The 72,089-nt window shown below is 40.9% G+C and overlaps 4 protein-coding genes, 1 long non-coding RNA gene and 6 pseudogenes across 6 annotated transcripts; 2 read left to right on the top strand and 9 right to left on the bottom strand.

The window, feature by feature from the left end:
- Nucleotides 1–2,453: 2,453 nt before the first annotated feature.
- LOC145481543 (uncharacterized) lies at nt 2,454–5,380 on the top strand. Its single transcript, XR_014048654.1, has 2 exons — nt 2,454–4,813; nt 5,137–5,380. It is a non-coding gene; the product is annotated as an uncharacterized LOC145481543 (long non-coding RNA).
- Nucleotides 5,381–12,769: 7,389 nt separating this feature from the next.
- On the bottom strand, nt 12,770–13,404 carry LOC145481539 (uncharacterized; annotated as a pseudogene).
- A 7,626-nt stretch (nt 13,405–21,030) lies between these two features.
- On the bottom strand, nt 21,031–23,750 carry LOC145481527 (uncharacterized; annotated as a pseudogene). The gene is made up of 2 exons (XR_014048653.1): nt 23,414–23,750; nt 21,031–23,142 (listed from the first exon to the last, which is right to left on the bottom strand). The product of XR_014048653.1 is annotated as an uncharacterized LOC145481527 (transcript).
- A 1,959-nt stretch (nt 23,751–25,709) lies between these two features.
- On the bottom strand, nt 25,710–30,935 carry LOC145480432 (uncharacterized; annotated as a pseudogene).
- Nucleotides 30,936–37,653: 6,718 nt separating this feature from the next.
- Nucleotides 37,654–40,064, bottom strand: LOC145480430 (uncharacterized; annotated as a pseudogene).
- A 7,224-nt stretch (nt 40,065–47,288) lies between these two features.
- On the top strand, nt 47,289–49,375 carry LOC145483078 (uncharacterized). The gene has a single exon (XM_081461692.1). It carries the CDS (start codon nt 47,347–47,349, stop codon nt 48,901–48,903), a length of 1,557 nt encoding a protein of 518 aa, XP_081317818.1. The 5' UTR covers nt 47,289–47,346; the 3' UTR covers nt 48,904–49,375.
- Nucleotides 49,376–50,642: 1,267 nt separating this feature from the next.
- On the bottom strand, nt 50,643–52,634 carry LOC145480429 (uncharacterized; annotated as a pseudogene).
- A 238-nt stretch (nt 52,635–52,872) lies between these two features.
- LOC145480427 (uncharacterized) lies at nt 52,873–54,177 on the bottom strand. The gene has a single exon (XM_081458699.1). The coding sequence runs from the start codon at nt 54,175–54,177 to the stop codon at nt 52,873–52,875; it is 1,305 nt and encodes a 434-aa protein (XP_081314825.1).
- A 3,589-nt stretch (nt 54,178–57,766) lies between these two features.
- Nucleotides 57,767–59,758, bottom strand: LOC145480426 (uncharacterized). Its single transcript, XM_081458698.1, has one exon. The coding sequence runs from the start codon at nt 59,756–59,758 to the stop codon at nt 57,767–57,769; it is 1,992 nt and encodes a 663-aa protein (XP_081314824.1).
- Nucleotides 59,759–62,587: 2,829 nt separating this feature from the next.
- Nucleotides 62,588–70,247, bottom strand: LOC145480424 (uncharacterized; annotated as a pseudogene).
- LOC145483076 (uncharacterized) lies at nt 67,609–68,992 on the bottom strand. The gene has a single exon (XM_081461690.1). It carries the CDS (start codon nt 68,895–68,897, stop codon nt 67,614–67,616), a length of 1,284 nt encoding a protein of 427 aa, XP_081317816.1. The 5' UTR covers nt 68,898–68,992; the 3' UTR covers nt 67,609–67,613.
- Nucleotides 70,248–72,089: the final 1,842 nt, after the last annotated feature.

Raw genomic sequence — 72,089 nt, 5'->3', positions numbered from 1 at the left:
TGATGAATACAGCTACCATGATTCCCTGCAGGCGAGTCTCATAGTGCGAGTTGGGCATCAACTACCGGGGTTGACAGGGTTTGGGGTAAATTTGTCTAGACTATTGTGAGAAGAAATGGCGGGAAATGTGGCGACAAGTACTTTTGCTCGTTTTGATTTTGAAATGAAGTTTAATAGCGTAAATGTTTTCTGCACTCTCAGCCGTATTTTTTGTTCGGCTGGCCTTTCGTTTGCTCCGTGTTCGTTTGACTTTTCATTCCTCTGCCGTTCATCCGGCTTTAGGGAGTTTAAACAACAACTGCAACGGCAACGGCGTGAGTGTAATGGCTGTGCACGTGCGTAATAATTCTTGACACATTTCTTTCCTATTCTCCACAAAGCAACAACGTGTAAGGACCACATTCTGCGTATTCTAGAGACCATGAACTTCCAAGACCAATTCTTAAATTTATTTTTCGAAGTTTGAAGCTGTCATTCATATTCAGTTTGGGATAGCTCTGACAGTGATATACAGAGTGGTTCTACATGCTTGCGAGATTCGTAAATTGAATATAAAGTAGTTTTTTAGTCGACGTTGTTCATGGCGTTGCTGTCGTCCTTGCCTGCCGTTTCCATCTGTTTATTCGATTGCGTTGTGTTCGGACGTTCGTATGCTCTGGGTTCATTTGGCTGTTTATTTCTCTGCCCTTTTAATTATATTTTATTGTTTGGGCAGGGAATTAACTCTATTACCTTGATTTTCTCTTGGGTTAGGCTATTGGTATAAACAGGTTTCTCCAAACGTCAACCAAAACAAATAGTGAAACTAGCCACACTGAATGACTACATGTTCTAACTAATAGAAGAAGACCAAAGTTTCGTTTTTGGTTCATTTCCGCCACCCTCTCGAGGCGGCTCTTCGTTCCTCCCTGAGAAGAGGGGGGAGAAACGAGGGGTCCTCTCCCGAACAGCGGCTGGTCAGTTTAGCCCAAGCGGATGGTCTAGCCTAACAGCTACGAGGGCCATCCTGAAGCTAACCGCTGAAATTCCGGTGAAAAAGACAAACTCGCCGCTAGGGACCAGTGAGTAGTGCCGATCTTTGGTTAACTTCGACAATGAGACTTCGATCAATGATTTAGTCTTGAGCTACAGTAAGTAATAACCGGAGACTGATTCTCACAGCAAGGAGAAGAGATTGGAAATGAAATAATAATGATAAGAAACAAACAAACAGACAAAAAAAAGCATATGGAGCATACGTTCCAAAAGAAAAAAAAAATTCAAAAGAAAAATTCTAAGCAACCGTTTGTTGATAGTACTAACAGCTTCAGGTAAGAAAGCTTTAAAGAGAAAGCCTATAGCAGGTGGAGAACTGTATTTTCTTTTTTGTATTTAAGTTGTTGGTCTGATTTTTTTACTCATTCCTCCGACTAAGAACGATTTGAAGTCAAAAGTGCACCACAATCTCCGGTGTCCATGGAAAAGTTCAGTAGCCATAGTAGCTCATATTAAGCCAAAGCATGTGCCATCTCTGTCCCATCCCCCCCCCCCCCCGCCGACCATAATTCCGAGAAAAATACCTTATGGTTAAAGGATAATCATATAAAATGTGATATACACCTGTGACCGTATTTGTGTTTTACATACGCGCGCAATGTCACTAGCTTTAGATCCAGTCGATATCAGACTCGTAAAGGTGCATGTTTGGATGTTATCAGATCTTAATTAAGTATAGATTTTGACGATTTCATTTCTCCATTTTCTCCGCATCTCAAATTTCGACGAAGACCCTACATGAAACGTGTGAGACAGTGTTCTACCACATTTCTAAACACCTCAACGTTTAGCAAAAATTGTCCGCTATGCACTGACTCTCTTTTCGGTGTTTCGAATTATGGTAAAACACAATCTCTTGTGTTTGATATGTTTCTTACAATGAACAACACTTAAAGTGTAAGCATTCTTGCACATTTCAGGCACTTCAAACTCAAAATAAGTGTCAAAGGCTGGTAGTGAACAATTTGCTGGTATAACCTAAAATAACGACTTTGATCCTCTGATTGACATTAACGAAGTCAATCTTGAGAATGATGCTTGATGCATCGAAACGTCGATATTGACAATAACAACAACAACAACAACAACAACAACAAGCGTTACATGCTTTATTTTCACTTGGTCTCAAAGAAATATTTCACAAAGCCGTAGAGATTGACGTTACTTTTAATCTTTCATGCCAAATTATTTAACAAGCAACTCATTATCCGATTTCTAACAGCGTAAATGGCCAAAATAAATCAGAAACCCATCGTTTTAAGGGTACGACGTAAAATTCGTTAGGAGGAACTTGTTTTTTCCCTTCTTGCCACAAGCGTCCCAAAGTCACGATTCGAAGAATCGATCAAATATTTTATATATGGGTATCGAGTGGGACGTGACCGCAGTGTTGTGTTTCACTTTGGGTCATTGAGAATTTGAGCGCTCTAAAAGACATTGTATGGAGTTTAAAATAACGAAGGATAAAAAAGCGCAACGAAATAAAATGTTACTTTAGAAAAAAAAAATAAAAAAATAAAAGACGAAGTGTATAGAAAGCCGCTACAAACACCTCAGAAACCCCCAAAACGATAAAATAGGCCAAATGGACAGCGGAAGCCAGCCAAGGCGGGTATATTTGTTTTATTTTATTTAAAAATAGTGGCAATAGTCAAAGGTTGAAAGTCAGCTAGTGAAATCATTTATTTACGGTTTTTATATATTAAAGTGAGAGCGTAGAACGCACTCTCATAATCTCTGATTACTACCAGTTTTATTTTATTTAAAAATAGTAACATTTTATTTCGTTGTGCTTCTTTATTCTTCGTTATTTTAAACTACAGTGGAACCCCGCTCTACGGACACCCGCTTAATACGGACACCCCGATATTACGGACAGTTTCGTTTTCCCCGACGAAAAGCTCATATCTTTTTTCTAAAGTTAACCCGCTTATTACGGACACCCGTTAATACGGACAACGGACACTTTTCTGTGTCCCGAGCGACAAACTGTTATACATCGTCAACCCCGCTTTACGGACACTGTTTGTATCTGTGCATTGTCCATTGTCATTGTCATGATTATGTGCTAATTAGAGATTTTGTACCCTGGTCAAATTATGACAGATTTCGGCAGGTTAATACAATTTTATTATTAAATGAAACAGTGTCAAAATAGCATGACGCATTTGACCAGTTATTTCTTCCGGTGCATTACCCAGTCTGCAGTCCTCATATAAAGTTTTCTGCCTGATACACTTACACAAAAGTTTCACTTTCTTGGTCTTTTGCTACACTCCTTGCTTGTAGCCTTCTTCCTCTTTGACGTCTTATGCTTGCCACTATCAGCATCGGCCTCCGTTCGTATTGCTGGGTTGTTGCCAACGTCTATTAATTGTTCAAGTAAATCCACGTGCTTCCTAGGACCATCAAAAATATAAACCACGGTATTTTCATACCAAGGCCTCCAACCCGATTAACTGCTTTTCCACATACTTCAACTGATCCTCGATTAGTAGGCTTTGAAATAAAATGGGTGACTATACGAGTGCGGTTTTTGGTGTTTGCGAGGTGATATGGAATGTGGCCGATAACTCGACTTTCCTTTAGCACGGCGACTGCGTTTTTGTCCTCACCATTTCCCGGCTCTGGTTGCAAAGGCAAAATTTCACCGAGAGTGATACAGTTAATGATTTGTAATTTACAGTACAATTAAAACGTTTTGTTGCCGTAGAAGTGTCGGCCTTAGTGTTTGTATCGATAAAACGCGTGTCCGTGACTTTTTTTCCGAGCACCCCGGTTAATACGGACACCCCGTTAATACGGACATTTTGGCATGTCCCCTTGGTGTCCGTATTAACGGGGTTCCACTGTATATACAATGCCATTTTAGAGCGCTCAAATAGTGTAACACAACACCCCGCACGTTAGGTGGTCACGTCTCACTCGATACGCGTACATAAATCATTAATATTTGATCGCCGATCCCTGGAATCGTGAGTTTGGGACGCTTGTGTTCTTCCTCGCGTTTCTCGCCTCTTCGTTTCCCCTTCCGCAATACGCCTACAACGCAGCCTAGAAACGTCAAGAACGCTTCATCTTTGGCCACCAGTGGCGTAGCGGATAGATAGATGTAAGGGAAAGCCCGGCGAGAAAGACAATTCCCGGGAGATAATCTTTGCAGAGACCTTGTTTTATGGCTTCTTGACTCGGACAGGATAATAATGACGATGACGATGGTTTCATGACTCCCGGAGAGCCACGTTTACCCTAGTCGTACTTTGTCATTTTCTTAGTAAAATTAACTGATTGCAAGGGAATGAGAAAAAAAGGCACGTATTTGTTGGTTAATATTTCAGCTAGCAGAGCTAGTAGGTGTTCTTCAAGGCCAGTACTACAAGGGAAGAATATAAAAGAAAGTTAGAGTCCAAAAGTTTCCTTACATTTCCGCTGGATTTCCGTAGTTTCCGAAGATTTTCATTCCCAGTTGTCGAAGACTCGAAGCTGTGCAGTTGAAAGTCGCTTCGATAATTTTTAGACTTAAACGTAGTAGATTTAATTGAAATAATTTACTTGTAGTTTCCTCGTAGATTTCATTGAAATCTACAAGGAAACTACAAGGAAATTATAGGAGGTAAGTAAGCGTGACATGATCCTGGATCGTGACAAGTTTAGTTACGTTACACGTACCCACTTTTTCCCCAGTCTCTCCTCTGTCGCCGTCTTTCGACGACAGCTGACAGCATCACTCAAGTGGGCATTCTTCCACGTGTTGTCGTTCATGGATGATCGTTTGGAGGTAGGTGTGTTAATTTTAGAGGTTAAAGCGTGGTTTTTGAACCCCATTGTCCAAGCAGGTAGGATCTAAGGAATTAGTTGTCTATAAAAGAGACTTAAAATGTTTAAATGTGCATTTTCAGCTGAAGACATTCAGCTTACATTCGACGACGGCTGTTTACGTTCGTACCTTCGACGACGATCTTATTTCATAACTGGGTATTTTGCGCCCGAAACAGTCAGTGGAAACAAGACTTAGCATTATCTTTATGAAGTAACATTTCAGCGGAACTTAACTTAGAATAGACTCAACATCTGACTGCAGCTTTGTGCTTTTGTTTTCAGCTGTTCCTTGACGCCTTCAGCTGTTTCGATGCAATGTCCGCGTGATCAGTTAGTCGGCTGCCAGTGTCTGCTTCACTCTCGTCCAGCATGCGTGGGTATGAAGTGGTGAAAATAGATTTTTTATGTCAGCGTATTACAAGTTGCAGCTTTTGATATATACGAGCTTAGATGTAGAGAGGCTCGTGCATTGGAGTGCGGTTGTTTAAGGGGTGACAAATTTGCTACAAATCGAATCGATTCGCTACAACCCGAATCGATTCGCTACAACCTCGTGTCGCTGCGAAAGTCGACCTATTGACAAACAAGTGTAAATGTGTCGCTCTGGTGACGAATTAATTTTGAAAACCTACTGCACCCAGCCCAGAATTTCACCGGTGGAGAGTTTTTGATTGAGAGGCGACTTGAAAATGCCTGGCCAATTGGACTAATGCGCCGTTCAATTCGAAGCTTCGGCACGCAACCCCCCGGGCATTTTCTCGCCCCCTGAGCCAAAATTGCGTTCAAATGCACTACCCAAGTGCCGGATTCGATGGGTTTGGGAAAGTAAATCACCATTTTGATTGTAGATTTACTGTTGAACAATTTTTAATTGAAGGATTCCTTGTGTGATCCTTGAATGTTGTAAAATTTAGCAAAGTCGCGTATTGATTTTTGGCGGCGCTGTTGGGTTTTTGTGTGGAATTTCCCACAGTTTGTCAACGTCAGCGATATTTATTTATTTATTTATTTATTTATTTGTCCACGAGAGCAAAGCGTTTGTCACACGGTTTCTACTTGGCGTTTAGACTGGGTTCCACTAGCAAAAGGTTGAGTGTTTTTGTGCAGTGGCTGTTAGTGTCATTATTCTTACTGGGTGTTGTTTTTTGGCGAATTTTGACTTGTTTTTGAGACTCAGAGGGAGTCTTAGGCCTGAGGTCTTAGTGTTTTTCAGACACTCGCTGCCATATTTATTTTTGACACCCCATTTATTGTAAGGTGGGTAAACATTCGCTTTCTGTATATGCACGAAATTCTCAGATGAATAAGGAACAATCAATCAATCAATCATACAACAATCATACGAAGTTCCAGTTGCCGGACAGAACTTTCTGCAACTGCATATTTGAATTATGTCACATTGAAATTCCTTCGATCAGCTGAAAATCCCGACAATTTCTGTGGAAAATGAATTCTAGTAAACATTGTGCATGTCATGCCGCGCAGTCTGCAACTGTCAGAAGAAAATTTACACTTGACTGATTTCATTACTTTTGACTCCTGTCTACTGCTAAAATCAGCATATTTACATCAACAACTGAAGTTTTATGGACAGATATAACATAATGACAGAGCCCAGTATTTTCCTGTGTATTTGTGGTAGGCAAGTTGAGGCCTTCTCGACTGATAAACCATGATTTCTTGATATGTTGCGTGACAGTGCAGTTTCCGTAGACTCACAGGTTTAAAAGGACTAAATATTGCATTTGGCTTCAAACTTCACGCTAAACATTTTAAAATTAACTGGTCATGTTTAAGCACAAAAGCTAATTTCTAAAAGTATAATTTACTTACAGTTTTCTCAGCTGGAAGCACGAATATTAGCTGACATTTTCAATTGGAGCTGATTTAGCATAAGCAAACTCTGAGCAACCAGCGACAACAAGTAGACAACATTTCTATTGCCGTTCCTTGGTCCAGGCTTACTCTTATGGCTTTAGAGTACTTTTGCGAACAATTTCAACTGGATACAGACTGAACTTTTCATGGGGGCGGGGCAGCGGCGGCGGAGCGTCTCTGTAAGAGCCAAGGCTAACTGAACTATTTGTCTCCACTGGAGCTAGTCAACAAATCCCAGGACAAATGTAGCCAATGAAATAAAGCTTTTCCCACAGTAAACATCTCCAAGCCAACACGATTCAAAAGTTGTGTTTGGGAACATTAATTGTTCCAGTTACGTAGCACGTGATCTGGCATCCCAACGAAACAGACCACATTATTGTTGATTGAATGATCCAGAATCACAACCAAAAACTAAACAGTCTTGTGTGCATTTGCTTTTCGATGATGTCATTTCTTTTCCCCCTTGCTGCGAAAAGCAAGCCTAACCTGCAAAATGTGTTTACTTCAATGACTCTTTCAATGAACTCCCCCCCCCCAACAATGAATAATGAATACATTGTATTTTATACCGGCTTTCCTTCATATAAAGTTTTCATGGTGACATATACATACTTAAATCTGGGAGAAAATGGGGAGAACATCCGATTTTGGAGTTCTGTTAGCAGTGATGTTGACCCTAAATATTATGAAACAGATACTCAATCTCATGCTGGACCAGCCTTAGGCAGGCCTAGAAAACTGAACTCTAAGGAGGAATTCTTCCTAGTCATGTGTACGTTTAGGCAGGGATTTGCAGAACGTCATCTGGGACACTTGTACAACATATCTCAATCTACTGTCAGCAGGATCATAATTTCCTGGGTCAACTTTATGTATCTGAGGTTTGGAGTTGAACATCTGGCCATCCCAAAAAGTAGTGGATACAGGGCTTGAAATTGCGACTCACTGGTCGCCAATGCGACCAAAAATTGAGCACTGGCAACTAAATTTTCAGAACTGGTCGCCAGCTGGCGACTCGCGTTTTGTCCGATAACTAAAAAAAACCATGACACGACTTTTGTTTTTAAACCTTTATACTAGGAAATCAATTGGATATGGTAGCTAGTATACAACTCACCTTTCCGTTCCCAGTGAAATAATGTCTGAATATTACAAGATAATCGGATACTGCGTTCACGGCGCGCCATATTGTTTCAGCGGTTTCTTCCGAAACTGGGATCGCAGGCGCACTTCAACACCATGTGTTTTTCATTTGCCGCGAAAATGGCGGCAGATACCAATCAGTTGAAGGAATTACGTGAGTTTTTACGTGCGGGGAATGAAGATTCAGCCAAAAGGTTAATCTGCACTTTGAATCCTTTGAGGAAAGCAAGTCAAAAATAAAGAACGGCATTTCGAAGAAGTAGCAAAGGGAAAATATGCAAGGACCTGTGTTTGTCTCACAATAAAAACCACGGACTTAAAACGTTTTATGCTTCGCTTCATTTAGAATGACTATGGAGACAACCATCACCTTCGGACCAGAGACATATCACCTGAGAACAACGGTAGCTTTATAACTAAGTGTTACTCGTGTTGTTTCTAATTGTTTTCGTTCTTCAATTGTGACTTTTCTTGCATGCAAAGTAACGTATAAAATCGTGTTCTTGTGTAAGTTATTTATAAAATAAGTTTGCGACCAAAATTTACGATCTGGCGACCAAAATTTTTCCATTAGTCGCCAGCTGGCTCCCGAACGAAAAAGTTAATTTTGAGCCCTGGGATAACATGCCTCAAGACTTCAAAAACAAATATCCTAATACGAGAGGGCTACAATAGATTGCGCTGAGATCAAGTGTCAGATGTTGAGTAGTTTACAGTTAAACAGTAGACTCTTCAGCAGCTACAAGAACCACACAACACTTAGAGGGTTGATTGCCATTTCCCCCGCTGGACATATTTCATTTATAAGTCAGCTCTATACTGGCAGTATATCTGACTGAGAAATAACTCAGAGAAGTGGATTCTTAGACCTTCCTTTTCTAGCCAATGACTCAATTGTGGCTGACAAAGGTCTCACCATTCAAGATCTTTTACCAGTTGGTGTGTCTCTTAACATCCCCCCTTAGCAATATATTAAACTACCCTTAGTTGCAAGAAAGTAAATATGCTGCAGTTTGCCTGGAAAGGGCATTGACAAGCTATAAAAAGTAAACACTATTGTACATTAATAACAGGTACTGTAATTTAAAGAAAGTTGAACAGTCCACTATTAGGGATTACAATCTTGTTGGCCTTGGATTATTATCCTGGGCTTTGTATTCTTGTATAGCAAAGGTTAGAAAATGTTGGAAATAATATAACTTGAGTCTTTGACTAATGTTATCCCAGAATTCCTGATCAAATGAAATTCTGTGAATTGACATTCCTTTAAATGTATACACAACAAAGTCACACCAAGAAGCACCAGTCACTGCCATTTGGCCTTGTACTTGAGCATAGTACTCAAGATCAGTTTTTAAACAACAGTGGTCACCCATTTGCTGACAAAAAAATTTGGGATCAGCACAAGCATCAAGTGGGGTAACAGTAGATTTTGTTGATGGGCACTTAACTTCTAAAATACCAAATGGCTGACTACATCCAAAATCAATAACTTTCCCATCGGGAGTAGCTGCAAAGACTGGAATTTCTTTTGAAACCACAAGTCCACACTTTAGCACTACTACTGGTGTTTTGCTTGCATTCATAAGGTTTTGATACTCAAGAATTGCTGCTCCTTCATATTTTCTTCCATGTGCTGTACGTCTACTTACAAACCTCTTTGGATGCATCATTCTTAAGCAAAATTATCATGATTTCTTTGCCTGCTGGAAATCAAATGGACCCTTGAGGTTGTGAACCTGAACTTTCTTTCTTCCTTCCATCTTTAACTACTCACCTGTTCCCTTGTTTCCTGTTCAATTTTGTTCAGTTCATCCTCATCAACTTTAACTGAAGATAAAAATGTTCTTTCCTCACTAGTAAGATTGTCTGGGAATAATCAATGCTCAGCATTTTTAAGGGGAAATCTTGGGTAGCTGTTTATATCCAAATTTGAATCAGGACATCTTGGAATGGAACTTTTATTAACATACACAGGAAAGTTGGCCTCAGTATATGATAACTGATAACTGTTTATAGACCCAACCAGGCTGCTACCAAATTTGGTTTGCACTGTTTCACTGGGTGTGTTTGAGGCAAGTGTAGCAATTCCCATTTTAGGTTTGATAGCTGCAATGGACTTTTTAAACCTCTCTTCAACTATTAAATCATGCTTTGTTATTTTGCAGGCCTCAAAAAGTTGACAGCAGACAGCTTTGTCAGATTTCTTATCATCAGGCCTAATTTTTGTGACAATTAAGTCCATCGCTGGCCGGGGATGAATGGAATCACCTTGACCTCTCTTATGTCGGCGTTGTAACTTTGATGTACATGCGAGAGCTGGATTTTCATCAGATTCATCATTTAGATCTTTAGTTGTTTTGCTCTCAAACAAGGAGTATTTGCAAATTTTCAACATGAGTGCCAATGTATGGTTACAATAGCCAACTTTACCCACAGCACATATACAGGTGGCATCCATCACATTTCCTGATATAATGCAAAGAGCAACTTCTATCATATAAGGAGTTTCATGGTTCTTATAGCTGTGATAACATATACATTTAAAATAGAAGCAATGTTCATCTTCATTTGTTTCAATATCCTTCAAATATTCATCTTCAAGGATAGTTTTCACAGGTTTCAAACTTGTGGGAACTGAATGATGTTCCACACTTCCCACCTTTTTGCCAGAATTTTCAATGTGCTTTTTCATGTCAGCCTTAGTAAACAAAGGCAATTTTTCAAGACCTTTACCCCAGCCAGAAGTTTGGTACTTTATTCCAGTAACATTCCAAATCTTGGATGAGTACTTTGGAATTGAGACGGAGCATTCCCTTCTGTTTCTTGTGGTGTAGATTTGGTTGGGATCGGGGTTTACAATATATTTGTCTCTGCCACTTGCAATATACTCCTCAACAATGGTAAAAGATGGAACAAAACGTCATGACCATATTATATAAATTTAGCTTTAATTTGGTAACATAACACGGCAGCTTTCCTTGAGGGGAAACGTTTGCCTAAAAGAATGTTACATTTAATCCTAAAAATCTACATTCCCAGCAAAATAATAGAAAATTAAACATTAACTATAAGCATGATAATTACATGAAATTGTCAGATCTTTGAACACACCGCTTCACAAGCTGTGCTTTTACGTGAAGACCTTTACAAGAATCTCCTCTACATCATAGCCAGAACTCAAGATCTGCTTTTTTAGCTCTGCTGGCTTTCGTCCCCCAAGGCTGGCCCCAGGAATATCATTTTCAGTGAGCAAAACCGGTGCTGAAAATATGTTCATTCTCTCTGTAGCCCTTTTGAAAATAACATTGTATCCTCACCCGCCTTGTTTTCATGTTCTTGTACCGAGGCTTATCTGAGCCGCCACCATTTATGAATTCAGTGTATTCCGTGGTATGAAAAATTTATGATACTGGATGTGTTTTGAATGAATTATATTTAATGTTATTTGAGAGAGGTGGTTGTACATGTTACAGTGTTTGTTCATTCACTATTCACCAGGTGTAGTCAATCGATAAACTGATAATCAATATAAATAGATAACAATCGATATCAATCGCAGATTGATATTGATTGCTGGACCCGCAGTAATTTGCTACTTAGCTGTTGCTAAGTAGTGCTGAAACGGCACTCTGGGCAGTATTGGTGGAGGTGTAAGACAGTCCTTTGTTATGTAGAGTGACAAGAAAATCCAAAACTACTGTTAAAGGCGGGTCATAGGGATCACTCTCCCGTTTACTACAAAAGTCAATCCATTGTGTGATGTACGGCTTGTACTGCCTTTGTGTTCCTGCTGACCAAGACTTGAGGATGATTTCAGCAGCTTTGTCTGAAACATGTTTATGCTAGAGACTTGTTCCGAAGAGCTTGCAGACCATCAGTTTTAATTGTTTCCGAAGAGGGTGAAGTGCACTGTTGTGAGGTTGCATTAGTAGTTGATTTGACTTTGGAAGACGGAGGGGATAGTCCACTATCAGATGAAGCAGAGTCCTGAACCAGGGTTGAGTCTGCCAAATGGAAACTACAAGTACACCAGTGGCTTGGTCCTGTTCTATTTTCATTGATACGCTATTCAAAAGAAACTCAAGAAACCCGACCTCTTGTGTGGGTACCAACACTGATTTTGTGGGGCGGATGACAAACCCCAACTTAAGAAACATATTGACTGTCTGAACAATGTTTTCCTCACAGGCTGCATAACTATATCCCATGCAAAAATGACCTTGAGCTCTGAGATTGGTAAAAAATGGGTTAAAGCACTTCAGTGGATTATCTTGGGGCAGATGCAAGCCCATTTGGGAGACAAGTAAAATGGAAATAATTTCCCTGTCTTAGAATTCAAGGAGTTGTCAATCCTCTGCGGCAATGGGAATTGAGTAATATGCATCTTAAAGATTGACTGATGCCATGAAGCATCCTGGTCGCATCAGTTTGAGGGCAGTTTGGATGGTATCCATTTTAAAATGGTAGTAAGAGATAAATTTATTCAGAGGGTTAAGATTAAGAATTAGTCTGTAACTCCCATCGTTTTTAGGTCTCACAAAAATTGTGGACAGGAAACCTCCATTAAAGGGGTCAGTTAATTCTATGACCCCTTTACCTAGGAGTTTTGTTATTTCAGCACTAATAATTTCTTTTTCCCCAGAAGAAAATGTAATTTGTCTGGGTTTAGTAGCCTAAACAGGTCTACATCCACCTTCAAGGTCGATGCAATGATGCGTAATGGCATTGAGAATAACCAGGTTAATAGTTACTGATCTCCAGTTGTCTATATGGTCCTTTACACAACCTGCTTGAAAATTCAAGACTAAATGAGGTAAAAAATCTGTATTCACAATAGCTGAAAATTCATCAACTTGACCAAATTTGCTTACCTGTTTACATGGAGGTTCTAGGGAGCCTTCTGCATTTGTTGTCCTGCGTTTTTTGCCTCAGACATATCCTTGAGATGTTTTGAGAGGTCATCTCCAAACAATTTTGTGGAAGGTTTAATATCTTCCTTGCACAGATGTATGTAGGGGGGATTTAGATAAGGCTTTATATGCTCTCGGCACTTCATGTTTAGCTTCCAGTTAGTATTGCCTAACAATGCAACACTATCCATTACGTGGTCGAGCACCTGGCGAGTATCTGGTGTCTTGCTATTGGTTATATCCTTGACCAGTTTGCCTGCCAAATTTGTCAAGGCTGACAATCCCTGTAATATGGGTTCTTGAACTCGCTGGAAAGCTAAATCTACTGAGTGAGTTTTCCTGGACAGCAAGTCCCAAATCTCCTTGTTCACTGTTGTCACTGATAGATATTTACAGTTTTCTGGTGGTGAGTGCTCTTTTAGCTCGTTCTTTGACCGTTTCCGTCAACAAGCCCCCCACAAGCATGCTATCGACCAGCTTGGCAATCTTGCCTGCTGTAGCTGGCGAGATCTTGCTAGAAGTAAATGTCTGGGTCAGGTTGTCTATTAGTGATGTCTGTGACCCTGGGTCAGGGTTTTTTTTTGCAGGAGTTGTTTTCTCACTATTTCTCATTATTGGTGCTGTTTGTACCAAGTACCTTGTCTCCGGCGGACTCTATATTGAGAGCATTTCCACCAGTAACATTGTTATCGCCTGATATGTCATTGCCTTGAAGCTCTGAGTTGTGTGAGGGAAGTTTGAAGGCCTTGGAGAATTCTGGGACGAATTCCTGCCATGTTCACATTTGGATCATTCTCTTGTCCTTTGCTCGAAGGGCCTGAAATGGTCTCTGAGGGATCGTCAGCGTCTTTGGTCTAGTGGCTCATCTTAAACGTGATGTTGGTGCCGACGTATATAGTAGAAACCCAAAATAATTTGAAATAAAGACAATAGTCTGGCTGTAAAAAATAACGTGGCTGAACTGATAATGCGTGCTAAACGCACTGATTATGTACATGGGCTTGGCAATCTCATGGGAACCTGGGGCAGTGATGATGAGATAGAATTATCCTTATGACCAAATGAATATTATGTTGATTTGCATTATTTTGTTAAACTGAAACAAACGTACCAAAATATGTAAAAGAAGTACGTCGAGTATCATAATTTAATAAAACCATGTACACAATTAACCACTTTGGTACGTCTTATTGATAAATAATTATTGTAATAAAAAACTCAATGAAAATTCTTAAAATCTTAATTTAGTTGGATGAACTGGATCAAGACAGATGCTAAGTTGTGCAAGACTAGTTTAATAGAAATTGACAAAATATTATAAACCTTAGTGTGGCCAGTAGCTACAAGGTAGTTCTACCGTTGGAACTCCTACTTGCGGTATCTTTATTCTTCTTACACCATTGTGTTTCAACAAAGAAAGTGTTGGATACTATATATGAGCTTCCATCACAAGCAAGTTTACCCAGGTACCAGAGTAAGAGAAAAATTTTGAAATACACTTGTCCATCGGACAACCATCATAGAGAATTTGGTTGTCTGAGACCCAAAAGTGCTTGTCCAAAAAGACTTGTTCAAACTGTATTTAGAAATAAAATAAATTCAACATGTGACTTTTGGTGTATTTTAGTTTATAGCAACGTTAATTGTGAACTATTTACAAGGTACAAATGTTATTAAAGGTAAAAAACCCGAAAATTTTCAACTTTATTACGAGTAAAAGAGGGGGCTGCTTTTATCAGCTAAAGCTTCATTTTCTCTGCAGTAGAAGCAGTGCATTTTCCCTCCAGATTCGTCTGCTGCAATGCCAAGCCATGGAAATTCTGACTTCCACTGCTCTTGAAAGTTGCTTTTTCTCTTCTTTTCGTAATCCTGCTTTGAAAGGACCTTGCCTTTCTTCTTGCTATGACTACTTGAAGACTCAGTTGATTTTTTGCTTGATTCTTTGGTTGACTGGTTTGGAAGGAAAGCAAACAGCGTGGACTGATGCTTTTGAGATTCCGCCATTATAGACTCGGATTTAGAGCCTGGGGATTAGTCTTAACAGGCCTGGTTACTAAGGCTAGATGAGGTCACTGAAACAAATAAATGGCTGTAGCATAGCAAAATTTATAGGAATCTTTACACTTATTTTGTCAAGTTAAAGGTTTGCTGTTATTATTGTTAGATATATTTCAATTCTACTGCAACTTGAAGTCAATTTTCCTCTGTTTCTGTAGTTGTTTAGACATCAGAAATGTGCGTGTCCCACAGACAAGTCATGTTTAAGATTTACATGTCCAAACTAAATTTCTACCTGTCCCAGACAATCGGACATGGGTTTGGCACACCCGGAGGTACTCAAGACAACGTTAGTCTTAGTGATTACCTTCCCTTCATTTATTCTCTTCACTTCCCCTTTATCAAAAAGCTCTTTTCCTAAAAGAACAGCATAATTTTCTTGGGTAAAATTCTGTCCTTTGGGTGCAGTTACCTCTAATAAGGTGAGCTCTTTCTTAATGTTCATTATTTTGACATCCTCTAGTTTTCTGGCTTTCAAAAAGAAATGCTGTTTTAATTGCATAGGGTTTTGGAATTGGAAAGGAAACAAAAGAATATGGCAGAACGTGTTGTAACTATGCAACATCTACATGTATATCTTAAGATTATGGGTTTTAACCCCTACCCACAAGCCATTTATTGAGGAAAATGCATTTATTCTTTGATGGACATAATTATTGTTCATGTTTGTTCATTTTTTTTGTTTGCATAATCATGTCTCCAACAGTTCTGCACTGCGACGTTAAAAGATGGGAGAGTAAATTTGCAATCTGCTGGGAGGTCTACTACTCATATAGCTGGAAAAACAATTCACCTTAAGCATCCATGCGTAATTCATTTCATGTTCCACCTGCTTTGCATTTTGTTTGTTGCTTTCCCATTCTCCATAATTGAACTTTTGTTTCAATTAACTCATATCTTAGTCATTCTGCTTCATCTCAGCTGTAACAATGAGCCTCTTGGAAAAACAGAGAAGTACAATGTGCATTACAAGTAGATTGTGGTAACAGCAACACAGCAGCTGATGTCTGAATGAAATTGCTTACACTCGACATAAACATCTAACAAACCAGAAAGCAATTAGCATTATCCACCAAGTAGCAGCCCATTGAATGAACCACATAAACGGCACAGAAAAACGATACAGTTCTATAAACAAAAATGCTGAGCCGCCAAGAAGCAGCCCTGTTGTCTGACCTTCTTGAAGGCGCAATACGTACACCAAATTGACTAGTATAATAGTCAGCGTAAAGAACTTTGGACCTCAAATAAACTTTAAATGTGTCTGATTTCAGGTGCCTAAGAGCCTGGATTTACATGTCAGAATAACCTCTATCTGCAGCATCGCAGGTGCCACTGATATGGAAACTACGGCTTTTTTGCCTAATGAGATCAAGATCAACATTGAATTAATGAACAGGAATCGGGCTTTGATCTGCATGACAAAAAAGTGGCCCAGGATGAGTTCCTCCAAGTCTGCAGTAGTGGAGAAGGGCTGTCATGAAACATCTCTCACAAGGAAAAATGCTGAAAGGCCTGAGAGTAGAATTATGTTTATATTCTGAAATAGTAACTGAGCACAGAGTTGACCATCACAGGTCAAAAAGGTTAAATTACTGTACCAAAGTGCTGAAGGTGTAAATTGTGGGTCCTTGGTGGCCAGTTCACCCCCAAGAGACTGTAAAATGCACCAGAAACAGTGCTGAAAAGATGGAATGTTGATACGCTGAAGAGTTAGTGACACTGAGAGAGCAAAGCAGCTCACGCAAAATTGGCCCTGTCACAGCAAGACAGATGTCTAAAGACTGTTTGCGGCCTAAAGCTGTCAACAGCTTTTGAATCCAGAAAGATTTGAAAGGATCCCAGAAACCCTTTACTTTGTGTACATACAAAATAGCTGAAAGATGGACCATATCTTCGCAATGAAAAGAAAGATATGAAATAAACAGAGGGATGCAATTTGGGGCCAAAGACAAGGGAGGATCCACAGAACCAGAAAACTACTGATAGAGCTGGCGAAAAACAACCTATCCGCATTGGTATAGCCGCCATGAACAACCCAGAAGGGCTGAGCATAACATCTCTCTCAAGTTAGCACTCGACTCTTTGGCATTAGGTTCTCGGCTACCAGAGTTGGAAACTGGTTGCGCTCTGGTGAAATTTCCTTGAAACTTGTTACCTGGAGTTGTGAAATTCAATTAGCCCTAGAATTGAGTTATACTGGAATACGATGTGCTTGAAATAAGATGTTGTCCTAGGATTTACACTCGAAGTCCCTCAAAAGCATCGCAATAATGTCAGCAACGGAGGCCTTATCAGAGAAAAAAATGTTTGGTTCATTGGCCAAAAGTGACCCCCAAATGTGAACAGCAATTACGATAGGAAAAATCCAAAGCAGTGATGTTAAAAGTTCTCCAAAGCTCCAGCTAGGTACCATGAAATCATTGGCTACCAAATATGAGGCTGAAACCTATTGGTCCAGCAGTATTGGTTTATAGCTGAAGGGTCAATTGATGTTTCTCAAATGTCTTTGACAGGAACAACAACAACGCATGTACAATTTTGACAAACTAAGGAAGGAAAATGGGACAACAATGTGTCCCGCATCACATCGCTTGGATAACGTTAAACAAGTGATTTGTGGCTGATCTAAAGCACTTCTACAGTACAACCCTACTATGATACATGTGCAAGACGTTGTGCAAGAAGTTCTTGCGCCGCAAGAACACACAAGCAGTCACAAGAAGTAGAAAAGTTTTTTTTTTGCAGTTTATCTTCAAGAAGTTGAAAATTTAACTGCAAGAAGCTGCAAGAACTTATGAATCTTACCGCAAGAAGGCCCAAGAAGTTGCTGCAGGTCAAACTGTCTGTTTGTTATTAGGTGCCATGTTGGTGGTCGAAATGCTCAGCGCTTGCTTCCAATGTTATCCATGAGATAAGTCACTGCAGTGGGAAGAGATATAATATCATCTTTACTTTTCAAACAGCCTGAGACCAGATCTGGATTTGTGTTTGCTGATACTGTGAAAACAAAATCGAATGCACTGGCTTACTACATACTTTTGTATGAACCTGAGCTTAACCTTGAGCGTGTTCGTGACGCCTACGGGAAAAAAGCCCTTTGATCACTTGAACTTCACAGTCTGGTAGCAGATAACGTGACAATCACAAAAGATTTCCAAATAATGACGCTCATGTAGAAAAATTGAACTACGGTGTAGTTAGCCTGGGTTCCACTGGTTTTTTCTTCTGAAGGCCAAAGTCATTGGTGTTCAAAAGTGTTGTTTTCTTCTTGCGTGATCTGTGCGTGAAGACAACTTTCGTTCAAATCTCACACTGAACCACAAAGACTGTGTGTGTAAACAAATGAGACACTACAATGTTGTAAATTTCTTTTAGGACTTTTCGCAGAGTTATTATATTAGTACATGAACTGTTTCTTTGTTATATATATTTTTTAAATACTTTAATAGTGATCGACACAACTTACAACAATAATACAACTACTAACGCTACTTACACTATTTAACAATACAATACAGATACAGAACTTACTCAACAAAACAATACATTTACCTTTTTAAGTTATGATACTAATACACTGTACTAACTTACACCACTTACGATTTTATACCTAATGATTAAATCTTCTTTACATTCATATTATAACAATAGTAGGAGAACATTAATGACTGATTTTGCCACTGAGACTGATTATATATCGTAAATTGAATTAAATTAATGCATTTTTCAGCTTTCCATGGCAAAGATAGGGCTGACTTCAATTCAAGAAAATTAAAAGTTTTTTCCAACATTTTGCAAGAATAATATTTTTGAGTTTGCACAACTAAAATTCCAAACTTCCTGGTAAGGTTTGGGCTTGTATTTGGGGGTGGATCATAGTCCTCAAATAGTAGCTGTATTTTAGAGGGTGTAAAGTCTAACTCTATGCTCATTATTGAACCATGCAAGAACTTTTTGAAAGAAGTTTAGGCTGGTAGGACATTCCAGAAATGCATGTTCCAAGGAATCAGGGGATTTGCAGAAAAAAACAATCTTTGCTTTCAGAAATTTTGAACCTCTTAAGCTCCTTTTTGGTCAATAAAATACGGTGTAATAATTTAAAGAATTGTCTCAATTTGTAGTCGGTCAAGACGTGAGGTATACCATACCTATATACCTTTGTTACGTATAAAAATTATTTTGTCCAATGGAAACATTATTGATTGTGACCGTTTCAAACAACAGAGAAGAAAAAATGCCAAAGGGTTTGAAAGGCCCTTAAATGGTGAACTTTGCAATATCATAAGGAGGCCAAAGCAAAAGGTTAATACTCTAAAATCACTTTAGATCCTGAGCCACGTTTTGAACTATTTGGAGGCCAAATTTGGCAAACAAAGAATTAAAAGAACGTAAAATAATACCAGAAAACCAAAAAGTATGCATGGCCCTCATTTTGATGCTCGACCAAAAAAAAAGTTTAAAAAATTCTCAAAAATCGACATTGTTACCAAATACTCTCAAAAGTTGACCAACATAGGTTTGAAATGCAGTGATCATTGTGTGTAAGTTTCAGGGTTTGACTTGATGCTAGAATCTGGGGTCAGTTTGTCCTGCTAATCACCCCAAATGGAATGACAGTAAGTTACTGCATTACAGCTTGAAGATAATGTCCTTACCAGAAGCAAGATGTCACTGCTTTCCTTGCCAACCAATTGTGGACGGTGAGTTTTCACAAAGTCGAGAGGTATTTTGCACAGTTCATGATCTGCCTGTGGTCAGAAGAAATGGTGTGACGTGGATTTGTTTCTTTTCAGTACAACATCTCGGGACGTATCATAATATAGTATCATAATCACAGCTCTTGGCAAATTCAAGGCCTGGCTCCAAGAACAAATTCCTCAATATGGCAAGTGACCATTAGGATTATGCAACAACTATTGGATAATCCCACAAAAGAATCCAACTACAGCTAGTTTACCTCCATGATCAATAGGAAAATAGGAGACCAATCAAAATATTCAAAAGTGTTAATTAAGTCATTCTGCTACTTTGTCTTATCTTCTGTTATTTACTCGGTTTCGGATATGGTAAACTGAATGTTTTAATTTAAATAACTGCTTAATTTATACAAATGTGCAGTGGTTGTGCTGTATGCTAATTATGTGCATGTGCATGCTGTGCAATAGGTGCTGGTGCGAAGGTGTGACATATTTACATGGTGTAACACTTTGAAGGCAGCTCCTGATGGCCAAGGAACTTTGCAGTTTTAGAGTTGTGGAAGTAAACCTTGACCTCTTCTGAATCCTTCATCAAGAGGACATTTCCGCCTTTGGCCTGATTAGGATGAAACTCCTGTCAGTTTCTTTGAATCTTCAGGGTACGAACCTCGACACTCCTGCCTGGAGGGATAAAAACGTGCACGGCCAAAATCACCAGGTCACAGCATTCGCGTGCTTTGTCCCTTTTGTTGATGGCCATCTCAAAATAATCTCTCTGCACACTGCAAGCATTGACAATCTGCTCCTTGCAAAATGTTGTATCAAGATATTAGCCTGCACATATCCATAGTTTTTAGTCATGGATACACAAAGCGTAGAAACAACTATTGTTAGGGGTTGGAAAATTCAAATTTGTCACTTACAGATGTACAAACCGGTCAAAGGGATTGCAGTGCCTACAGCGCGTAAAATGCGTATAGTCTGCGTGTAGTATTCGTGGACAGTGTGTGTTAGGTACGTGTAATTACACGCGTGTAAAATTTACAGATCATAAGAAGATGGATTTTTACCCATCGCAAAGCAGTAAAATGATGATACTTGTGCCTACCAGTCAACCCTGTTCTTAACCCTTTTCCTTCAATAACAATGGAATGGGGATTAAAACAGAGACGCGGAGACTCTCTCTTAATCTTAAATGGCAAAGAATCAAAAATTTTTCAACAATCTTATAGTTTGTTAATTTTCAATTTACTAGATTTGTGTGCAACCTTCTGATGACAATCCGCAATGTTTACTCCTGGTTCATTCGATTATTCGGCTTAAATCACAATACAGTTGACAACCGATAAGTTAGATTTGAGAAAAAGCATTCAGATTTTTATCCGTGGGTTAAGGCGGGGGTAAACATGAAAATAGGCACTTTTTTCAAACAAGTGTAATACCACAACTACATTTCAGAACCATATAAAACTATATATCAGAAGAAAGCTTAGGAATCACACTTTCTGAAAATACCAATGATTTTGCCCTAGACAAATTTGTAATTTGATACCAGATCAATATGTTAGCCACATGCTGTGAAAAACCTAGTGTTAGTTGAGAAAAGGTAACTCCTCATATATTTTATGGAATGAAGTGGTTCTAGTGTCAACACAAAGTACAGGGTTCACTCTCTTGGATAAGCAGAGGAATTTTCAAATCCACTAAAATTATGGGCACAGCGCCAGTTCAAAGTTCAGCAAAATTTTTTAAGGATGAGATTTCTCAATAACTTGCCTAAAATTTGACTTATTTAGAAACTGTCTGCTCATCCTACTCAACTCAGTGAGAATATAGAGCCCTGAAAATTTCAGACAAATTGAACTAATACATCCTGAGATATCCTTTCTCAAAGGTATAAAATACATGTTTTCGGAAATTCACACATAAAGTTCCAGAAGAGTTTCTTTTGTCAGTTACACAGAATCAAGGGGCTTAAAGTTCATGATATGACCAAATACAATTGTAAGTTCAACAGGGAAAGCCTAGAAGGCACCAGCTTCATAGGTGACACCCTCTGCCTCTCGCAGAGCCTCCTCTCTTCGAGTTCGCCTCAGCTGTTCTGATTGACGACGTTTCTTCTGTTTTCTGCTGGCCTGAAGGTCTGACTTCTGCAGTCGCTTCCTGTCTCTTGCAAGCAAAGCTCTGCTGGTAAATTTTCCAGCTGGTATTGAAAGCCTCTCCATAACTTTCTCCCTGCTGGCAGCTCCACCATGAAAATGCAGAACAGCAGACGCGGCTGCACAGCGGATGACCTTCACCCCATGGTGCTTGTGTTTGGGACACCGAACCCAAACCAGTGAATTGATGCATTCATTTCGGTTCTGTGTTGTACCACGAACACATCTTTCAAGAAGCTTTGTCTCGCTTAGTGTCATAAATGTTGGGCGCAGCAACTCAAGAAAAATTTCTGGCAGGCACTCATCCTTTTTATAAGTAGCAGTTCCAGAGGCTTGATCTTGTTGCCATTTGCACCAAGAGCTCTCGCCTGGAGGACAAAATCTATGCTGCTTTGCTAAGTCTTGAGCTTTAACAGAGTGGTTTAATATGGCAATTACATTCTTTTTCATAGAATATACTGCCATATTAACATCTCTGTCAGAAGGATTGGCTGTGGTCAGTGTTCTGTCTAATAGCTAGACCATAATATCTTTGAATTTGCTTGATTTTTTCCTCCAATAGACGACCACGACCTCCAATAGGCTTACCATCAGCCAGCTTTCCTTTTGTCCATGCCTTTAAGTTGAGAAGATGCTTCCCCATGCGCTTCTGGATGTGACCAACACAGTCTAATTTGACAACTTTGCAGTGGTCACCATATGTATCTTCCACTGCACTGAAGGCTTTACTGTCACCGTCGCTGACCATCCATTTATATCAGATTTTGTGTCTCTCTAGTGATCGGTTCCATAAGACTTAAGCTCCCTCTGTCTCCATGGCTGGGGAACTGCCATGAAAGTTTATGTCACAATCACCTGAGGCAATGTGCTCCATCTGCCACTCTTCAAATTCATCATCTGAATTACAGTGTCCCTTCTTAAGTGAACACTTCTGGCAGGATTTGGATAGGACATGGTAGTCAAGAACTTCTCCAGTGTCTACTGACAGCACAAAGACAACTCCAGTGAGAGAGGTAAAGCCCCTTTTTGCCCATGTACCATCGAAACTTACTGCTGCATCCACAACTGTATCAGTATTTTCTTCTCTACTCTCCTTCAAAATGTGCTCGCGAAGCCTTTGTCCAGCTGCTCTCATGTCCTCCAGGGCTTCAAACTCCAGAGCATCCAGAATTGTCTCCACATGCTGGTAATATGCTGGCTTGGAAAGGCACGGCATGTTCATTATGCTACAGAATGACGCTAGTCCTTCATATCCACCACCGGTTTCTATGGAGTGGTAAACTATGCGCCTGTTGACATCCACAGATTTTCCTCTATTGGTTATGAAAAAGGATGTCTCTAAAGGTGACTCCTCTAGGCAAGAGCTACACTGAGCAGACAGCTCACTCTTTAGGCCTCTTCTTCCAGATTCATTCTCTTGAAGAGTTAAAGTACCTAAATTATAAATACAGAAAGGAATGTTAGGGCTTTCTTATCTAAGGTAGACTGCAATTAAAACAAGTGTATAAACACAGCCCTAATTCTTGCAATATTGAACTGGAGATTGTTCAAACTAATTATGTAGAAAAACCCATGCTTTACCTCCTATGCCAACATAAGTTACTGTACTTCGAACTAAATGTAAACACTTCCAAATAACATATGTAGTAGCTTACATGAAACTACACGAGTGTAAGAAAAATAGTCAAAAATAAAAATGTCTTACCTTCCTCGCAGACATGTGCTTCAGAGAGTGTCGAGGAAAGTCTCTCCAGGTCTATTAGCCGGTATCCTTGTCTCTGAAACATATCATTTTCACTCTCAATGGGCTCAGAGGAATCGTTGAGCGACGATTGCAGCTTCATTTTCTTTCTGGAAGCACTGATGGGCTCTTCCATTTCGAATTCAATGTCAGTGTCAGAGCAATTATCACGAGAAGTGCTCGGAGTTGGATCGACGATTTCGGTGGTTTTCTTCTGCCTTTTGGCCTGTTTCGGTACTCCCGAGAATGGCTTTCTTTTCCTTTTCTTTCTATATACATTTTTTTCCTTGTATCCAGCCATTTTAAACGATATTAGCTGCAACAACGAGTTTCCTAAGATTGAATTCGATCGACAAAATTTTGCGCGGGCCAAATCCTATCCCATAATGCAAAATCTGAGTTCTATTTCATGTAGACAGGCACAGAGTTCCTCTCAACCAAGCCTTGTGTGTTTTGGAACGCAGGGGCAACACAAAAGCATAAAAAGAGCCCAAAACCACTAAACACACAGATGCGTTTCCATGGCAACGGCTTTGCTTATTTTTACTGCACGTCAATAAAAAGCTCACAGAGGCAAAACGGTTACAAACTAGAGCTTGAAACAGCTGCAAAACGATCCTCAATGATAAAGGTTTAGATGGCTCGAAAAAAAAAATCGCATTTTCTGACCAAATTTCATGTTTACCCCCGCCTTAAGTCGGGTTGACAGATTGTTGCGTGTCTGTATATGCATATGTGTTTGGAATAAGATGAAGTACTGAAGTAACTATAAAATTTAAAAGAACTTTCGCACTGTACAGGATTTCCACCTGGTTAGATTTTGGTCACTTGCAAGGCAACGCTATTCAAGGAACAGATCGAAATTCATTTTTACCAAATCAAAACAATATGTTTTCTAGACAACATTCGCTTTTTCTGTGATTCGCTTAGTGATGAACCTTCAAAGGCTTTTTAAACTTAAAAAAAGGATAAGCGATGTTTAAAAATTAACTGAAAATCTCTGGGAAATCAAAATGTGCATGTAGTGGAAAGATGGTTTCAAATGTCCTGGAGTTTGAAATGATGTCACTGGAAATGTAAATGAAAACTTTCATACATCAACTGTTTGCCATGTTGACTTGCCAAGGGGTGACAAAGATGGGACGCTTAAAAATGTCACATTGACTGCGTAGCAGGTTTCAACAACTCTAATGTTAACCTCTCACACCAAAACATATGCTAACGGGTATCCGTTCAAGCCAACTGCTTGAGCTGTTCTATGCGAACGGAAACCCTCTCCAAATATGACTACAACAATGGTTTAGATGTTTGTGGCTCAGAATTTAGAACTTAATTTTAGTCACAGCATTGTTTTAGTTTCATTTAGGTTTCAATAGATACAAATAACTACATTCACTAGCCATTTGTTTTGGGTGTACGTTTTCATGCGAGAGATGACACATTGAAACTTCACTTATCTTGAGAAGATGGATTGTTATCCATTGCAAAGCAGTAAAATAATATTACTTGTGCTTACCAGTCAAGCCAACAGTTCAGAACTGTCAGCTCTTCCTTGGTGTGGGGACGTTCCAAATTGCCTTGACGCTGGAAAAGTGTGGCCTGAGTTCTCAGCTGCTTGATCACAGGAATGTCTAGGTACTCCAGAGCGCTCTCTCAGTGAAGGAATTTGACCACATTCAATAGCGAACAGCAGTGATTGGATATGGCTGTTGGTGACAATTTCCTGTGGTCCTGCAAAAATGAAAAAAAACATTACACTATTTATCAAGATTCACGACATAACACTAAACAGTCAATAACAATAATTAACACAAGTCGTAAATATCACTTTTTATAATTGACATTCTGAACCAGTTTCAGGAAAACAAATTCTGCAGTCAAGGATATGAATTCAAACATAACATAACTTGAAATAGCCTGAAATACAATTATATCTGACGGGCAAATTTCAGGCAGTAATGGTTGTTGGATTTTATGGTATGGACCGATTCTACAAATATTAATTTTGGAATAGATTATGACAGTCAAAATTATGGTAGTTTACAAATGGGTTTTAAAACTAGGAACATGGATAAGCAAGCCAAAAAGATTTGACATGCCCACAACATCCAACATGGCTGCTCAATTCGACCCAGTACCCGCACAAACATCAGAAAAATCCATTATGTCACCTTAAGATAGTCCATATACGATTCCAACGATGCCGCATGCAGAAAAACGTTTGGTTGCAATTCCACTCGGAGGTGAGTCCTTCAAAAAACTAGAAAACCTGAGGGCATGAAAGAGACAAGTCTGAACAAATAAAGACAACAATAATCAAATCGTTAAAAGAATTGTCTCTGAACTCACACAACGTCCTTTCCTGGGCTTTCTGTGATGTGGACATTGCCAGTGGTTTCGCTTGTCTCTCCAGGTTGACTTGATGAGTAGAAAAATGTTTGACTTCCCGGAGAAAGTTCTGCACTTCTCCCAGCAATTCTTTCTAGTTCAGGGTATATGATTGTTTTTGGACTTTGCTGATGGGAATATATCCTGCGTGGTTCCTGTCGCCTTTCATTTCTATGCCTTCTTCTTCTTCTCTGGCCGATCTTTCTTCTCATTCTTCTTGTTCTTGTCCTTCTTCATTTTCTTGCCGCTGTTGTTGCTGGAAGTGTGAATCGAGGCCGTGTGGGATGGAGTCTTTCTGCTGCGTGGAAGGATATTTGGACTTGGCTTGTGCAGAGTTTCTTGGAAGGGGCTGGAAGCTGAAGTAATTCTGCATTTTCGGATTCATCTGAGCTTGATTTGTCGGATGAAGTGAGCCGGTAGGAAACTATAGATTACATGGTAGGAGGAGGAGGCAAAGCCGACTGCAGCTGGTCAAAGGTGGAGAGAGGAATGTGTGGTTCAACGTGGCAGTCCGTGACATGTGAGTAAACAAAAACAAGGACTGATTGAACAGGAGTCTGTGGCCTATGACCGAGGAGGGCTGGGAAGTAGTGTAAGAGCCCAACTTTGAAGGCTTATAGAGAGGTTGGGTTTGAATGGATGAGATTAACAAACTGTTCGATTCCTTGTAGAGGAAACAGAGTTCGTGCTGGAGTCAATCTGGAGTTTGTCCAGAGTGGCAAGGTTTGAAAATGTGGTCCGAAGTTGTGGAAAAGGAGGATGTTTGGAAGTGGGCCCGTGGTTTTGAAGTCAGCCAGCAGTAATTCAAGATGTAGCCATTTCCTGAACAGCTGAGCTGAGGCAAACAATTCATTTATTATACAGGCTAACCGGAGTAATATTCAGGCTAAGCGGAGTGATATACATATATATTCAGGCTAAGCAGAGTGATATGATATTCGGGCGGAGTTGGGAAGAAAGAGTCACATTAGAACACATGATGTTCGAGGTTGATTGATAGAATTTTGGCCTTATGAGATAAGCTTAAACATGGAGCATGTTTCTATCGAGTTTTAATTTATTATGGATAAATCTGCATAAAGATTTCTACCCTATACCCCTTCTAACACTCAGTCACATCAAGATATTTGGATAAGTGTAGTATGCACCAATCAAGAACCAATATTTTTCCTATAAATAAAGCTCTAGTAAAGCCACTCAGAGAAAACATCTTCTGCGCTTCGAACTTCTCTGCTTAGTAACCTAGCAGGATACAAGTGTCGGGACTTCTGTACAAGTACTCAACCTATTTTAAGGCTTGGCTACCAAGTTCCCAATGCAGGCGTTGCACTTTGTTTATGGAGGCGTTCTGAAAGTCTTGAGCTTCTTTGGTGTTTTGCCTGTCTTACAAAGCCAGTTTTAATCGCACTTAAAACTGTTCGTTTGAAATCGTTGTTTGATTTTGTGAGCATTTGACAAAAATTATCATCGAAAAGCCCACATGCACATGTGTTTATAAACTGGGTTAAACGCTCGTATACATGCCATAATAAGCTTATTAAAACTGCACGTTGAAACTTGCTGTGATTTGTTTACATATCTGTTGTAGCTGTTGTAATTCTAAGAAATACAAGAAATTCTTACCTGGAAATTAAGAAAATCTAGTTTTTGGCCTCAAAAATAGGGGGTTGACTTATACACAGGATTGACTAATACACGGGTACATACAGGGTATAGAATTGAAGAACCAATCAATGTCCAGTACTTTTCCATGGCATGAGTGATGATCTGACCTATCACAGCCTTTTGTGACCAAATAAAGTAATGGAAAAGACAATACCCTTCATAATGTCAGCCAAGAGGGGGTGTACGCATCATGCAGTACTTATCCGGGACCAAATAAGGTATGGAAGTTGAAAAGGAGGACGGGGGATTCCCCTGCTCTCTGGACTGCCATTGTTGTAAAAGGAGGGGTTACCCCCTCCCTCTTTTCTAGGGGCTGACATCATAGAACCCAGTGTTGACGTCATGTGAGAAATCGCTTTGGTGATCAAGGGGAATTCAAGATGGTGCACATGACTCATAAACAAGTTTTAATGGCATTCTTCGTTTTACATGAAATGTGTTCTGCACAGTTTTTGACATAATGATTAAAAAAGTGTGAGACATCCCATCTGTAAGGCTTTTTGCCGTATGGGAGTCAAAAAGGGAAAATAAGCAAATCATAACAATTTTCACAAATCTTTACATGTCGCATGGGGTTTTAAATGATCTGAAAAAGTTCAATATCAACACTAAACTAACAGATACAATAAGAGTACCAGGGGTGGTGCTGGACTTGAAAAAACTGAACCAATGAATCACATGAGGTGCCAGGGGTGGCCCTGGACTTGAAAAAACGACCTATAAAAATCACATAGGGTGCCAGGGGCGGTGCTGGACTTGAAAAATGTTTTGACTAGGACTTGTCTGGTCGGTGTTTACTTTTGACATGGGTTCACAGGGAGTCTGTGTGGGTGAATTCTTTGTTTCAGTGGGGGCAGGCAAAGGGTTTCTCTTCGGTGTGGGTGCATACATGATTTCTTAGGTAGTCACTTTGGGTGAATGCTTTTTTTTTCTGTGTGGGTGCGTAGATGAGATTTTAGGCAAGTCCCTTGGGTGAATTGTTTGTCACAGCGTTGGCAAGTGAAGGGTTCCTTTCCGGTGTGGACTAGCTGATGTTTCAGGTAGAAGGCCTGAGTAAATGACTTGATGGAGTATTGACAGGTGAAGGGCCTCTCCTCTGTGTGGACTCTCGCATACTGTTTTACGTAGGTGTTCTGGGTGAATTGCTTCGGGCAGTAAGAGGAGACGAAGGGCTTCTCTCTGGTGTGGTTATTAGCTTGGGTTTTCATGTTTCCCAACTGGCTGAATAGGAGATGGAATCAGAGACGTGTGCGGTTTGCGAAGGGAGAAAGACAGAGATCTGGCAATGACAGCAGAGTTGAGCAGTTCATAGCGGCTGGTCATGGAGTTCCGAGTTTCTTGAAAAGATGAATGCATGAGGACTTGACTTCTTGGCACAATTGGCGGCAGGGTTGTAAATGGTGGTGAGGCGGGAAAACAAAATGGAACAAATCGTGAACAAACCAAAATCCTTGAAAACAGTAGAGCATTGTGAAATGAAGAGTGATCCAAAGTGTGTGATGATCTGAGCTGCATGCTTCTGTTTGAGTGCATTTGTAGTCGTGTATTGGTAAAAACCACATAGCTCTTTCACCTCGTTAATTACGATGTTGCATGATGCAGCTGGTTAGGGGGTAAAACCTAACCCCAGCAAAGCTACCAACAAAGCTGAAAACATTCTTGCTGCTGAACATTTTGTGTCAAACTTTCGAGAACTAAGAAATTAATGAGGTTACTATGCCATTCTCACATGTTACTTCTGGTCACACTTGGCAAAAAATGTTTTGAAACTAACAACTAAATACGATTGTGTCACTGAAACATGTTTACCCTAAACTTGTTTTTGGTGCTGAGTAAATTTAACTGTCAGAGCCTTTTTCAGAAGGTATATACTTCCTTCAGTAAATTGATTTTTTGAACTCTTTAAAACGTGCAAGTGCAGCGTATCAAGCAATCTTTGAAAAGTAATGACTCAACAAATTTTATATTCATTCATTTGACTTCTTCTCAACCGACGTGTCCGGGTTACTTATATTTGGTTGCAGTGAAAATGTAACAGGTACTGGTAAGCTTACTCCAGGGCAAAACGTCAATTGTAGTAGTTGCATAATACCCTACCACTTTATATATGTGTCGAGGTGTATCACAATGAACACTAATGTTGTGTTTCTTTGAACTTATAAATATTCAAAGTTTTGGGGCTAATAAATCATGTTGAAATAGGTGAGGAAGAAGAGTGCTGATGACTTATTAAAGTTAATAAAATTACACATTTTAGTTGGAAATCTTTCATTTACAACTGGGACTGAAACTATATTGGTGTAAACTGTTCTGCTGAATGTATCTCAAAGCGGTTTTTGCAAGATTTTAAAATACCATGCAAGAAAAAGACAAATTTCTTGATTTTGACCAGTTTAATAATTAACCAATTTGACACCTTCAGATGCTTCAACTTGAAAAAAAAACATTCTCATGTTTTCAAGTCATCGATAACTCATCCTAATAGAAAAATAATTCTTACAATTCTTACAAAATGTCCTTTATTTGCCGGTGCTGATACCTTAAATATGTAATAACTAGAACATTGTAACTAAAACCCTTTGGCATGAATTACTATAAACTGAAACCTCCAGTAATGTATTGGTAACTCTCGAGTTTTTTGATGGAGTCCAAAAAATTAAAAATTAAAAAAGGGAAGCTATTGAAACTTGCTGTGCTATTTAAGTTACTGTTTTATAGTGTTGGCAAGTTTTAAGGTTTTGCACTGTATACCTTTAGAGGTGTCTTGTGTCCATTTTAAACTGTAGATACCTAAACCCAATATGTGACCTTCCACGGGAAAACACACATTAATGCTTTTCCGTTAAATAACTAATAACTAACACCTAACGAACGGAGAGCAAACGACTTTTCAGAGTGTTTGAACGACTTGGTTAACACTTTGAATGGGCAAGTGAAAATTTCTAACAGTTTCCAAAAGCGTTCAAACGACTAGCTTGAATTTTCTCAACGCTTTTTCTGAACGCTTTTAACGGGTAGCTTAATGATTTTCTGCAAACATATAAACAATTGAATGGAGCATCTAACAGTTTATGAAAACATTAAAGTGAATTATCTAACACTTCAATTTGCGAAAAGCAAGCACACGACATTTCAACTGGGTAAATATAAGCTTATGCTGTACCTGTATCGAGATAATAGTTGGAAATGGCCAAAGCGCTTGTACGATTGGAACAGTTTGTACTTAGTTAACTTATGTAGAACAGTCACATTGTATCGATTAAGAGACCAAGACATTTTATGTGGTTGTAATAGCGTTTTATTACTTACCATGACTTCCATTCACGAAATGCAAAGGTGAGCAAAACTCAGGGGGCGGAGACAGTATGACAAGTGCATTGTTTACAGAACCGAATTGATGGAAACTCCGGAAACTTGAAACTCCGAATTGCATGTTATCAATTTTATAGAAACTCTTCTTTCAAAAGATATTTCACATCTCGCCTCGAAGATAAACTACGCTGCATGACTGAAAGACATAGCTTACACACAATTGTTTTACGTTACTTCAACACTTAACCAGTTGAGCGTTCAACTTAAACAGTCTACACAGGCGACTTCTGTCATGTAATTCAATGCAGTTTTCGTCACCCAGAAGTGCCACATTTTGAGATGCAATTCATTAAGCATGGTGGCCTTCAGTATCAATTATTTTCACTTTTGAGCAGACGTGCAGCTTTTGTTTACAAAAGGACGACACTTTCGGAGTAGGGATTTAAAAATGTTGCAACATAGAGGTTATACAGAAAATTGTCTATGTAAACAAGGAAATGGGCTTTAGTGTTGTTATGTTGCACTACCCAACATTTCCGGATTTCAAAGAAGATTGAGCAGAGGTTAATTGATGTTGAAATACTATAGTGCCAATGTCTATGACATGACAAATAATAAGTCATTGACTGAAAGTTTGCCGTCTCTTTACCGTAAGGATTACAAGGATTTGTTGACTGTTGATCTGCTCAGTGTTATCTTCTGTCGCTTGTTGACATTGTAATTCGTTATATCAAGGTAGATTTTATGTTTGGGCTTCCGGATTATGTTTGTTATATTGAAGAATTTGTAATATGGAGGTTTGTTATATCGAGGTCTTTGTTAAATAGAGGCTCATTAAATCGAGGTTCCACTGTATATGGTGGTCTTAATCACTAGTTCTCAACTCCTTTAACCAAACTAAAATTTAAAAGTAAGGAAATATCACTCAATGAGAATATGTTGAAAAACTAATAAAGTAACTATTCAATAATTTACCTACCTACCTACCTGCCTACCTACCTGCCTAAACATATATAATTAAAACAAACTTTTCTGCCATTACATCAACAGTCTAGGTAGTTTTGCATTTTTAGTTTGCCACCTAAACCAACTTTCTCTTGATTATCCTACTGCGCTTTAAACTGTTCTACTGATTTACATTTTAGTGAACTACAAAAACTTTGGCAACACTTTATGTATCGCAACACTGTATGTATTCACAGCTGCTTAAGTTGTGTGCATAACTGTGATGATCAATCATTTCTTCTTATATTTGTCTGCAGTTCAAATATATGATCTTTCATGTGTTCACTTGCACTTTATGGATCTGTCATGCCAATAGTCAGGCATGGTGGCCTCCTGGTTAGAGCGATTGTCTTTGGATTGATCAGTCCAGGTTCAAGCCCTGGCCGGGGACATGGTGTTACGTGGTGTTGTGTTGTTGGGCAGGACGCTTTACTCTCACAGTGCCTCTCTCCACCCCAGGTGTGTAAATGGGTACCAACAGATTTAAAACTAAGGGTAACTAACCCTGTGATGGACTGGAATGCAAAGTTCATTGCTATACCTCTCAACTCAAATATGTCACGTGTAATTTTTCTCACCCTATGAAAACGACAACTCGAACTTTCAATTCCAATGTGATCAAGATCTAGCAAATTTGTGCATCAGTTAAGCTAATAACTTGCTGGTTGTAATGCCTGCAGAGAAACACTTTCAAATCATAACAGAAGAAGTTAAGCAAAAAAGCTCTTAATCCACTAGCAAAGCAGCCTAAAAAAAGAACTTGAAAACAACCTATGGATTGTACAGAATTAAGTAAAACGAAGTTCTCAGAACTTAACAAAAAAAACTCACAAGGATGACATACATTTTAGATTTATTCTATTTTTGAAAAAGGTATAACAAAATACTTCATAACTGACCTATGGGAAACAAAACTCTGTTTCCAGTGGGGCCAGTCATTAAGTGCATCTTGTTATATGATGATGATGATGATTTGCCCCTTAGCTCCAGCTGAAGCATAGGCCATTGTCCAATTCAGTTCTCCATCGGCTTCTGTCCTGGGCCAGCCTTCCTAGCATGGTCCAGGTGTGGCCCCACTTCCTCATTTCAGACTCCACGCCCCTTCTCCAGGAGTTCCTTGGGTAACCCCTCTTCCTCTTGCCCTGAGGGTTCCAGCATAGTGCCCGCCAGGTGTTGCTGGCTTTGTTTATTTTGTTGTATAGCTGGAGTTAATTTGAATCTAATGGTCACTCTTATTGGTTGATTTAGGGTCACGTAATCACAATTGCAGTTACAATTGCAAAATTAAAAATTGCTATTACAAAATTATTGCGTGCTTTCCCGCTAACCCACTACTTTTTCTTCTACTTCAGTGTAAAATGGGGTTGACTAGCCTACACGACTCCTACGGTTCGTGACATTTGTACATTTGCCGTTCTCTGTTCGGTCACTCGACCTTTCTTGTCGCTTCACTCGTGTCCATGAAGGGCACTTCATGTTGTGTAACAAGGAGGAATTTTAAGTGAATTTGAGCATTTAGATCATGCTATGGCAAATTTTTTTTAGGTCATAGGTCTGCATGTTATCTGCGTGTCGACTCGTTGAGTTTGACACCTCTGTAATTTGCCATGTGTTTTTGCATTTTTTAGGCTCATTTCTATTGCAAGATATGCTTTTATGAGTCTCCATGAATTTGCTTTTGAGGGACGAAATATGAAATTTACCGTGACATGTTGCTTACTTGCATTCTATATTGTGACGCCGGGCCCGGCTGTGATTAGAACTGTTTGCAAGCACAGTAGGTAGATCCTTATCACGGATATCATATTTGTTCTCGTACGATTTCCTTCGGAGACGCCGTAGCTTTACTTTGAGAAAGCTATACGTTTGTCTAGTGACATTCGTATGTTGCTTGCAGCTATCTGCTCGAGCTTATGTTTCTCTTGCTCGATGTATAGGTTTATTCCTCCTTTGGTTGTTCTGGCACCACACGATTCAAATGTAGCTGTTTACGCGCAAGTCCTGTTGACAGTTTTGCGTGTTTTATATGCCATTGTTCGGCTTAGTTCAGGCAAGATCATGGTTTCGATCCTCCATGTGGATCTCATCAGTTGCCGGTATTTGTGAAATATTCTGTACATCTGAAGTTGCTAGCGCAACTCGTACCTCTGAGAATGCAAGACATTGCGGCTTGGCACAAACTTCTCGTGGTGTGTACCCTAGTGACGGATAGAACATGTCTGGTTTCTATTGGCTATGACAGCTAGCCAATGGCGTAATGTACTTTTCGATCCTTACTTTTTTGAAGCTTGACCTCGTTATTGTGTGTTTCTTTGATGGCATTTTTTCTAGATTTCTAGGCACTCGATGGTTGATCTGCAATTTGGAGCTATTTTGATTTAACGCACATGTTCTTTTGCAAACCCCCTCTTTAAAATGGGGTTGATGCTATACATTGAGTGCGTATTTTTTGCTTTAAGCTCCTTGACGTTAGTTGAGTGCTGCTATGTCTTGCACGATGTAGAACGGGGCACGTCCATAATAATCATATCAGTGTAAAATGGGGTTGACTAGCCTACACGACTCCTACGGTTCGTGACATTTGTACATTTGCCGTTCTCTGTTCGGTCACTCGACCTTTCTTGTCGCTTCACTCGTGTTCATGAAGGGCACTTCATGTTGTGTAACAAGGAGGAATTTTAAGTGAATTTGAGCATTTAGATCATGCTATGGCAAATTTTTTTTAGGCCATAGGTCTGCATGTTATCTGCGTATCGACTCGTTTGACACCTCTGTAATTTGCCATGTGTTTTTGCATTTTTTAGGCTCATTTCTATTGCAAGACATGCTTTTATGAGTCTCCATGAATTTGCTTTTGAGGGACGAAATATGAAATTTACCGTGACATGTTGCTTACTTGCATTCTATATTGTGACGCCGGGCCCGGCTGTGATTAGAACTGTTTGCAAGCACAGTAGGTAGATCCTCATCACGGATATCATATTTGTTCTCGTACGATTTCCTTCGGAGACGCCGTAGCTTTACTTTGAGAAAGCTATACGTTTGTCTAGTGACATTCGTATGTTGCTTGCAGCTATCTGCTCGAGCTTATGTTTCTCTTGCTCGATGTATAGGTTTATTCCTCCTTTGGTTGTTCTGGCACCACATGATTCAAATGTAGCTGTTTACGCGCAAGTCCTGTTGACTGTTTTGCGTGTTTTATATGCCATTGTTCGGCTTAGTTCAGGCAAGATCATGGTTTCGATCCTCCATGTGGATCTCATCAGTTGCCGGTATTTCTAAAATATTCTGTACATCTGAAGTTGCTAGCGCAACTCGTACCTCTGTGAGAATGCAAGACATTCTGCGGCTTGGCACAAACTTCTCGTGGTGTGTACCCTAGTGACGGATAGAACATGTCTGGTTTCTATTGGCTATGACAGCTAGCCAATGGCGTAATGTACTTTTCGATCCTTACTTTTTTGAAGCTTGACTTCGTTATTGTGTGTTTCTTTGACGGCATTTTTTCTAGATTTCTAGGCACTCGATGGTTGATCTGCAATTTGGAGCTATTTTGATTTAATGCACATGTTCTTTTGCAAACCCCCTCTTTAAAATGGGGTTGATGCTATACATTGAGTGCGTATTTTTTGCTTTAAGCTCCTTGACGTTAGTTGAGTGCTGCTATGTCTTGCACGATGTAGAACGGGGCACGTCCATAATAATCATATCAGTGTAAAATGGGGTTGACTAGCCTACACGACTCCTACGGTTCGTGACATTTGTACATTTGCCGTTCTCTGTTCGGTCACTTGACCTTTCACTTTACATTGAACGTAGCCTGTGTCACAGGCACTTTTTGTGAAAGGAAAAAAAATCGTAGAGGCTTCTCAGCTTTGTTTTTCTTTAGGGGAGGGTGGCTGTGACACAAGATGTGAATAGTAAATAGTAAATACATGCAGACTACTGTGACACAGGCTACACTTAACTCCAACTATATAACAAAACACTTAATTACCGATCCTTTAGGAAACAGTTTTGTTTCTCCCTCCACCCTCCCTCTCACTTCATCTTGGGAAACATCAACATTCTCAGGAAAACAAAGCTTGTTCCCTCAGGACCAGTAATTAAGTATATAGTACACAATATAGTCTCTATACTGGAGTGACAATACCAGTAAGAAATTTGCTATGGTGCGATCCAGTCGTTGCCATTGCCTCCACATCCTGTCTTCCAGATAGGCCTGGAGATCATCGTGGGAGAAGCTGTGCCGCCCTTTGAGGGGGCCTTTCAAATTTGCCCAGGCAGATTCAGCTTCCTGAGTATGAACCCTAGTTACTGGGTCCAGGGACTTATCTGCGTGGACAAAAATGTGATGTCAAGCAATGTGTTTGGGCAGATGTTGGTCCAGGTTTCTGTAGGCTCCCAATCATCGGTGTACACTTCACTGCCCGGTTGCAGACTTTTTTCAAGAATCGGCAACAGCGTCACATGATCTCAACTCACCACCACTTCATAATAACCCCTTGCAGGCCTCGTGGCTGTTGAAATGACTCCAAAGACCCACAAGTCAGGAGCTCTTCATTCTCTGTTGTACTAATAGAGTTAACGATTGTTGATCAGTGAAACTATTTGTCAAAGAAGTCAACCAAATTTGAAAAGGAACAATATCGTAACCAAAACATGTATACTAACTGACCTTTGCTTTTTGATTAAATTTGTTCTTATCGCACTTCATGAGAGCTGTTCCCCCAAACAGAATGAAAGGGTTTGTTGCAATGTCTGCTGAACATGCATCCACCGTTCAGAAAACAGTTCAGACTAGGTTGTTATTTATGGACATCATGTTAGCTTTGGATTTTTGACTCTGGTCCATTGACCAGAAGTAACTCATCATTAAAAGGTTCCCAGAGGGATTTTTGGCCACTTAGCAAAAAAACTGTTGGTTCTGATGCTGAGTTTCTTGCAAGTGCTGCATCTCCTAAAGGAATAGAATTAGTGTCAAACTGAAAACGTATTTCAGAATTCCTTTGGAGGCCCTATTAAGGTGAGATTGCAGTCAGATTTTCCTACAATTTGGGCATAATGAACGATGTCAGATCAACCAAATATAATTCACTAGAAAAAAATAAAGAGCACTGGCCTAGAACAATGACAGCCTGAGGTTTCTGAAAATGCATCAGTTGTCCACCTGTCGATCATTCTCATGGTAATAATTAACAGAATACTTACAGTACTGCACATCACAGTACTCTGCTGCCCCAATTTCATAGGAGAATGCATTAAAACTAATTGAAAAACAACCAATTCCAGTATGTTCATCTATAGTCAAAATGTAGGATGAGTGATTTAGAATTCGTCAAATGTCAATCATGTTGCCATGGTAACCAGGAAACTTAAAGTTCAGGTGTAATTTTTACCATTCATAATTAATTTAGGTAGGCCAAAAGGTAAATCACTCAACCTACAGATATAAATACAAGGAACATCTGCTGAAAAAATGAGGTCAATAGCTCAAAACCTCTTGCAAATATTAGCCGGGGCAGCTCCCTTGTCATGAAAAACACTAGTTCTGAAAAATTCAAGTTAAAAGTATCAAACATCAAAGTACAAAAGTTTTTCATCAACATCGTTAGAAACACTGTAGTTTCTGATAAGATGCTGTTTTAAGAAGTAAATACAAACAAAACTGTGATATGTGAGTCATTCACATGTCCATTTGCTGCGTTAGAAGGTGCCAGCCTCATATGTGGTCCCTTCCCCTTGAATACGAGCTTCCTCAATCCTCACAGCGACCCTCTTTGTAGCTCGTCTTTTTCTTTTGAATAGCTCTGATGATCTTTTTTCAACTTTCTTTACTCTTTGAATGTCTCTTTTCTGACTGGCATACATAGTTTACTCCAGCTTTTATTCCAGAAAGTTCCATGACCCTGTGCTTGGCTTTTGCACCAGAGCAGAAATGCAATGTTGCAGAGATTGCTGCCATTTCTACACGCTTTCTTCCGAACCACTTATGCTTAGGGCATCGTATCCAAACCAAGGAATTGATACATTCATTTGGGTTTTGAGTGTGTCCTGGCAGACACCTCTTCAAAAGCTTTTCATCTGATAAGCGGAGGTACACATGCTCCAAGTGTTCTACAAAGACAGGATCAAGATGGTGGCCCTTGTTTTCAATTGGTTTCCCAGTTCTCTTGTAAGAGCACCATGAGTTTGAGGGACAATACTTATGCCTCTCTTTATCTGGCAACTTGCAGCTGTGGTATAAGCCAGCTTTGATCTCATTTTGCATTGCTTTTATTGCTCTTTCTGTCTCTTCAGTTGTCAGTTTACCATTCTTAGCATTATTCCTAATTGCTCTTCCATAGTACTTTTGCAATTTTTCAATTGCTGGTTTTGTCAAACGACCAGGTCTGCCACCCACTGGCTTCTCATCTGGTAGCTTTCCTTTCTGTTGTTGGACATTTCTTAATGCTTTTCCCATCCTTTTTTGCACATGTCCCACACAGTCTAATTTTACAACTCTGTGACACCCAGCTTCTTCTGACAGGTGGTCCTTTTTCCCATTGTTTATATGCCAAGAAGTTTTTCCACTTTATGTAATCAGATGATGATTTCTCCATTCGTTCATACTTGTCGCAGTCACTACACACCCCATAAACATCCCATACTGAATTGTATGCCTTTGAATCTCCATCAGAAACCATAAAGTGGCATTCCAAGCCATGGTCCCTTCTTCTGTTTCATATTTTACGTGCACATTCAGTTTCCATGCTTGGACTTGAACCCTCATATCCCCCAACACAGTCATGATCTCTTCTCCATAGCTCAAATTCCTCCTGAGAAAGCCTTTTCTCGTTTATTCTGCATGCACTGCATGCCTTGGAGACAACTGAATAATCCAGAACTTTGCCAGTATCAGTCGAGATCACAAATCCAACCCCATGGTTAGATGTAAACCCTCTTTTGGCCCAGGTTCCATCAAAGCTAACTGATACTGGGAGATTACACTGATGAGATTGACTGCTGCCCCTTTGAAAAAGTTCTTTTAGTTCACTTCGATTTTTCTCTAGTTCTTCATTAATGACAACAAGATTTTGCTTGTACAGTTCATCTTCATGAGTGGCCCAAGCAGTTGGGGCCACAAGAGGAGGCATGTTTAGTGCTTCGCATATAGCAGCAATGCCCTCTCTGCCAAGCCCTACCTCATTTGCTGCAAAGACTGACCTCCTGTTTATGTCCTTTCCCTGCATGGTTCGAGGTACTTTATCACTGACATTGTGTTTGCCAGTGCTAAAGAACTGTGACAGCTCACAGGTATCACACTCAACATGGCGTGTACTGCATAGGCCATAACCATTCAAAGGATCTTCAAGAATATGCACTGTACCTAAAAATGGATATATAAAAATATTTTAGCAATAAAATCTAGTCTGAAAATTTCCAACTCAAACAATAATAAATTCAACTGACTGAAACTGTGAGTAGCTAAAACATTCAAGGTTTTATTTGCTAACCTGAACAATTTCCGCTGAATGCATGAACTCTTTGAATTAAATCTTTTAGACCGCCCATGTCCACGAAATGATATCCTTTGGCTCTTTTCGCTTCTTTGAATTCATATTCTTCGGAGGAGGACGATTCAATGTCCTTTATTTTTCGTTTTGATGAAGACTTAGGAAGGGGTTTCTCTGAACAATCGCTGTCGCTTCCGACATCACAATCAGCAACAAAAGTGATTTCACTTGCGGATTTCGGTCGTTTTCTCTCTTCGTCTTTTCTCCATTTGGGTGTTCCAAGAAAACCTGAACATTTTTACTTTTACTCCTTTTGGCAACAGCCACTTTGGATCCAACACGGTTTCCTTTAGGCATAATGAAGATGATAAAACAATGCGAGCAACCACACAGCCAAAGCAAAATGAAACAGGTGCACGTGTTGTTTACTGAGGGGCCAGGCCTCCTTTCGGAAGTGTGGCTTGGATTGGACTTTTGGATGACTTGGAAAGGGGAGGATTCAACGAATTTTTATCGACTAAATGCTGCCTAAAAGCTCTTGTTTTCAAATTGGTAGCCATGGCAATGGATCAACATTTAAGAGTGTGTTGTAAAGAACTGCTTCTCTTCACCAGAAAAAGTAAAGAAGAAAGAAAAAAACACCAGGGGAAGTACTACTATAGCTTTAAGAGTGTTTTGAGATTAAAATTAAAATTCTTACAAATTTCACCAAAATTGACAAAAATATGACTGTAATCCCACCTTAAGGGTTTAAAATGGATATCATTAGTTCTCGGTCTCATCTCCTACGGCCAAGCGGAAGGGCTCACTTTTCAGCTTTAAACGGAATGCATTTTTCGGTAAAAGATCATCCATGGGGTTCCGGGAAGAGTTACTTAGTCTGTGTTTTTAGCAATGACATATCAGAGATATATCGTTTTCTGGATGTTTGGTATATAATAGCAATGTGGTTAGCCTGCAAGAACGAAACACGATCTTCAGGATAGAGGAAGTGAAATCCCAATGATTGCTATTCCCGCAATTATTGTTCCAGTAGTCCCAGCACTATTACTCCATTTAAACTCCAGAAAACGTGCAAAAACCTTCTGCCTGTATTGCTTTGTGGAGTCATGGTTTGTTTTCTTCATTTACATGCTTCTTATATCTGCGTTCGGTTAGATTTTCGCAAGATGCAGTATGTATTTCAAAAACTAGAGGCTGAAAATGACGTATGGCGTATGACAATGGAATAATGAAGCCCATATTGATGGTTTAACATATAATACATGTGTACCCAACTTGCGTGACATGCCACCCAGCTTGGTAGGTGACACAAATGAGAAGGAGAGCTTGAGAGGAGCAAACATGAAGCGTATGATACTGCCATGTGTTCAGCAGGCTACCAAGCAATCTTTTTTACATTTCGTCAAACAGGCAACGTATATTCGCTAGTTCAAATCACTCAGGGAAAGAAGAAGCACGCAGGCTTGCATATACTAAGTACATATTCTGCATGTCTTTAGACTGCTTATGGACTTTTTCTTTCCCGAATAATCATTCCGTAGCTCGTGCTTTAGGCATCGTTTATACTCTCACTAGAAACAGACCCAGCATTCTAGCGTGCTTGCAGCCCTGCTGATTAGTTATGGTTTAAATTATACAACTCTAAAGTTAACATAGCCTCTCTTTATTACTAACCATTGGATCTTTCAATCATTGTCATGGCTTGGTTGCATCCTCCACAGTGGAGCGGATTTGCCAGTAAAGAACGGTTCTCAAGCGAATTTATTACTCTCACTGATGAAGCTTGCCTTAAATTGGTGAATACCTCAGGTCCATGCTTAACATCTTTGATGGAAGATTTTTTATAGTGAAGAGACAGTGAAACACTAAGATTACACTTTGGGCTGAGAGCGTGCTCAGAGAAACGTTTCGGTATAGGAGGTCTTTTAATAAGTAATTAAAAGACAAAGCCCACCACTCCCACCTCCAGAATTATTTTCAAGAGACGAATGTTTTTTTTGATTTGTGCTATATTTCATGCCTCTTTGTTCTTGCCATGTGGATGATGTGTGAAAATTAGTTCATTATATCTTCACTATATACATAAATATTTTCAGATCACTATTTTCAACCAAAATGTAAGAGAATTTGTACACACCGTCTTACACACTTCACCTAGGCTGTAGTAAGGTGGCAAGTAGTAAAGATCACTTCCGGTGATGTCATAATGCACGTTCCAGTTAGGCCTTGCCTTCTGCTGTGACCTTTCATCATACGAGTTTGAGCCTGTTGTTCACTTCTCATTTTCTTGCTTTTTCAGTGTTTGAACAGTCTAGTTAGGAGATAAAGTACTCAATCATAAAATCTGTTCTAAGATAATTTTCTTTTGCAAAGAAAATTTGAACGATGTAAACATCTACCATGAGCGACACATTTAATTATTCATGTTCAAAATGATAAAATCATTATTTTTGTATTTTTTAAGCTTATCACATTTTACAAACAACCTGCCCATGCTGAAATTGAACTTTAAATACGGTGTTATTTTGTTTTGTGGTTGCATTTGCAGGCAGCTCTAAAAGCAGCTGAGAGGCAAATATAAGTTCTGGGAGATGTAAAGTGCATATAGGAGAAGCAAATCCTTGTCAATAATCAAGCCTATGTCGTACAGAAGTAGAATTAAGTCCCTGCTGTCCTTGAACGGAGCAATTCTTTTAAGGCACGTTGCAGCTACACACGTCATTGCTGTACAGCGAAATCTTAATCTGTTTGAGTTTTGCATACAAAACGGCGTTGTCAGCCTAGTTCCTCACGGCCAAAGTAGCCACAGTAACAGCTCACCATAGCTTATCTTGAAGTCCCTATTTTGAAATTTATACAGATATGAAACTTGCCCACTAGTACTCTTGCCTTATGCGGCTAAATCAAGTGTAATGTACATGTACTAGACTAGACTGTGAGGAGTCTCTCTTTTGCTTGAAAATCCGTGGGGAAGAATGCAAGAAAGAATGCATAATAACATGAGCGTGCTGCTCAGCACTCATATATCACGCTCGCACGCTCACTTGTTTTGTGTTCTTCCCCATGGATTTTCGAGCAAAAAGAGAGACTACTTGTAGTCTAGTACTAAATCTAACTGCTAGCGGCTTACGACGACACTATTTAGGAAGATCTGCTCACCATAACTCCACTGTGGCTGGAAAGGTAGCACTAGCCAGCTGGAGAAACAAATTCAGGTCCTTGGTCAAAATTGCTCTCCAGGTGTATCCATTTTGTCTCAACTGTCTGGTTGTCAGTACAAGCATTTCACTGTCTATTTAAGAGTGAATGTGTCCAAAACTCAAACATTTTCAAAATGTGGCAACGGCTAAAAAATAAATTCTGCTCATATTCTGAGGTTAGGTAGGCCTTAGTGTGAACAAATCACAACTTCATTTGGCTGGACATCAATTTATTTATAAGAAAATAGATAATAACTGAATTCCATCAAAATGGCCCTTTTGGAGCTCAAAATTTAAGATGACGCTCAAAGCTTCACATCACAAAATCAAACAACCTAGAATGTAAAAACTATCAAATCTTGAAAACCAACATCAAAACATATGTTGACAGCAATTTGAGCAATTCTTGTTTATTTATTTACAAAATGTAATTAAATTTATCCAAGCTACTTTTTAACAAACTGAAAATAGGTCAAACAAAATGTGTTATTTAACTGTGTGCTATACGGAATAATTGACTGAAAATCTGGCTTTTGGAAGGCGATAAGTAGTTCTTTTTGATCTCCAAAGGATTTTTTGGGGAAATGATTCTGAGCGATTTAATCAAATTTGAAAGTTGGATAAAATGTGTCAGTGCGATGGTGCCATTAATTGGCGGGAAATGTACAAATGCACACACAAACTCAACTGTTTCGCACTTGAAGTTCAATCTACAATTTATTTAACATAACATCCTCTTACCTTCCTGTCGCTGTATCAAAAAAGAGAGCTTCAGTCCTGAAATTGTTGCATTGTCCACATAAAAGGAAAATAACTTGGCAGAATAGTGCAGGACCACCTCGTGATCATGAGTTGTTTACAAAACGTATTACGGGGTTTTCTGATTCAAGGTTTCTCTGCACCTGTCTGGTTGTTCGGAAGACACAGTCCTTGAAAGCATCAATAATCCGACTGAGTGCGCTGGTGATCATGGCAAGATTGCATCAAACGAGGTATTTTTACATTCAAGTGTTTTCTACATGCTAGAAATTCACCTTAAGGTGTTGGAGTGCAAAGAACATGATTATGCAACTGTATGAACCTATGAGTGAGAACTTCATTCATCTAAGCTCTCTCCTGTACATGTGGTAAATATACACTGGTAATCGTTGATGTCATTAATGTGGTGTGTTAAAAACTCTAAAGGTCATCCCAATTGAAGAATTCATAGAAAGTCCAATTCTCGAGGTCAAAGGTGATCGAGAGAGCGGCTTGTCTTATGACAATGAAAGTGGGGTGTCTGGCTCTGACAGTGAAGAGGTATTGTTTGAGTTTTGTTTATTGTATTTATTGTCAAGTCAATACTTGTGTGCAAAAAAGTTGTGAATCACAGTAACGTTCATCATAAATTGAATGATTCTATACAAAGTTTGGGAAACCAACCTTTGATAATGCTTAACTGACAATCTAAACATTGTGCTTTTATGAGAGTACAAAGCACGGGAGGTGGAGAGTGCTCTCGCCATTAGCTGCCATTTCTTTAATTCATTCATGCACAGTTACTTTCAGGATTCAGATGATGAAACCATGTAACCTTTGGACATAAGTGAAACATTTTCAATACCAGAGCAATATAATTTGTCAGAAATGCCCTCTGATAGTTCTCCTCTTCATAGCAGTTCAACATGTACCTTGCTAGAGACTCTAGTTCACCTATTTTACTGGTTTCCTTCCCATCCCTCTGTGAGCAAAGAGGCTTTTTCAAGGAACTTGCAGATATGGCATTCAATTCTTCCCAAGGGGAATTGTCTTCCTACACCCTACCAAAGTGCCTATATGATCATTAAGCCCTACCTAGTTCCTGAACTGGTATTTTATGCTTATGTAAATGACTGTTCTCTTCAGAGGAGAGTACAAAGTACATGCAGAATGCCCTAAATGCAAAGAACCACGCTTTAAACACAGTAATGTTCCATGAAGAATCTTCTGGTACTTGCCCCTTGGCCCGAGACTGGCTAGAAGCTTTGGAACAAAGGACATATTTTATCTACTCCAAAACCACGACAGGGAAAAAGCCTGTCTGGAAACCAAGCAAATGATGCAAGATATCCATGATTCTCCAAAGTGGAAAGAAGCATTTGGGTCAAATGGCAGATTTCAGGGTGAACCAAGAGGTGTTGCATTATCCCTTTGTCTTGATGGCCTTAACCTGTGGAGTAGAAATAAAACCAATTATTCCATGTGGCCTGTAGTTCTTGGTCAACTTAATCTATCAAGGAGAATAAGAAACCACTTTGAAAATCTTATTCTTGTAGGCATCATCCCCAGCCAGGTACAAGGAGCAGAGCCTAAACATTTGGACCCTTACCTGGAGGTTCTGGTTGATGAACTTATATACCTAACAGGCTGTAAGCTTTATGATGCCTACCAAAGGGCACCTTTTACTCTGAAAGTTGAAGTGGTTATCTACATCCTAGATTATCAAGGACTGTGAAAAGTTTTTTTCTTAACAGGTACTGGTTCTTTGAGAGGGTGTGCGTGGTGTTTGCTAATAGGAGAGTATTGCTAGTATTTGAAGACAGTGTAGACTGGTAACAGCTGATTCTTACCTGTTGAACATGAGTTAAGGAAGGAGAACCACAACATTCCAGTATGGTCAAATGAAACTAGACAGAAGCCAAGTTATGGCAACTTTCAGCAAGACAAGTCTTTTCATGCAGCCTATACACCGTATTCATAAATGGCCACCACGTGGAGCGGCCTGGATTTGAGCGCATGAAAATGAGGCCAGAAAGGCCAAGTGAGTAGATGTGGAGAGCTATTTATGCCAAGTGGTTAGATAAGAAAAACTCAAATTATTTTCAGTTTTCTGTATTTTTCTCGAAAAATTAGACAAAACCAGAGGCCAGTCCAGGTATTTGGTCAGAAGTGCTTTTCAACATCCCTTCTCAAACTCATTAATTATTCATGAGCTGATGACCCAATCAGCTCGCATCAATTGGGTCAGGTGCATGTATGTTGATACCCAATGAACATACCGATCAACACACGGTAGATTAGTTCAAAAACTGATCAAGACACTGATCAAGAAACTTGAATTTTAATCAGTCTTAATTATAATTCTGAATACAGCATTTTTCCCGCTTAAATCATTGCTTACAACAACAATACAGCAACATATTATTCCTTCTTAGACATCGTTACATTAATTGTACAGTTTTTGAATTTTCCTTTCTGGAAAACAACATCCGTTAAAGATTGATCCTGTTTCTCTGTGGTAAAACATGTAGTTGTACTAACAACACTTGGACCTAGGATCTTTGAAACTTTAGACACATTTTCTTCTGTAGGCTTTTCGTACTGCAACAATGCATTAGAACGATGCCCCGACCTTTCGCGAGTCAATTTTTCTTCAACCCCAGAATTGAACAGGGAGGAAACACAAGTAATGCGCAAACTGTGAACGGTTTTGCGTTTAAAGCCTGCCGCGTCGCACATGTCAGGCAAAATCTTGTTCAAGCTGTTGATGCCTACGGGCGCTTTATCGAATGCGAACCTAGTTTTTGATGGCTTAAAGTAAAATGCAGTAACTTCCTTTGCATGAGTCTCAACTAACCCTACATACAATCTGAATATCTCAACAAGGCACGGCTTGTGCTTTTCCTCAATAGAATGACAAACATGCTTGACCACTCGCGGCACATACTTTAGATCACAAAGACCTCCATGATAAGTTTTAGAGGCATTTTCTTCAAACTTAATAAAATTTGGACCAATTTCAAAGCTGTTTACAACAATATTTCTGTGATCTCCCCCCCGCAACCCAAAAACTTTTCCGTTGTAGAAATAGATCGTGTTCAATAACGACTTAGCTGATGTAGTTCTCAGCAATTTCTTTTGCCAGAATACTGCTTCTTCTTGCTCGCTCACAAACTCCTTTTCCTCTTTCTTACACTTGATGTGAAGCCCTTCTCGAACGCCATTCTTCATCTCGGCATCTAAGCAACGTCGGAAAAGGACAAACCTTCAAAAAATAACACACAAAATTAAAGTCCTGAAACAGTGCATTTTAAATTACTAACCAATTTGGTCTAAAAGTTGTCAAGTACCTTTTGTCACTAGCGTCCAGAGGATTCAAAGCTTCTGATCCATTTTTCTCCTCCAAATAACGCTTGAGGGCACAAATGATACCATAAACAGACTTCGGAGGGTATCTTTCACCGGACTTTTTAGCTACCTCCATCACAAATTTTGACAACCAATAGTTCAGTGACAGAGCGTCCATTCCAGCAATATCTACACTCACAGCGGTAACATTGTGTAAATCGTAGTCCTTGAAGAGACCGCCACAATCTAATACTGGAACTTTAACCTCTCTCAACCTCTGCCATTCGGCAAAAATGTTCGCAGCCCACTTGTTTTTATACTTAGTTGAAACTGGAACAGCATCATTCACCAAAACATTTTCTTGAGAAGAGGTTTTTGGAACTCGAAAACGTTCTGATCTCCACTCGATCACCATCACGCAGCATAATGTTAATTTATTAAAAATTCAACCTTTAAAACTTGCCCACATGGCCGCATATAAAAGATTCATTTCATTTACCATATGAATAAAAAACAGACAATAGCCTATTGAGCATGCCTACTAATTACCTATTCTTCGAAAAAAATTCTCATGCTACTTTGAGAAGCCAGCTCAAAAACTCGTGCTTCGTTTTTCATCAGGGGTTCCAAACACCTCGAAACAATAAAAGCACTCCGCCTTCGGCGTTGTGCTTTCATCTGTTTCTCGGTGTTTGGAACCCCTGATGAAAAACTCGCACTCGTTTTTGATCTATTACCTAAAATGCCAACGCATTGCTGTGTTCCACTTTGCACTAGGAAAGGATATTGTGAAGAAGAGACCAGAGAGAAGGTATCTTACTTTAAATTTCCAACGCAAGAAAAAACACGAAAGCAGTGGATACATGCTATTCGGAGAGATGAGGGGAAAGATTTTCAGATATCAAGTACAACAAAGGTATGCTCATGGCACTTTAAGCTGGATGATTTGAAGAAGAGCTTAGATGGCGTGATTTCATTAAGACAAGGGGCTGTTCCTTCTGTTTTCACTTGGAAACGAAGCTCACCTCACAAGCGACCGCCTCCAACGCCTCGTATCTCCAGTACGGCCACTTCTGTGTCACGGAAGGTAAGCAAAACTATCGCTGAAGTTGTTGAGGCTTCCTGTTCGAGGGAAATTGTGGAGGAATCATCCAACTTACATGTCCTTACGACAAGCACAGAAAGTCACCTCGCTCCGGAAATGGAAGAATTTCCATCAGCTGTAAATGATTTACAGTCCAAAGAAAATCAAGAAATTACACGACTGGAGAAACTGTTAGCTGAAACTATTGAAATAAAAGAAAAATTAGAATTGGAGGTGTCATCTTTAAAGCAAAACATTGATCTTTTTGAGCAGAAATGTGATAAACTCGAAAAACACGTGTTTTCATTTGAGAACATCAAAACAGATGACTCATTGTTAACATTTTATACTGGGTTTCCAAATGTGCAGACAATGATGGCTCTATATGAGTATTTAAATCCAGGTGTCAATGGAAAAAATATTAAATACTGGTTGTCAGGCCAAGAAGATTCCCAAAAGGCTGCAGTTGGTAACTTAGTTAAGCAAGGAAGGCCAAGGACTTTGTTACCTCTAGAAGAATTTTTCCTGGCAATGTGCAGACTGAGGCAAGGTTTTGCTGAGGTTCATCTTGCACACTTGTTTAAAGTATCACAGTCTACTGTAAGTAGCATATTTATTTCTTGGATTAATTTTATGTATTTGAAACTTGGCCAGATCAATATCTGGCCCTCCAGAAAATCTGTGGATGATTCTATGCCTGAGGCCTTTAAAGAGAAGTACCCCAGTACAAGAGTGATAAATGACTGCACAGAGGTGCGGTGCCACATGCTAAGCAGCCTTTTGTTGAACAGTGAGCTATTTAGCTTGTACAAGAGTCACACCACTCTGAAAGGACTGATTGGAATTTCCCCTAAAGGGTCAATAACATTCATTGGACAGCTATGCACTGGCAGTATATCTGATAAAGAAATAGTGGAACGCAGTGGTTTTTTGAAACTACCCTTTGAAAATGGAGACTGTGTAATAGCCGACAAGGGTTTTACAATTGAGGATGTGCTTCCCCTTGGAGTGACCCTTAATATCCCCCCATTCCTTGGAATGTCTGATCAAATGTCTGCTGAAGGTGTTACCAAAACACAGGAAATTGCAAGTTTGCGTATCCATGTTGAAAGGTCCATCAACAAAGTAAAGAACGTTTTAATATTTGAGGGGGTTATGCCATTAAGCCAGTTTGGAATAGTAAATCAAATGTGGTGTGTGTGCTATGCTTTGTAATTTCCAAGATCCTATCATTAGTGTTTAGTGAACATTTGGTACTTCATAATAGTTACATACCTGAACAGCTTGCATTTTGAGCAGCACAGGCAAACTTATATGTACAATTAATGCCAGGAAAAAAAAGGAATTTGAATGATCACTTCCAAGGTGGTTTTATTGAATCAGTACCATATATTAAAGTAGCAATGTTGTTTTCATCCAGGACAGTGATTTTATTTGAGCAAAGAGATGCTGTTTATCATAACCCCTTTGTATTACCCTGTCACAGAACCATGTAATTGTAAAGATTGAAGGCAGGTCAAAATGGGAAAGCAGAGAAAACTCTTGTCATGGATTTAAATTGTAAGCTGGTTGCATTGCATTATGACTGTTTAGGCAATTTTGACTTGCATACTTTTATATGATTGACAAAAATCCACCATTTATAACTGCGCTTTGTACACCATGATAAAAGATTGATATCCATCTTTTGACATTTGGGCCAAAATTGAAAACATTCAAGGCTTTAGCAGTAAGATCCCATTCAAGGCTATCAAAAGCCTTCTCGAAGTCTATAAAAAGGAGAAGTCCCGAGGTCTTTTAGCATTTAGATATTCCATTATATCACTTAAAAGTCTTATGTTCTGGCCTATATACCTTCCCTTAACAAATCTGGTTTGATCTGAATCAATTAATTTTGGTAGGTATTTTTCTATTCTTTTTGCCAAAGCTTTAGTCAAAATTTTATAATCAATATTTAATGTAACTGTTCCTTTCAAAATAATCTAATCGTGACTTGTTGTTTGGTTATCACGCAAATTACTAATTAAAACAAACAATGCCCCAAGTTGGCGTTAATGGGGGAGCACTGCCTTGCGTTAGGTAAGCCTGTGCAACTTCCGGAGATGGCGTGAAACAAGAACCTCACTTATCTCCCCAGCACTACGAGCTGACTGCAAGACAGCACGTGCTGGATCGGACAAGAGTATTGGTAGCGGGCGATATTCATAGGCAACGTAGCCAAGACGTTTGGGGGAAGTCGCTGCGCAGACTTAACCGCACCACACAGGAGTGACCCAAGTTTATTAGAATAAGAAATAGCAAACCAACCTCTTCTCCAAAGGGAGGGAGGGAGGGAAAATTTTTAACAATAGTATAGCAAGTGCTAACTGCGCTGTACAACAGAACACCAAAGTGAACTGTGAACAGTTTGTTTGAGCTTTTATAGCTAGACGCTTGTCTGCTGGGAAGGCCAGTAGAAAGAGCTGTACTACCGGACAGCTTAGCATTACACGTGTATACTCTTAGCCATGAATAGTGCTTTAATATTTTTGGCCAATGCTATCGATCGTTATAATATGCTAGAGGTAACAAGCCATAATGTTTGAGCTAGAATACAATGTATCTCAGAGTCTGCTTGGCCTTGGGAGCTAGCCTACACAATAGCTTAATTGAAAACAACGCCGCCATGAAAGGCTTACTGATTATGAACGTCACGTTCCATTATCTATATTTACTGACGTGACAGTAAAATTGCATTTAATGTAACTGTTCCTTTCAAAATAATCTAATTGTGACTTGTTGTTTGGTTATCACACAAATTACTAATTAAAACAAACAATGCCCCAAGTTAGCGTTAATGGGGGAGCACTGCCTTGCGTTAGGTAAGCCTGTGTGACTTCCGGAGATTGCGTGAAACAAGAACCTCACTTATCTCCCCAGCACTACGAGCTCACTGCAAGACAGCACGTGCTGGATCGGACAAGAGTATTGGTAGCGGGCAATATTCATAGGCAATGTAGCCAAGACGCTTAGGGGAAGTCGCTGCACAGGCTTAACCGCCACCAATGCATGCAAGGCAATGCATCCCCCCAAGCAAATACGAAAAACAAGAGTTAGATCGGTGAGAAATCCCCCGAAACATTAGCCATCCTGGGGGCGACCGACTCTAATGTAGATTGACGAGTTCTAATATAAAGCTGGTAGCAATCTGAGGACCAGCGACCTAGAAGTTTAGTAAGCCAGTCCGGCAAGCCAGCGGCGGCTGTGACTGACACCGCACCTATGCGAAAGCTATGGCCTTAAAGACACTTATAAGGGAGGCCGGCAACTCTAGAACTGTCCTTAAGGAGGTTCGACACCACACCCCGGGTAAGATAGCGACCTGACTGGAAGTAAAACAATGGCCCCTGTTTTGGCCTAGCTAGAAGAAAGTACTTTTGCATGGCCGTAACCGCGCAAAGGGCTGACGAGGTACCGGCTATGGTGAGGAACTGCCCTTGCCTAGATATGTCAGCTTTTGACAACTTGAGATGTACCGTCATACGCTGTGGGCTTGCCAGGTTGGGATGAAAGGCTATGCAATCAGTACAAAGATCAAAGTGTTGGTTAAATTGATGAACCCCTGCGTATGTAAACTCGCTGCAATGGAGAAAGGCGAAAAACACCAAATTAAAAGCGGCCCATATCATAGAAAAATCTCACGGACTAAGCCATGACCGCAAGACGGGACAAATAGCTAAAAGCATCCGAGGAGTTACTGGTTGGCGACGGATGCGCTGGTCTCCCTGGTAGCGAAGAATGCCACGCAGGACTTTCTGGAGAAGGAGCTTACCCTTAAGGGGGTCGTTAAACCCTGCCGTAATGTGAAGATTATGAACGGCCGCTAGGTAGAGTTTAATAGTGCTATGACGCACTGTTCTAGCTAGATAGGATGCAAAATAAACCAGTGTCCCTTCGGAGGCAGGTAATATGTCCCCGTCTGGGCCTAGGAGGCGATTCATCAGGCAAAATTCTAGGAAGCGCTTTTCCCCACAGCTGTAAGCTCGATTTGTGTTCTAGGCAAGACCCCAGGTGGCATACGTCAGGACTTCCTCCCTCAAAGGGTCATTAGTGAAGGCGGGATGATACAAGGACTCTGGTCGGCATCGGGAGCGAGGGCCTGGAAGCGCTGCATCTGAAAGCAGGAGAGTGCATCAGCAATCTCATTTGAAACCCCAGGGACATGGCGAGCCCGGACTACAAAGTTGTGCTGCATAGAAAGGAGCACGAGCCGCCTGACCAAGTCCATGATGCGTGGTACTTTGGAATGCCACGAATTTATAATAGACACGACCGATATATTGTCACACCAGGATTGAAGGCGTTTCCCGGCAAGAGAGGGGTGCCACATGGCGCAAGCGACAACGATGGGAAAGAGTTCTTGCCATTCAATACTTATTCCCCGTTTTTGGTTCAAAAGCATGTGGGGAGGCCAGCGACCCTGAAACCACCTTCCCTGGAAATAGCCACCGAAGCCTATAGAGCCCGCGGCATCGGTGTAGAGCTCTAGATTCTGAGCTGGGGTATGGGAAGACTCTAGAAAAAAGGAACGCCCGTTCCAGGTTAAGAGAAAAACTTTCCACATTTCCAGATCCTTAAAGAACTCCTTATTAAGCCGTATGTGGTGAAAGCGGCTTGGGACCCCCCTGGTCAAATTAATTGCCCGCTGAAGGAAGGTTCTCCCGGGCACCACCACCTTGCATGCAAACTGAAGAGTCCCAATGAGGGATTGTAACTCGACCAGGCGTACTGAGTGACGTATTTTGAAAGAATTCAACAGTTCATTAATCCTGGAGAGTTTATCCTGTGGTAAGCGGGCCTCCATGCGGATGCTGTCTAAAACAATTCCCACGAACTCAATCTCCTGAGAGGGGCCTATTGTCTTGGATGCTACGACAGGGGCCTTGAGGGACATGAACACCTGTAGCAGAGTGCTAAAGCTAGATAAACATGCCAATTTGGACCGTTTGGCATTGAAGAAGTCGTCCAGGATGTGAATAACATGCTGGAGGCCATAGTTACTTTTAAGGATCCATTCAAGCCCGTCCGACAGCTGATTGAAAAGGAACGGGGCGCTTCGAAGCCCAACGGGTAAGTACATGTCTACATAGTATTGGGATTGCCAGTGGATACCCAGCAAGCTCCAGTCCTCCAGATGAATTGGTATCAGGCGGAAGGCTGATTTAAGATCAGTCTTGCCATGTAGGCTCCCCTTCCCAGGGACTGGAGAATATGGATGGCATCGTCAACCCGGACATAACTAAGGGAATAGGGGTCCTTTGGAATGTAATCGTTAATGCTATCGCCCTGGGGGTAGGAGAGGTGGTAGATAGTGCGCCAGTCAGTTGAATGTTTTTTGGGAACCACGCCCATCGGGTGACACTGAAACTTGGGCAGGGGCGGGGAGTGGTGGGGACCCGCTACACTCCCAAGAGCTACTTCCTTTTGCAGATTCAAGGAAACTACATCCGGGTTCTGTACTGCCAAAATAAGGTTAGGGGAGACCCGGTCTGAATGCGGCCCGGAGTAACCAATGCGAGCGCCCTCCTTAAGCGTACTTAGCAAATTAAAAACGAAATTACGATCAGGATGATTAGTTAACTCTAATTCTAAGCGAGAAATGACAATAGGGGAGGATACTAGTGGCTTCTGCTGGCTCCGTTGCTGCTCTACTTTACTTGCTACGCTCGCTGGGCTTCGTGGTCTTGCTAGTGGGGCTGGACTGTTGCCTGGTGCAGTCTGGGGCAATGTGGTCACTGGAGTAGCAGCCGCAACACACGTGCGGGTAGCTGGAGTTGCGGTGCTGGCAACCGGAGGACTTGTTGAAGTCGAAGCACACAGTTTGGGAATGACGCGGTTTTCCCTGAGTATCTTGTCCTCCAAGCTTTTATCTACTGGCCTCGAGAGACCCAGAGGAGAAGCCATGCCAGGAGTGAATGGGCTTGGAGTTGTTGTGGGTGGTGTACGGAACGCGGAGAATGCAGAGTGTACCGATTGTGTCACGATCGCTTCGATCGCTGAACACTGGACGGGACTGAAGCCGGTGTCCTGTTGGGAACTTGGTAGAATTGGGATGTCCAGCTCGGGATCGGACTCCAACATCTCCTCGATCGAGGACAAGGAGGCTGTGTCCGACAGGGCGCTGTCTTCCTGCTTGTGCTCGAGTCTTGATGGCACATTTCGCCTGCGTAGAAGGTTTACAGCTTCGGCAGATGGTTGCGACTCGATGGCGGTCCTTTTCACTGAGCGCCCACGCCGAGCTTTGGGCTGAGACAGACATTTTTGTGGCTTTCGCCGTGGTGCAGCCGCGTTACCCTGCGTAGCCCGCTTGAGACGGCTAAGTAGGTGTCCTTTAGAGCCCGTGATTGGAAGATTGAGGGCTTGTAAATGGAGTTTGAGGACCTCGCTGGAAAGCTTTGAGAGATCCTCTCCCGGGTTTGTGTTCAAAGCACGGTGTAAGCGGTGAGCCATGAGAAACAAATTTTTAACAATAGTATAGCAAGTGCTAACTGTGCTGTACAACAGAACACCAAAGTGAACTCTGAACAGTTTGTTTGAGCTTTTATAGCTAGACGCTTGTCTGCTGGGAAGGCCAGTAGAAAGAGCTGTACTACCGGACAGCTTAGCATTACACGTGTATACTCTTAGCCATGAATAGTGCTTTAATATTTTTGGCCAATGCTATCGATCGTTATAATATGCTAGAGGTAACTGTTACGCCACAAAATGTAATAACTGACACAAAATGTAATAGTAACGCAAAGTGTAATAACCTTTGCCACAAAATGTAATAGTAACGCAAAATGTAATAACTTTCAACGCAAAATGTAATAATGTCGGTAACGCAAAATGTAATACATAGAAGTAATGCAAAATGTAATAGCACAAAATGTAATAATGTTTTGGTTGGTATATGTTTGTTCGAAATATAAGGAATTACATGTGGGTAAGGAACAGAACATCTGTCTTTTTTTAAAACTGGCGGACGCCACGAGTTTTTCCAAAAGGCTACTTTGATTTTTCCAGGGGAAAAATGGTGAATAGGTGAACTCTCGTGAAATTCCTATAGAAAAGTATTTTTTCATACAAAAAAGCCCTCCAAATAACACATGCCTTTCTTTATTTTGAAATTAAGGTACAAAAACTATGATTTGTAATGGTATATATGCTAACTTTATATAGCAACAATGAAATATCATTCAATTCTTTATCCGTTATATTGTCACACTAATTAACGTACTAACAAACAAGCGACTTTGTCCAATTTAACGTCTTGCAATGTCACGCTAGAAGCGAGTCAGCTCCATTTTTTAAAATAAAAATTGGTAAAAGAATTATGCATATATATTTTAAATTGATGAAAATCTTATTTCGAACGAAATCTAACTGCAACTCTGAGGAAGGAAAAATGAAACTTGAAAATGTAAACTGAAACTTAAACTTTAAACTATTTCAGGGCTCTTTTAATTGCGGGTTCTCCAGTAGATCTTGGAGACACCGTACCACCCATAGCTGTAAGCTACTAAGCGAACTCAGGTGTTTGTCCAGTTCTTAGCATTAATTATGTGTTTTAGAGTGATTACTGCTCCACTGTTCTTTCCCTTTATGTTTATTATTTTTTGTATGCTTAGCTGGTGTATGTCGGCAACATCTGCTAGCTCTGGAAGGTAAATTTGTGGAAGAGGTACGTTGTGGACGATCCATTTGAAAAACCTTGAAACAGCTCTCAGGGTCTGCTGCATCTGTGGATATCTCCCCACTGTTGTTTCTATAATGTTCTCCAAAGCATCTGGATTAAGGAAAGTTTGTCATACATGGATGGAAAGTTGCGTTTCCTGCCACATGAAACAATTAACGTTAACAAAATGGCAATGTTGCTCTAACATTGTCTTAAGCAGATATATTTTAGATATATTTATATCCCTTACCCTACATTGATAAAATGGCATATTCTTTTATATTCTTGCACAAGCCATCCCTTACTTCCAATTATTTTCCGAGTTATCATTTATGTATAAAATCAGGTTCTTTAAGATCTTAGTGTACAGCTTAATTTAAAGATGTGCATGGGAATTCAATCATTTTAATTTGGAGAATGTCCCCTCTACTTTAGTGCTCTCCAAAAGTCACGAGATGTCTTCGTTTGTATTTTAATCACACAGTCACCATTTAATCACATCAAGTACAATTCTCGAACTGTCCGTAATTCTACTCGATCCTATTCTTGTATTAGCTATCTTAGTTTGGTCACACAGGAATTTCCGGTAATTGTTAATTCTTATCTACTAGCTCAGTTTACATCAATGTGAAATCGCCATGCCCTATTTGTCACGCAACATGCTAACAAGACGTTTCCGACACACACTCCCCTCATATGGTTCGCTATCGAAGCATATGTCATAATTCTGTTTCAATCACGTGATTTGAGTCTTGAACTATTAAATCACATATGAGCGGTAACAAAACGATAATCAGTCCTCGATCAACGTCACTTCCTATTGACGATTTCAAAATTCACAGTTCAGGCTGTGTACTGATTCCCTCAAAGAAAACAATGATATATTCTACTGCTAATGGATCAGTTTTCACGAACTGATTTACCGTTCGTATTTCACATTGTTCAACATCCGCAACTTGTTTGATTTCTGTTCATAGTTCACATTGCTCAGCATCCGCAAGTTGTTTCATTCGTACCCTTGCTGCTGATGCTGCTCTCTTTTAGGACGGAAATCCTGAGCCTGTGGGTTTAAGCGCGGGTCTGCCACTGGAGTGTTGAGATCACACTCGAGTTCCAATGGGTACAAATGTTGTACTGGTCGTTCCAGCATGCTTTTCGCGGTTTTGAGTTGAACCGCGCGTATGACGCCGTCGCTGCCCGGGTACACTTCATTCACTATGGCCAGCGGCCATGTTCCACGATTCTTGCTGTCGGTTTTCACTATGACGACGTCTCCTTTCCTAGGTTGGAACTTGGTCACTGCGTGCGTCAGGTTGTGTCTTTCTCTTAGTGCTGTAAGGTATTCTCTCTGCCAGCGACTCCACATCTTGTCCTTGCAGGTTCGCAGATACTTAGCACGCCTCCGGATGTCTCGATCTGTTATCCTCCAGGTCTCCTCTTCTGGTAACTGGTTTGTTCGCTGGTACAAGAAGGTTGCGGGCGTTAAGATTGGTAACTCGACGTCGTCTTCCACATAGCTTAATGGGCGGCGATTAATCTGCGTTTCAACATCGAGTAGCACTTCACTGAGCTCAGACCAGGTTAGAGTGGCTCCACCAATAGCTTTGAACATGGAAGATTTCACGACTCCAATTAATCTCTCAAACTGACCCCCCCACCAAGGGGCACGGCTCAAGTTGAATTTCCATGAGATCTCGTGTTGTTCTAGAAGACCCTGGAGACACTTATCCTTTCGTAACTCCCGTAGCCATTTCTCAGCTTTGATGAAGGTACCGCCATTATCTGAGTAGATGACCCGTGGTCGTCCACGACGAGCGATGAAACGCTTGAGACATGGGATAAAGTTGTCCGTCTCCAGGCTGGCCATTAACTCTAAGTGTATAGCCCTTGAAAGGCTGCAAGTGAAGATAGCCAGGTAGGCGTTTCCTTGACTTTTCTTTCCCTGTTTGTACTTCACTGGCCCAGCGAAATCTGTACCGATGACTTCAAATGCAGCGTCAACTGTGGTCCGATCTTCCGGTAACTGACCAGGTATTGGGTTTCTTGCTGGAGTTGCATTGAATCTCTTGCAACCATAGCACTTACTTCGGACCGATTTGACCAAGCTACGAAGCTTCGGTACCCAGTATCTCTCTCTCACTGCTGCCATTGTCAGAGCGACTCCCACATGCAGCGTCGCGCAATGAACTTGTTGGACCAGTTTTCCTGTAAAACTTGCACTGTTCGGTAGGTATATCGGAGTTTGCCCTTGTATCCGGCCGTGGCAGGTCATTACTCCCTCTTCATTGGGTTTCAGGTTGAGTTGCCCGCTAATTTGAGGGTAGTCCGTGGTTTCTCTGTCTCGCCGTTGGACTCGCTTAATCCACCAACCACGTACGTCTTCTATTCTGTGAGTAGGGGCCCAAGTTTCTTCTCTTTACGCTTGCAGTTATGGATGAATCTCTTGATCCATGTGCCGACTCTTAAAGTTCGGCGCAAGCTGTTGCGTTCGAGGAGTTCGTCGAACTCGTCTGGCTCTGGTTTGGTTTGCGCTAGGTGGAGCACTTCCCTAATGACTTTGGCTTCCATTTCTGATGCTGGTGACGATCGAGTGACTGGGTTGATTGGCCACTTGGACTTGTCCTGGAGCCACGCCGGTCCCTGTTGCCAAAGTGCTGATTGAACTGGAGCACCTCTGCTCGCTAGGTCTGCAGGGTTTTCATCCGTAGGAACGTACCTCCACTCGATCTCCTTGTGTAATTGTATCTTGGCAACTCGATGCGCGACAAACTGTTTGTACTGGCCATTTCCCTTGATCCAATGAAGTGCGACGGTGCTGTCTAACGATCCAAACACCTTTGGGGAGGGCACGTTATCTAGGGCGTTCCGCACGTTTATCAATAGATTGGTAGCCATGTGCGCTGCAATCAATTCTAGGCGTGGAATAGTCAGTCCCTGTTTAGCAAGTCGACTCTTGGCGACCACTAATCGTTGAGTGTTGCCTGATGGTTGGCGTACAACTGCATAGACTGCCGCTCCTACTCCTCGTTCTGATGCGTCCCCGAAAGAGTGTAGTTCCACTTCTTGTACTGCTTCTTGATATCGTGCTATTGATCGCGGTACTTGCTGTTCACGAGGTAATTGCTCCTCCCATTTTTTGCAGCGCCGTAGGAGTTCTCCGTTGATCTTCGCATCCCATTGTACTTTGGTTTCACACAACTCACGATAAATCTGCTTTGCAGTGAGCGTCAATGGTGCAATCAGGCCTAAGGGATCATAAATCTTAGCCATCTTTCCCAGGATTCCTCGCTTGGTTGGCTGGGTTTCTTCTTTGGGTATCACTACCGCTAAGGTGTCATGCTGTTTGTCCCACTTGAGTCCCAACATCTTAGATTCACTTGGTTTAACATTTAGTTGTTGTTTGGCAAATGACTGCTCTTCAGGGGGGACGATCAGGTTTGGATCTTCCTCTAGCTGTTTGACGTTGGAATGCCACTTGTGGAGTTGGAACGTTGCGTCGCTGAATATCTGAACGGCTTTCTCTTTACGCTGCTGGGCCTGGCTTGTATTTCGTCCACCGGTGAGTAGATCATCGACATACAAGCTGCGTCGAAGCTCTGCCACTATCTCTGGTTCTCGTTCTTCCCAAGCATCTAAATGAACTTCGATTACGCCACTGAGTAGAAAGGGCGATGGGGCTAGACCGAACAGCGCACGAGTGAAACGTAGTATCTCTAACTTCCCGTGTTCACTTTTCCTCCAATGGAATCTTAATGCATCACGTTCACACTCTTGGATTCGTATTTGCAAGAAGGCTTTCTGGATGTCTGCAGTTACAGCTATGGGGTATGCTCTCTGTCTCACTAGTATGTCCCAAAGCTTGTTTTGCAATGGAGGGCCAGGATAAAGGCACTCGTTCAGCGACGGTGACTCAGGCGTTGCTCTTGCAGAAGCATCATAGACTATGCGCATCTTGGTCGTTTCAGCCGTTTCTCTAACCACTGCTTTGTGTGGGATGTAGAATTCTTTCCCCACGATTTCTTCTGGTGCAACTTCAACTACTTTGTTCTGGAGTTGTTCTCGTATAATGGCATCGTACTCATCGGTGAGGTTAATGTGCTGCAGTTTTCTGGTCAGACTTGACAGGTGTCGTATACTTCCTTGTTCGTTTGTTGATAGGTCTGGATGATTACCTCGCCATGGTAGTCCGGTTTCATACCATCCTTCCGGTGAGCGTTGTAGTTTTTCCTTAAATTCTGCATGCACTATGCTCTGGTCATGTTCTGGTGTGTCTGCAAGCCCTAGTATGTCAAGCCTGCACAGGTCCTCGTAGTCGCTCTGTGATGTTTGCGTCAGCAGCATCGTGTTGTGGTCAAATTCTGATCCAGGACTCATGATAAACCATCCCAGTTTAGTTTTCTCCGCCACCAGTTCCCCATCCTGTCCAATTTGAGGCTTTGTCTCAGTTTTTACGCGCGCATATTCCCCGCTTCCTAGTACAACATGTATGGGAAGTTGGTCCTTCTTGTCACGGTCTGTGATTTTGACTCCGTGCAAATGCGGGTACTTGTTTATCAATTGTCTGTAGTTTGGGTTGTCAATCGACAATAGCTCTGCTTTGTTCACTCTCGTCAGTTTTACAGACATCTGATAACTCCTGTCTAAGGATTCTACGACGGTGTCGTACACTTCTAGTTTGGTTACTTTTGATTAGCATATGCGCACGTTTTGTTTTCGTTTCACTTGGCTTTTTCTTTAGGAGATCCAACAGCTTCGCAGATGCATATGAGCTCCCCGCGCCGGTATCTATCAACGCGCGACAGGTAATACCATCGACCTTTACTGTTAAGACTGGCATGATTCCTTCATTGTTCTCACTGGCTGTCATCAACGTCTGCTTCCCGCTGTCTGTTTGTTCACGATCACATATCGAAGAGTGATGGCGTTTGTGACAATGTAAACATGTTTTCTTGCTGAAACACTCTGCGGCGCGGTGATTCGGTGTTGCACAATTAAAACATAACTTCTTTTTCGCAAGAAACTGCTTTCGTTCGTCCACGGTTGAGATCTTCTGGCATTCCGACGATCTGTGCGTCACATCACTACAATAAACGCATTTGTTTGGCTTACCATCGCCACCACGTGCTTGGAAGAGCTTATTTGAGTGGTCACGTTTGGAATTAAGTTGCTCCGATGTTTCTCGTTCTTCAACCAGGTTTCTTTTTGTCCAAAGTCTTACTGCCTCTGACAACTGAACGAAATTCCATTTCTCCCATTCCGGATCCATTCATACTAGGTCTCCCCGAATTGCTGGCAGTTTATCCAGTGTCATTGGTATGTTTCCATTAACTTCACTGAGTTTATTCATTGTTTCCAGCGCTTGGACACAGTACGTGAATGTTTCGCTAAACTCGCTTATCCTCCTAGGGTTGGCGCTTGTGATGACAGGGAGAGCCATTATTTCTTTGACGTACGCCTTTGTTACTTCGGATTCCTTCCCATAATTGCTTAGTAATATCAACTTGGCTCTATTATAACCCTCAGCTGTAAATGGCAAGGCTTCCACAGCGGCTTTAACCTTTGGACCCAGTAGCCCACATAAATAGGTAAATTTATTGATAGGTGCTATTTCGGCCTTGTCGATCGTCTCCGTGAACTGACCCCAGAACCTCGGCCAATCCAAGGAAGAGCCTTCGAACCTTTTAATCTCGATCTTTGGTAGCTTCGCTTGTGTTTGTTTAGGTGACCCGCCTCCCTCGTGGCTCTCTTTCGTAGTGAGATTGGTCTGAAGTTTCATCTTTTCTTCATGCAGCTTCATCTCGAATTTGAGTTGATGTTCACGCGCGGTCGTCTCTTGGCGTCTTCTGTCTTCGAGCCATTTGCGAAGCTTCTCAACCTCTTCGTCAGCTTTCAGCAACTGAAGGTCAATCGCGGCATTCCACGTGCCTATGTCACCAAGATCTTCCTTTGCTTCTATCTTTAAGGCTTCCAACACACGCTTTAACTCGTCCGCTTCAGATATTGTAGACCTTAATGCTCCCGTATGTCTCTCGATAGCATCTACAGATCCCGAATCTAGCACTTGTTCCGTTCTCTTAGCATGGATTTCTAGTTGCGTAAGTTTCGTTTGCAGTTTTCCCTTTGCATTCTCCATCTCCGTCGGAAGCGTAGGTTTAAATAGAATTTAGGACTAAATTATACTCACAACCATGTAGATAGCGGTCCCGTCGGAGGTGCCACGTTTGGAGAATGTCCCCTCTACCTTAGTGCTCTCCAAACGTCACAAGATGTCTTCGTTTGTATTTTAATCACACAGTCACCATTTAATCACATCAAGTACAATTCTCGAACTGTCCGTAATTCTACTCGATCCTATTCTTGTATTAGCTATCTTAGTTTGGTCACACAAGAATTTCCGGTGATTGTTAATTCTTATCTACTAGCTCAGTTTACATCAATGTGAAATCGCCATGCCCTATTTGTCACGCAACATGCTAACAAGACGTTTCCGACATTAAGTGGGAAGATTTTGCTATCAATTGTGCCTTGATATTGAAACTCTTGCCTAGGGCAAGTCTCTGATGGGTGCCTATTACGATCTTAATAAATAAAAAATAATAATTAAAAAATAAATAAATGAATATTTCCAACAAACATATACCAACCAAAACATTATTACATTTTGTGCTATTACATTTTGCGTCAAAAGTTGTTACATTTTCCGTTACCGACGTTATTACATTTTGCGTCGAAAGTTATTACATTTTGCGTAACTATTACATTTTGTGTCAGTTATTACATATTGTGGCGTAACAGTAACAAAGCCATAATGTTTGAGCTAGAATACAATGTATCTCAGAGTCTGCTTGGCCTTGGGAGCTTGCCTACACAATAGCTTAATTGAAAACAACGCCGCCATGAAAGGCTTACTGATTACGAGGGTCACGTTCCATTAACTATATTTACTGACGTGACAGTAACATTGCATTTAGCAGTGATATTGGACGCCAGTTGGAAAGTTCGGACAGATCCCCATCAGCTTTTGGTATTAACGTTATTATTCCCCTCCTTTGAGAAATAGATAAAGACCCACCTTGAAAAGCTGCATTATAAGAATTTAGCAGATCTTGCCAAATGAGATCATTAAAAGACTCGTAAAATTCTTTAGTGAATCCATCCTCACCTTCATACCAATTGACTAAAAATGTTTAGCAGTCCCAATGTTCATGTAGAAGTTGGTGCATTTTTGGGATTATGAGGACAATCCTTGTGAGTTTTTCGACTGTGGGTGGTACTCCCACACCATTTACACTTCTTGCCTCCAAGAGTCGCAGTGGCTGTTTCTGGTGGGTCAACTACATGATCTCCAGGTACTGTGATGTCACACTCCGATCCAGCCTGAACAGGATTTTCTGCCACCAAAATAGATTTGCTTCATCATCTTCTCCATAGTTATGTCTTATCTGACAACTCTTTACATACTTCTTCCTATTCCCAGACAAACAACAACAACAACAGATCAACATCAGATAATATGAAACAATGGTAAAACCATTGGCAACCATAATCTCTCTTCCCTTCAGCTCAAAAGTAATCAGAAAAGTGTATTATAGTGCACTAAAAATATTTGACAGAACTTGGCCACAATATTTTCCTTGTTCTCAGATTCAATTTATGTTTGGCCCAATGATAGCAGATTATATTTATAATTCAATCTATACATTACTATGAAAAGTTCCTACTGTTGTCATAGCATCATATTTTTCCCATAAGCCAGTTCCATTGACCATGAAAAGGGTCAATTCCATGCCAATCATTGTACCATAATGAAATTCCAAGATAACAATGTTCCATAAGGTTATAAACCACCAGAGAAAGTCTATTCCAGTAAGACAATCACTTTGTGGATTTATGTCCATCTGGGACTTCTGCCTTCAATAGCTACCCAAACATACTCAAAAATGGCCTGGATAAGCTTTAGATCTCTCCCAAAAACCCTCTCCTGTATGCATTTGGTTATTTAACCATGAACACACTTTCTATATGTAACATGATCATCAAAATAATAAGTATTCACCTTAATTCTTGCTCCTCCGATCGGTTGATTTTTCTCTGAACCCTTTTCCTCTTTCCAGCATCTGTTTTATAGCGCTCCAAACATCTCATTCACTCTTGATTGTCATTTAAGCACTTGTGAAAAAAAGAATTAATGCAAAACAAATTAAAAATAACCTTCAAATGTCCCCAGAGTTTCTTTCTTCAGTGACCACATTTATGATCAGTTGCCAGGGAAATTTTTCACTTATCAACTCTTCAAAACATGTAACTTTCTGGTTAGAGAATCAAGGTGATAAAAGCTATAAACATACCATTTTCTGTATTCCACTGAGTATCGGGAGTCCCATTCTGGAATATAAGTCAACAATCCAGTGGTACTGTGGCCCCTTCACTTTGAAGCACCATGTCATGTTTGCTTGAAGAAGGCCCAAATTGGTGGATGCTTGATAATGTTTCTGATGGAGGTTTGTATCCTTGGCCCTAAATTTTGTCAATACACTAAAAGTGGCCTCTGGCAAATTTGAATGCCCCTTCCCCATATCAGGGTCAATTACCTTGTGTACTTTTTTTGCCCTTTCAGCGCACTCTATCTCATAAGGCAGTGCATGAAATTCACATGTCAGAGGGTGAGCAGAGCGATAAAGCTGACCTTGGCATTTCATCTCTGGGTAAAACCCATTTCCATCCACAATACACTCCTTACAGGTACATTTTACTAATGGTGAAAAGAACAAGATCCCCCCCTCCCACGCATGAATGTCCCTGCTGTGGTATTGTTTGTCGTTCGGTAACACATTCAAAAACTGAATTTATTAAGTTGCTGCAAGTAATAAATACATGCTATCTGGATACGTGCGTGACAATGTTGTATAGTGCAATTAAGGTGCAAGTGCATATGATTAAAACATACAAAGGTGCAAGCGAATGTGCATAGTGTAACACCTTTCCCCTTTTGGAAGATAAAATCAATAATAGAATGTCCATTATATAGTGGACCTAAACATAATTTCTCTGAACTGTTCATGAGTAAACAAAGTCCTTACATCTCCGCAAGAAAGTCATTAAACTAAAGTGTTCATGTAAACAAAGTCTTTACATCTCCGCAAGAAAGTCATTAAAGTGTTCATTCCATAAGGAAGTCGTTGAATCGTGAGGGAAGTCTACGTTCTCTTGTTGAACGGCGAGGTGGCGGTGTAGGCTCTTGGTCCAACGGCTGATATCTTTGCAGCCGTCACTGGTCAGCCCTCCTCCACTGCCAAGCAAGAATGCGAAGTGTTCCGTTTGGAAATAGCTGAGATGGATCTTGAACCAAACCGAGTTACACCCGACACACTCAAACGAATAAGACGAGAAACCGCCAAAGACCCAGTTCTAGCAGCCCTACACACGGTGGTATTGAATGGGTGGCCTTCAGAAAGAAAGGAAACCCCAGAGCACCTGAGACTGTACTGGAATTTCAGAGATGAAATTTCAGTTTATGATGGTGTCCTCTACAGGTCCCATCAAGTTATTGTTCCAGCCACTCTATGAGACGAGATGTTACAGAAAATACACAAAGCACACCAGGGAGCTGACAGCAGTATAAGACGGGCACGCGAGTCCCTGTTCTGGCCAGGAATGCAAGCAGCAATCAGAGAGCAATGTTTATCATGTGGACTTTGTGCCCAATACCTAACTGAGCGACCGCAAGAACCAATGAAATCCCATGAGATACCCACTAGACTGTGGTCCAAAATAAGTGCCGACCTTTTTCAGCTGGATGGAAGCAACTACCTCGTTATGGTCGACCATTACAGCGACTTCTTTGAACTAGACCCCCTCAGCGGGAACACATCAGCCAACAGTTATTCGAGCCATGAAAAGACAATTTGCTCGACATGGAATTCCAGACGAGTGCATAACCGATAACGGCCCACAGTTTGAAAGCCATGAATATTCACGTTTTGCTCGAGAATACGGTTTCATCATACGCAAATCATCGCCATACCACAGCCGAGGGAACGGAAAGGCGGAGTCCACAGTCAAAATTGCAAAGAACATTCTGAAAAAGTCTTGCCATGAGGACCCCTATCTGGCCCTCCTAGCATACTGAAACACACCCCAGCAGGGATACAATTACTCGCCAGCACAACGCCTAATGTCTAGAAGACTGCAGGACATTCCCACAGCTCCGCGTCAACTTGTTCCACAGACAGTGTCCCCAAGTCTAGTACAAGAAAAAATTGCGGAAAGAAGACGGAGATCTAAGGCTCAGTACGACAAGCGGGTGCCGGCGCCGCTAACCGAGTTCTAAAAGGAGAAAAAGTGTATGTGAAACCTAGGCCTATGAACAAACACCAACCCTGGATCTATGGGGAGGTAATTGGAAGACCTGCACCAAGGTCCTGCCTCGTGAGCACAGCAATGGGACCAGTCCGGCAAAACCACGCACAAATCAGGGAGGCAAAGGCAGAACCTGCAGTGGGCAACTATGATGAAAAATTGGACCGATTGGAAACTGCATCCCTACCATCTGAAAGTGGACAAACAGAGGAAACGGATCAGCCGTTGGACCAAGAGCCTACACCGCCACCTCGCCGTTCAACAAGAGAACGTAGACTTCCCTCACGATTCAACGACTTCCTTATGGAATGAACACTTTAATGACTTTCTTGCGGAGATGTAAAGACTTTGTTTACATGAACACTTTAGTTTTGAGTGTGTCGGGTGTAACTCGGTTTGGTTCAAGATCCATCTCAGCTATTTCCAAACGGAACACTTTGCATTCTTGCTTGGCAGTGGAGGAGGGCTGACCAGTGACGGCTGCACGAGACAAGGTGTCCGCAACGTAGAGTTCCTTTCCTTTCTTGTATCGGACAGTGAACTGATATCTTTGCAACTTCAGCATCATTCTTTGCAGTCTGCGAGGAGCTTTGTTGAGAGGCTTCTTGAATATTGTCTCAAGCGGCTGGTGATCTGTATGTACCGTTATGTCGTGCTTTCCGTATAGGTTCTGGTGCCACTTATCCATGCAAGAGACGATTGCAAGGCACTCTTTCTCAATTTGGGTGTAGTTCTTCTCTGTGCTGTTGAGGGTATGTGATGTAAAGCAAACAGGTTGATCATTTTGTAGCAATACGCCACCGATGGCATCTTCAGATGCATCCACTTGTAGCGTCACGGGAAGGGTTGCGTCGTAGTAGCGTAATGTAGTTGCTGAAGCAATGAGGTTCTTTGCCGAGTTAAATGCATTTTCATGATTGTTTGACCACATGAATGCAGAGTCCTCCTTAGTCAAGTCCCTCAATGGAAGAACTGTTTCTGACAAGTTATGGCAGAACTTGCTTAAGTATTGGCACATGCCAAGAAATCGCTCTACCCCAGATTTGTCAGTGGGCGCTGGCATCTCTGTAATTGCGGCTACTTTAGCTGGATCGGGTTCTACGCCTTTGTCGGTAAGCTTGTGCCCCATAAAGGTGACAGAGGGAGATTTAAACTGTAATTTCTTCACCGAAAGTCGCAGGTCATGGTTGCTGCACTTTTCTAACAGGCTTGTAAGATTTTTATCGTGATCAATGTCAGCTTCCTCTTTTGAATCTCTGCATCCAAAAACACAGATGTCGTCGGCAATGTTTATTACCCCGTGTAAGCCGTCTAAGAATTCATGTTGGCGCCGTTGATACTCCTCCGGTCCCGAGGCGATCCCAAATGGCATGCGAGTGTAGCAGTAGCGACCATTTGGTCCCTGGAACGTTGTTAGTAAAGAAGACTCTTCATCCATCACGATGGTGTGAAAAGCTTCAGATACATCAACAATTGTGAACACTTTGGCCTTAGTCAGTTGTGGAAGCTTCTCTTCAATCGTCGGTATTGTGTACTTGGGTCTTCTGATGGCCTTGTTAATGGTTTGACTTGGATCAATGCATATTCGAAGTTTGCCGTTCGGTTTCTCTTTCACCAGGATGTTTGAGAGCCAGTCTGTAGGCTGTGTGACCGGCCTTATGATGCCTTCATTGCATAGTCTCTTTAACTCGTCATTTACTCTGTCCAACTTTGCCACGGGAACTTGATGCGTTGAGGCGTGCACTGGAGTAACATTAGGATCAAGTTCAATGTGCAAGGGGGTTCCAAGAGGATTTCTGCGGCCTGGCTTAAATACGTTTGAGTAGTGGTGAAGCATGTCTTCCTTTGTCAGTTTTCCTAGTGGTGGAGGTCACTGCATATTGCGCGGAATTTCTTCTTCAACTGCGTTTGCTTCATCAGCATACATCTTCAAATAACCCAGGGCTTGTGCATCTCTTCCGCTGAGAAGTGGTGGTTTCTCATTAGGCACGTTGACCACAAGAAAATCTATGGTGTGAATCTTGCCCCTTCTGTCACAACACAAAGTTACTTGGCCTTCAGGGCGCATAGTTTTGCTTCCATACGTGTTAATTCTGCTTCTGGTCTGCGAAATCTTTACGTCAGGAAACACCTCGCTTAGTAGACTGATGGGTATGGTGTTACACGTGGATGCCGAGTCGATTTGTGCTTTCACTACTTTTGTTTTTTCTCCATGTATAAGATGTAAATGGGCAAAGAATTTCCTTGCAGGTTGTGAGGGTGTCTCGCAATCCATCACAAATGCTTCTTCACCGTTGTCTTCATCGACAAAATTTGATTGCTGCTGTCGTCCTTGTCGCCTTGCTCCACCTCTACAGACACGCACGAAATGACCAGAGATCCCACACTTTCCACATCTTTTGCCAAATGCTGGGCAGTGCTGTTGACGGGGCTGTTGATGGTTGCCGCCACACCAGAAACACTGTGACAATTGCTGTACCGGCTTCAGATTTTGCCGCGGATTTGCAAATGCTGATGTGCTCGTAAAATTCACTTGTTCCTGTTGTGTGTTCCTGGCGGTTTTCATGAGCTGATTCACGAACACAGTCGCTTTGAACGTTTTGGCAACTTCGACAACTTCTCGTAGCGTAACCTTTGTTTGGGCGGTGTTTTTATGTTTATGCCCTTTCCCGATAAGTTTCACTCGAAGAGTATCAGACGTTAAACCAGCGATAAATTGGTCCCTCATAAGCTCGTCAGCGAAGTCTTCATATTCACACTGTGCTGCTTGATTACGCACTCGCGTCTCCCAGGAAGCAATCGATTCGTTTTCATTTTGCAGCAAACGAAGAAACTTTTGCCATTCCCCTGACACTCCAACGCTAGCGCCATAATACTCTCTCAATGCGGTGACGACACAATGAGGCTTCTTTTGGTCGGCTTCATCCAAACCCAAGCTGTATTTATAAACCGTTCTCGCTGCCGGAGATAGAGATGCCCGGAAACATGCCATAGCTTTATCAGGCTTGGTCCATTTCAGTGCGTCAGTTTCTTTCAATGGATCGAACCAATTTTGCATGATGCAGTAATCTGTCAAATCTTCTATGTATGTTTCCAGGTCGTGCTTGTCATCTCCTGTTGTCTTAAACTCGGGAAACGGGGTGTTCGAAGCCATATCGCTGTAGACTGAAGAATAGTTGAGTCGGTAAAGCGCTAGATCCGTTAGATTACTAAAAAAATCCCACCGTTGCCACCATGTTTGTCGTTCGGTAACACATTCAAAAACTGAATTTATTAAGTTGCTGCAAGTAATAAATACATGCTATCTGGATATGTGCGTGACAATGTTGTATAGTGTAATTAAGGTGCAAGTGCATATGATTAAAACATACAAAGGTGCAAGCGAATGTGCATAGTGTAACAGTATTTACCAAGAGTCAACATGGTCTCTTTGTACTTCTCAGGGCTTGTGCCAGCCTGAACTAAAGCACAGTAATGGTTACGCTTAGCATTTTGAATAAATCCAGGACCAATGCAACCACAAGCTGGTTTGTTACTTGAAGCAACAAATTTATGCTTGTTGCCAGCACAACAGCATTTCACTGATTGAGTTGCAGGAAATTCTGATTTGTGCAAGGCAATATATGTTGGAGTAAATGATGACATAGTTTTCAGTTCCTCCAACCTTTTCCCATGTGCCCTTCCCACATGCCCCCCACACAGCATTATTTTTGACTCCTGTTCATTTGAAAATGAGTACCTGAACCCTTTAGCTGATGAAGAATCTGCATCCTGCCAATTTATTGTGACTTTTAGGCCTTCTTCCTTTGCCTTAGCCCAGAGCTTCTGGCTCAGATGGCCTTCAGCTGCCTCGGCTGTGCCTCTCCATAGCTCTTCATCACAAATCCTATCTGCACCTCGCATAGACAGATGGCCATAATAGAGAAGAGCACCTGTCATGTAATTTTTTATGACAAAGGTGCAATTTTGACTGAAGTGTCCCCGTATTAGCCAGCACCCATCACAGCATGTTACAGCTCTGGACCAACTGCCTATTTGTTCCGGAGGGAGCTGTTTCATTTGATGCTTAGCATCATCGCACATCTCATCCACCATGTCTTTTATATGTGGAAGGGCAAGGTCAATCACTTCCAAATAGGGCTTTTCAGAGGTGATACCTAAGCCCAACCCCCTTCCTAGTGTTTTTCTATACCCTGCATAACCATGACCACTTGTAAAAAATGCCAAGGTAAGGGCCAAGGATACTATTTGCCTCCTGGAATCCTGAGCCAGGTAACTACTTCTGTAGTCAATTCCAGTAATCCAACAGGCACTGCACTTGAATGCAAAGACCATAGCCCCTCCAAATCCTTTCTTCTCAAAGGCTGTCAGGACAAGCTTTCCTAACAAATAAGTGGAGAGAGAGGTGGAGAGGTGGCTATTATGGGGAGGTGGGGGGGGGGGATATGACGTGTTCTTTTCAGGTGTACACAATTTTTGGAAAATGGCTTATTTTAGCCTATAAATATACAACACAATCAAAATATATCAATAAAACAAAAACTAAATAGAAACAGAGACCAAATACACACAGTACAGATCAAGCATGGTGATCTTTTCCAATAGAAAGTGTGGTTTGTATTCACCATTTGTCAGTAATTGATTAACAAGCCATGGTCGAAAGGTTACTTTGGCAGTCAGGATGCGTTTTAGTTGGTTGTTGCTATTGTCAAGAGGTGGACATTGTAGAGACGTAAAATAAGAGTGAATGTATGGATTTTCTGCTGCGACCAAAAAAAGTGGCGCTTGCAGAGAGGTTGCCGTAAGTCGAGGTTTGACTGTAACACATTTTGAAAACTGAGAATTGCTGCAAACATTTAGAAAAACTCAGCAGGTCAAAGTTAGCTAGGAAATGTTCAACATCAGAAAACTGACATCTTAGAAGAGGTAAGAAATAGGGTTTTATCATATTTAGACAAGTTTTTTTTTGACACAGAACCAAAACTAAATTAATTTAAATTTCCCTAGTCTTCTACAACTAGAGCTGTCAGGTGCAAGTTTTCTGAATTTTAGCCTCAATGCACAGCAAAGTAATACTCAGAGTGTAAGGAGAAATTAAATTTCATGTGGGTCATAAAATAAAATTTATACACTGTAGACAAGTTAGATACACTTTGTAGACCGTATCGAAAACAAAGGGTTTACTTGTGGCCTTCGCTAATCAGACATCATTACAAGAATAAACTCAAAAAAATAAAACATACCTTTACATTTTCTGTTGTTTGATGAACATTTAAAAACTTGGTTGAAATCTTGAACAAAAGAGACAATGCTCGAAGTCGTGGCCACGAACAAACCTTCTGGAACATCAGTCCTACCACTAAAAATATCAAAAACCAAATGCTTCCATCAGGGGTATCTTTGTCAGTGTGAATAAATAGGCTGGGATGAAAACAACACAATATGGCAAAAGAATGCTAATGTCAGTTCTCACATACATGAGCAGTTGAATAAATAGAAGTTCACAGAGCTTATGAAAATCGCATAAATCAGTAGTTTACAAGCATATTCATAATCAAGATAACACATTGCACACACAAGCAACCAAAAACTCACCATTTCTCCTCCTTTACCTCGTGAATCACATGGGGTTCATAATCAGGGTCTGATGAAGAAGATCCTTGAGGTCTCACATCTGTTTGACAGATTTGGGGCGCTCGGTCAGCTTTTTCAGTCGTGAATCTTTCGTAGATTCCTTCTGATTTCAGTTGACGCTCTACGTCCTTAGCACTTTTCAATGTCTTTCCACCTGGGTTTGAGTAGCAAAAGTAAACCTTAACTCCCAAAGAAGACTCCCTCTCCTCTTGTTTGATCGTCCAGCCAGCTTCCCTCAACTTTTCAAAATCGAGCGCGATTCTCGATTGTGAACCAGAACCCTGAGCCTCGTTAGCTTTCGCCGACTTCTCATTCGTTTGTTTCGGTCGTTTTTTCGGTGGCATCACTCCAATTTGTTCTCTTTTTTTTCGGTTTTAGTCTATGAGATCTAGCACGTTCAATTTCTCGCTTGCTTCAATTTTGCTTAGCTCTAGTCGCGTTCAGCTGTCAACACTAATAGTTGGATGCCGTTGCGGGTGCCGTTGCTATGCTAAGGCGTCATTGTTTGTAATCGCTTTTTATGATTGGTTTGGCGGGAAAAATAGCACCCTGTATAAGGAAAGAGGGGTAAAAAACAGGGCCGTTTTGGACGATATACCGCTGGAAACTGTTATTGTAGGCCTTGACAAGATGGCTGCCATTGAAAACGATCGAAGGAGAGCTTAAAAAAAAAAAGCTTGATTTTGTGTGTCAAAACAGAATGTGCTTCAAA

The sequence above is a fragment of the Orbicella franksi genome, chromosome 3, assembly GCF_964199315.1.
Source record: "Orbicella franksi chromosome 3, jaOrbFran1.1, whole genome shotgun sequence".
NCBI lineage: Eukaryota > Metazoa > Cnidaria > Anthozoa > Scleractinia > Merulinidae > Orbicella > Orbicella franksi.
This window is presented reverse-complemented; position numbering and strand designations above follow the sequence as displayed.

Coding starts and splice junctions, on each gene's coding strand:
- LOC145480427 (XM_081458699.1), bottom strand. CDS start 54,177: ATGGCTCACCGCTTACACCGTGCTTTGAACACAAACCCGGGAGAGGAT.
- LOC145480426 (XM_081458698.1), bottom strand. CDS start 59,758: ATGAGTCCTGGATCAGAATTTGACCACAACACGATGCTGCTGACGCAA.
- LOC145483078 (XM_081461692.1), top strand. CDS start 47,347: ATGCCAACGCATTGCTGTGTTCCACTTTGCACTAGGAAAGGATATTGT.
- LOC145483076 (XM_081461690.1), bottom strand. CDS start 68,897: ATGGCTTCGAACACCCCGTTTCCCGAGTTTAAGACAACAGGAGATGAC.